Source organism: Uloborus diversus, chromosome 5, assembly GCF_026930045.1.
Source record: "Uloborus diversus isolate 005 chromosome 5, Udiv.v.3.1, whole genome shotgun sequence".
NCBI classification, from domain to species: Eukaryota; Metazoa; Arthropoda; class Arachnida; order Araneae; family Uloboridae; genus Uloborus; species Uloborus diversus.
This window is the reverse complement of record NC_072735.1, coordinates 167,283,382-167,346,493: the sequence shown is the minus strand read 5'-3', so window position 1 is coordinate 167,346,493 and position 63,112 is coordinate 167,283,382. Positions and strand designations below refer to the sequence as shown.

General features: G+C 33.3%; 3 protein-coding genes across 4 annotated transcripts in view; 1 reads left to right on the top strand and 2 right to left on the bottom strand.

The window, feature by feature from the left end:
• Nucleotides 1-6,010: 6,010 nt before the first annotated feature.
• Nucleotides 6,011-30,604, bottom strand: LOC129223263 (protein SSXT-like). Its single transcript, XM_054857829.1, has 10 exons — nt 30,469-30,604; nt 23,296-23,372; nt 22,303-22,375; nt 15,683-15,803; nt 13,608-13,715; nt 13,415-13,522; nt 12,935-13,045; nt 9,196-9,300; nt 7,020-7,504; nt 6,011-6,962 (listed from the first exon to the last, which is right to left on the bottom strand). The coding sequence occupies exons 1-10, from the start codon at nt 30,532-30,534 to the stop codon at nt 6,360-6,362; spliced, it is 1,857 nt and encodes a 618-aa protein (XP_054713804.1). The 5' UTR covers nt 30,535-30,604; the 3' UTR covers nt 6,011-6,359.
• Nucleotides 30,605-30,794: 190 nt separating this feature from the next.
• LOC129222669 (SS18-like protein 2) lies at nt 30,795-43,537 on the top strand. Of its 2 annotated transcripts, none has more exons than XM_054857200.1 (4): nt 30,795-31,080; nt 36,819-36,895; nt 40,354-40,423; nt 42,652-43,537. In XM_054857200.1, exons 1-4 carry the CDS (start codon nt 31,009-31,011, stop codon nt 42,787-42,789), a joined length of 357 nt encoding a protein of 118 aa, XP_054713175.1. In that variant the 5' UTR covers nt 30,795-31,008; the 3' UTR covers nt 42,790-43,537. The 2 variants fall into 2 exon arrangements, with proteins under 2 accessions (XP_054713175.1, XP_054713174.1); XM_054857199.1 differs by having other exon boundaries at nt 30,812-31,080; nt 42,649-43,537.
• A 19,354-nt stretch (nt 43,538-62,891) lies between these two features.
• LOC129222872 (aquaporin AQPAe.a-like) overlaps nt 62,892-63,112 on the bottom strand; it is a 48,673-nt gene continuing 48,452 nt past the window's right edge. Inside the window, 1 exon segment of the mRNA XM_054857430.1 lies at nt 62,892-63,112. This exon segment is cut by the window's right edge and continues 235 nt beyond it. The gene's annotated coding sequence lies outside the window, so the exon portion shown is untranslated.

The window sequence follows — 63,112 nt, the reverse complement described above, 5'->3', positions numbered from 1 at the left end:
CTGAAAGTGCGTGTTTGAAATAGTGTAACTTTTGATTAAGTGAATAAAATATAACAAAGTAGCATATCAAATTGAAGGAAATTTAAAGTTCTACAACTTTATCATTGACAATTTTAATGAATACTGATCATGGGAGGCACTAGGAGCAAATGTTTGACAAAAAGAGAGAATTTTTTCGAAAATCATCGATTTTTCGTAACATATACGAGGAAAATTATCGGAAATTCGGCAAATATGTGTAGAAACAGTTTCATAGGAAGTATATTTAGCTTGAATTTTCATTTTAAATGCTTTTTCCCCACCATTTCTGACTTTCTCGAAAAATCCAAAGTTTTCTTCCCCCATCCCCCCCCCAGGGTCGGGGACTTTTAGTATGTTTACTTACTAACTACTCCTAACAATATTCTGAAGTCAAAAACTATCGCATATTCCATGCACGCTATAATGTGTTCATGGACTGAACTAAGATCTCTACAACCACCTTTCTTGGACTAACGTAGGAGGAGTTTCTAGTTGAGTATGAAATTTCATTCATTACCTCTCAGAAACACTTTGCATGATCTTATTATATCCTTTATTGAATTCGGAATTTTCTCCTATAATCCATTACTTATCTAGTTTTTCATGAAGACCTTACTATCCTTTTGATGAAACAAAGAACAAAAAATTATAATGAAATGCTTTAATTTTAGATTAAGAACAAAGATACAGAAGCTGAATTAAATGCTGGTATTAAAACTTTAGTGATTGATATTGCATTTATTCAGGCCTGATGAAAGGCCATGTCAAACTAGTCAAAAACTAGGGGCCCGGCTACACACACACATAATTTAAAAAAAAGAAGAAAGAAAGAAAAAAAAAAGGAGGGGGGGGGGACTTTGAATAAGCATAAACCTAAAGATTAAGTAAAATTTATTCTTTTGGTATTTACTGTTGTGGTACTTGTAATAGAGTTAATTGTTCCCCAGATCTATATATAAACAGTTTTGATTTTTTTTTCTCTCTTTTCCTTTTCTTTCTTTCTTCTTTTTTCCATTTATTTCTGGGGGGGGGAGACGTAACTGACAAGGGGCCTACCTTGGCTTTTTGCGGCCCTGCATTTATTCTAATACATGCAATTAGAACCGCACAAAGTATAAAAAAGTAAGAAATTCTCAGTGGAATAAAATATTACCCAGCGAATATGACTTGGTTGATGTGTGCATTTCTCATGATCACTGCCGTGGGTCTGGCTTTGGATGCTTGCTTTCGGCCCGCAGGTTTGGAAACCCTGTTATTTACAAATCAAGGCCTTAATGCGCCGCATTGTAAAATCTGAAAGTGATTTGTTCTTGTATTTAATTTTATGATGCCATAACTCAAAAAAAACATACTTTTAAGCTTTTAATTTCTAATTTTATCGACATCTTTCCTTTTCAGAGGAACAACATTAAGAGACCATCTTTTTTAATGACTGATAATTGATGGAGCATTTGTTAAAAATGGATACGTTTTCTTTGGATTCCTTTATACAGACTGTGTTTTTTTAAATAGTTTCAAGTTTATGCTTCCATCTATGTGTTTAATAATACCAAATGAAAGCCACGGAAAGTTGGAACTGTTTAGCCCTTCCAGGTGCCTCCATCTGGTGGGGAAATTAGACATCAAAATTCTTGTGGTAGTGGTTATCTGCCAATAGAGGTGAGACAAAAAAAAAAAAAAAAGAATGCCAGCCCTGGGGCTGCAAATGATGAGGAACCAATATGCAGCCCCATTATAAACAAACAAATAAAAGGTAGATAGATACATATTTTTAAAAAATAAATAATAATAATAAAAAACTACATAAATAAAAAGTTCGCAACATAAACACCAAAACTCGGGGGGGGGGGGGGGAAACACCAACAAGATTCATTGCATGACAACTTTTATTTTTAACTGCAAATGTCAAAATTACATATGAAAGTAAAATTGCAAGAATGATGAATAACTTGCCATGTTATACTTGTGTTTTCACAACAGAATCTTTTTAGAACTTCATACCAGTGAGAGTTCAAAAAGAAAAATATTTTCTAATGTGGTCAACTCACAATAACTGGAATCCTTATAACTGGAATATACATTTTTCTGGAAATTTCCATTGGGTTCTAAACTGCTGAGAAGATTCTGAGAACTCCTCCTTGTACTACCAATAACTCAAAGGTTTTAATAGGTCCCTTGGGACTTTCGAGTTATTGAGAGTTGACAGTAATAAATTCAACAATTCATATTTTAAAAAACCTTAAAATCATGAAAAATGGATTGGGGGTTTCATTCTACATAGGTTTATTGTTTACAAAGCAATTTAAGTATCTTTCTTTTTTCTTTCCTTCTAAAAAATACAATTATGCGGGGGAAAAAACATAAAAGTGCTTTAATGTGCATCATATTTCAGATACAAGGTACAAGCAATGAAAGGGTTGTACAGAAATCACAACTATGTATGTTGATACCCCTGAAATGTGATGAAGCAATTGATGTTACAAAGGGAAATACTCAAACATTATAAAATGTTATGCTTGTATTGATGTAGGTACATGTTACGGACACACAAGGTTTTGAGCAATGAAAGAATGTGTTTCCAAACTTTAAAAACTATTTCCTCACATAATTAAGAAATATGTATTTTTTAAACAATGCTCCACAAATTAAATTTTATTGGGAGCGCTTTTATTTACAGAGCAAAAAAAAAAAAAAAAACCGTAGCAGTGTCTGATAAAAAAAACAATAATACAATAAAGTCCCCAAAAAAATCGGACACATTCAGGTAGGACAAAAACGCTCAGTGCAGAAAACTTGTTGCTCACATTAACGCTGATAACCCAGCATTTGAAAACGTGGTCACTTTTCGGTCCACATTGGTCTGAGTTTTTGATATTCTTTTGTACTACTGAAATAAATAAATCAGTAAAGCAGGTTGTGTGCTGGAAGAAGACACTAACTTATTTCAGTCAAAATTACAGCTATAAATACCACTAACATTTAAGTTGCAATAAATAAAGTCATTAAATTATGTCAAGAATTTGTTAAGATAAGAACCAGAGATAGCTATATAATATTGCATTAGTGGAATTTATTAATGATATTAAAATGCTTTATTGCAAGTCAAAACATAGTTGGATAACATGCATATATTCCCACCCAAAACATGCATATTGTGTAATTGCAAATTGAATTTGAAAAGTTCATTAAAATGTTGAACATTTTAATACTGTAAGTAATTGAAGCACACAATTCAAAGCACCATTAAAAAAAAAAAAAAAAAAAAAAAAAAAAAAAAAAAAAAACTAGTTCAGAGCAATATGTGAACAATTGTTTGAACCTCAGGGGCGAGAAAGAAACAATTCAAGTTTTACACACATACACATGCAGTATTAAATACTTTTTTAAATCATGCTATCTCAAACTTTTAACCACAACACGTTTTGAAATTTATTGTCGGAAATTAAAAGAACTAGGAGTATTAAGATGAATTTGTAAAAAAATTTAAAAAAGGATTTATATTATAGTATATAGATAGATATATACATATTTACACAAAAAGATTTAAAGGAACAATTGTTCCAACAAGATTTCATGTGAAAGATACACATGGATGGTTAGCACTCCTTTTGCACAGAATAAAAATTGTACAACACAATTACTGTCACAATTTATAACTCTAGCGAGATTTTTTTTTTCAAGCATTGCTTGAGAGAGAAAGGAAAGGATTTAGCCTTATTTGAGCACCGTTTTTCTAAAAATATACTTTTGAGAAAGGAAGAATAATATGAAACAGCAAAAAATATTTCAAAATTTAAGGAAAAAGAGCCATAAAAAATGTTTAATGTATTTCACATTTTGAACGTTTTTCATTGCATTTTGGAAAAAAGAAACTGCTTTCATTTCATCTGCTATGAATGCTTCCTGATTTTCTGTTTTTCCTAACAGGTCTTAACTGTAAAAAAAATTCCTATTCATAAAATTTTTATTTCAATGAAAAATAAAACGAAGTTCAATTGGCGTTGCTATGAAAATAAGATAAGTTATGCTACATATAACAATGTACTCCCTAGGCATTTTTTTAAGGGCAACCCTCCCTGTCTGCATTTTCCTGGTGACAAATACACCCTTGTTGTCCTCTCTAAAAGGTAAATGTGCCTTTAGCTTTTAATGTAAAGTTCTTTCTATTTCTCAACAGGACATTTGCATCTTTCCTCAACATAAAAGGATTTCTGGTTTTTAGGAAGAACTCGGACCCTGGCAAGGTCACAGGCTGAGTTCTCACACAGGTGGTAGTGAAGGCCCGTAATGGTTGTTTCAGGTTGAAAAATCAGTCACAGTAAACAGAGAACCTTTTGCTCTTATCTGCTAATTGGATAATTCCAGAGATGGCTGCTTTTGTTTTCAGTGGGGGTTGTAGAAATGCTGAATGTAATAATGGAATAAAAGCTCATAATGAGTAATATCATAATCAGCTTTTGGGAGGAAGAGACTAAAACAGTTGAAGAGACCTTTTTCAAAATTTGTTTTTGATTTTCCATCTCCTTCAGGGGGCATTTAAGTCCCGAAGCCCTCTGGTACTGTTTAACGGTAAATGGGCCTTATATTGCGGCTATTGGTGTTCATATTTTTGAGAAATATTATCAAAAGAAAACAATGGTCTTACATTGGCTACACATTTTCTTGATAGCTCTGAATCCCTACTTAGAATGTTTCTATTGTGTTCATATGTAGTGTGAATGAAGGATGCAAAAAGAAAAGAACATAAAGGAATAAAATAAATTTCATATTCTAATGTATACATATGTAAAATTTTAAACTTTTAATTTGTCAGGGTGTAGCCATAGTTCAGTTATTTTTGAATGCTTGCTTCTTAAAAAACTATTGTTCAATGTTCTGTCATTGGAAGTGATGGTTTATCAATATTGAACACTGTAGTACTTTAAACTCTATGGGAAGAAATATATTTTAGCTACTTTCACACTCCCAACTTCACAGGAAGGAGATAAGGGCCAAGGGTACCTTCGTTCTCAAAAATCAAGAAATATGTTTAGTGATGTCTGTCGTTTTATAGTAGGGTACTGAGCCATGATTCTTTTTTAGTACACTGTGCTACCATTTTGATGTGTTTAAGTGCCCTTCGTAACTAAAGTTTGTCCTTTTTTGAAAACAAAGCGCCTTCCCCTTTTACATTTCTAAGGAAATCTCTAATAAAAGCTGTAAACATCTTTAATTGTTGAATCGTTTTATCTGCAGCAAATGAACTTTGAAGCATTGAAATCAGATAGCAGAAAATAAATTGTCAAAATATTATAGGTCTGGTTAAGTTATTGATATCATTTTTTGATGTAAATATTTGTTGCAGTTGAAGATAAAAAGTGAAACACAACAATCTCTTTATAATTTGAAAAAGAAAATAATACATACATATATATACATAAAATACATTCACAGTAACTACTGCTTAGGACATCGATAGTGGTTCAATAAACTTCGTTTCTAACAATGCAGAATTTTTTTAAACAAAGTCTTTTGAAAAATACATTTTTTGCCCTTTGGGTAGTTTTTCCACCCTCCCTTAAACTTTCCTATAACCAAGATTTTACTGCATATACATTTTTTAGGCTTACTTAGAAAATACACAGCATGTATTTCTAGATCATAAGAGTCGGTTGGTGGATGACATTATGAATGCTAGCAAATAGATTGGATTTTACCCTTGGGCTTTGAATGTCAGTGACTGATAAATTGGAAAGTTAAGCAGTGGCTACGGTCCAATGTCATAATATGACAGATATATTGTATCAGACAATGAATAGCATAAAATCCTTATTCAATAAGGAGCCAGTATTATATTGTCAAATGAGAAACAAACATAATATTTATTTATAAACAAAGTCTCAGAATTAGAGTTGAAAGAAATAACATTTGAATAGAAACGCTTATGATGAAATATACACAAAAGTGTGGTATAATGAATTCAATCAACTTTTAGTGTCTAAAGAATGCAGGTTGATTGTTTTTGCATTTGACTGCTTTGCACACTTTTTTTTTTTTGCACAGAATCAGCACCAATAACTTGTGCAAAATGTCTCCAAGAAAAACAAACACACTGGGCATTAATTATTACTATAGATAAAAATAATAAACATCCTGAAAACAGTTCAAAGAGTACCTTACCAAAAACACAAAACAAAGCTATAAAATGGTTTAAACTTATCAATTCATATATTTTTTTAAATCTTACAAGGGAGAAGGGGAAAAAAAAGATCACAGATTTCGATAAAATTTCGTATCAGTTGAAAAGAATAATAAGACTTTTAACAAACTAAATTGTCATAAAAATGTGCAGAATTCATTTATTGAGACTGATACGAATATCCTTGGTTTTGATCATAATTATATGCTTGAGTGTTACTATTAGGTACAGCCTGTCTGTGAACACTGGGGGGTCCCATCTGGTTACTCATAGTTGGATGTGCCATACCTGACGGCTGGGAGGCAGGTCTGTAATGCGCATAATTATTTTGCCCGTAGTTAGAGCTGAATCTGCTCTGGGGGGCAGAAGCCGGAGGAGGGGTTGAGCCTTGAGGATTTGGCGTTCCAGAATTGGGGTGGATGTAATTGCCCTGAGGGGGAGGACCATAATTGGATTGCGTTGTGGTGGGGGGTGATCCATGGTAGGAGTTATTTCCGGAAGACGAAAAATTTTGGGGGTGGTTCATATAACCCTGGGGTACGGGCCCAGAAGAGTAATTGGATTGAGTGGATGCGGAGGAAGAATAAGGTTGAGCATTGCTTTGATTCTGGTACCACTGCGATTGTGTATTAGTAGGGGGTTGACCGTAAGATTGAGTTTGGTTATAGGTTTGAGCAGATTGGGTAGTGTACACTTGAGGCTGGGGAGTGGTGCTCTGAGAAATATTGAAATTGCTCTGGGACTGATGAGGCTGATTAGCAGTCTGGCTGTACTGTATGCTCGATTGTTGTTGGCTAGCGGGAGACTGCTGGGATCCGGCTTGTTGCTGATGCGGCTGCTGTTGTGTTTGTTGCTGGGGTACAGGTTGCTGCTGAGGCTGTTGCTGTGGTTGTTGTGATGCTTGTTGCTGCTGCTGTTGAGCCTGTGGTTGTTGTTGCTGTTGCTGGGGCTGTTGCTGTGCCTGCTGCTGCTGAGCTTGTTGAGGGACTGGAGATTGCTGTTGCTGCTGTTGTTGCTGCTGCTGCTGCTGTTGTTGCTGTTGTTGTTGCTGCTGCTGCTGCTGCTGTGTTGCCTGAGGATGGGGGGAGGAACTTGGCCCATATCCTTGAGGTTGCTGTGAGGAGGCACCTTGATAACTTTGAGGAGATGGGCTACTGTAATTGGAAGAAGGATGGCTCTGGGCATAGTTGCTTTGAGGAGATGGACTACTATACTGAGGATGTGTAGGCTGTTGTGGTGGCTGTGGCTGAGCCTGGTTTGTTGGATACGTTCCTTGATGCTGTTGGTATTGCTGCTGGGGACCAGCTGAAGTAGAAACAATACATTTTAAAATTGAGAGCAGAAAAAAACCCCGAGCAACTGTGAGAAGTTTTTACCAAAAATGTAATGTGATCAATTAGAATACAATGCACAAGATATTTACAAACTAGAATGAAAACAAAATTTCAGAAATTTGTAACACACAACTTTGGTATGCAAAAATAAAAAACAAAAAAAACTGTTAATTTCAAAATGTACAAAAGAAAAATTAAATTTTGAAGAATCTGCAACAATAAACAGTGAATAGTACAATGGCAAAAAACAAGATTGATTTTGATTTAACATTCAGTTTCAGCAATCAAATAAAAAATGTGAAGAAGAGATAATTTTTAAGCTTTCATTAAAATTAATCTAAAAAATCAAGGTTTCTTCTTGAAACCGTGATTATAGTACCCTAATTGCTTCAAGACAATGAGTAAAGGCAAAGGAGCGATGGCAGCAAAGATGACCTCTTCTTTGCCTGTAGGTTTGTTTATTTTGCATAGCACAAAACACTTGAAAAGAAAACTCATGCTATGTAAAACAAACAACTATACAGACACAGAAGCAGTTTTTCAAAGTGAATACTGGTTTATAAGTTAAGGTTCAATACCTTGATGTTGAGGGAAAAAGATGCACAAATATGCGGCTGAGTATAGTTCCCACCTCACAAACTTTATTTTAACAGACTATTAGTGGATAATGCGTAGAGAATCAAGGTACTTTTTTTTTGTAAAGTAAAAAAAAAAATCATTTAATCCATTTTCCCTGATGCTTTTTTATTTTTTTGAATTTCCCGATTTTTCCCTGATTTATAATTTCTTTGACCCTGCCCTGATTTCCAGGTTCTGTCATCACCCTGTTGTAAAGCTTTTAGAGAAAAAATAAATAAGAGAACCCAGTTCAAAAAGAATTTCAGACCCTTGACTAAGTGATATAAACATTGTTCACAATGAAAAACCTGCATGCATTTAAAAAAAAAATTTTAATGAAAATTCAGGCCATTTTATGACAATCGACACCAGTTTTAGTGCAATTGGATTGCTAGTTATTTCTTAATTCATCGGTTCCCAACCGGTGGTTTGGGAAACCCCTGAGGGTTTGCGAGAGGTACTAAGAGGGTTAGCGAAAATAATAATATAATGGTGGAATTTTAATATGCTTGTTTAAGATGAAGTCTTAAGTTCAGGCACTTTTTGTTCAGCATTTATTCAATTGTCTCTGGTGCATTCGATATTCTTTTCAAGAAAATGTTAGCCGTCTTTCTGACATATTTCCCATCTAAAGAATTAAGCCTCTTCTAAAGTTTAAAATAAGAACACCATTGTTTTCAATAAACAATGGCAAACCAGGTTTCACACCATCCCCTTCGTTTCGACTCCTTCCAAACCGGTTCTATTGTAACCTAGGGGCTGAATCTCAAAGTTGATGCACTTTTTTGTGTCACGTGAACTTGGTTTCGTTTTTAGCTAATTTTAAGTTGGAATTTTGAGAAACCCAGGTCAGTTTTTTAAAAACCGAGTTGATTTTTGGAGTTTTAAGTAGTAGAAATCCATGTTTCGCGATTACCTGACCCATGCAGGTTCCTCATTCAGTGATACAATATCAAATAAAAAATAAACCAATCAATTAAAAAAAGACATTCATCATCTTTTAATACTGATTAAGAATAAAAAAGAAATTGAAAATGTGCTCACGTGAGTGACCAACAGGAGGATGAGGTGTTGTACTAAAATTTTGCGGAACACCAGGCCCATGAGGTTGATTTCCACTGACTGCTTGACTTTGCTGCATTGATTGATCTATTTGAAGGGAAAAGACAAAACTCATTTCAATATTCATTCTTAAAGTAGCATGTTAAAAAAATATATTTTAAAAATCAAAACATTCTTAACTTAAATATAGTTATGCCACCCCCCCCCCCCCCGAATGAGAGCAAGTCTTCTTTATAATGGGGTTGTTTCCTTCAGTCAAAAGTAGTACTTTTAGCCACTGAAATTGATAGAGTAAGCAAAAAAAAAAAAAAAAAATGGACCCAGAAAATTCTTTCATTTTCCCAACAGTTATTTTTTAATCAATTTTTTTAAATGTCCGATTTTGCAAACAAGGCGTGGTCTTGATGACGTCACAAATGATGTTCTTTGGTGCATTTTGTACCGCGTTTCCACGTTATGATAATCAAGAAGCGAATTAAAATTGCGCTCTACGCTTTCTATCAACCATCTTGTTGCCAATACACGTGAGTTGAGTAAAGATGCGAATTAAGTAGTTTGCTCTGTGAATGGCAACACAGAAGTGCATTTCATCATTTGTGATGTCATCGGCAAGAAATGTAATCAATAAAAGCGCACCGATTTAAGTAATTTTTTAAAAATATTAAACTTAACCAAATGATTTTAAAAATGGTTAGATCCTATGTTTTTAAGCATGTTCTTTCAGAAAAAAATACTTTTAAAAGTTTGGAAACGACCCCATTGAAGTTGTTTCCCATCTTTATAAATATTTAGCTTACATCAAAACAAGAAGAGAAACAAATCTGGACTTAGAAAATATATGAAGTGCTCGGGACAGAAATGTGACAAGCCACAAGGAGTGACTTTTCAATCAAAATATTTTTTACTCATAACTGAAATTGAAATAAACATAACAATGAATTATGTCATTTGAAGAAAAGCATGTCTGGTTTTAATATTGCAGAACATAGAATGTATAATACCTTTTAAAAAATCTACAAACATATTTTTATAAGTTGGAAATTGGCCTACAGAAAAATTCACATCAAAGTTGCTTTACTAATGAAAAAAAAAAACCTGTTGCATTCATGAAAGTTTTGTTCTGTTTTGGAAAGAAAAACTATTTCTGGATCGAATCTAGAGTTTTCAAAAGAAGAAAACAAATAGTTTAAAATTTTATTTTTAAAAAAAAAATTGACGTTTGCATCTTAGAGCCCACAACATAAGCCACAGATATTTTTTATGGTGATTGGAAAATTGTTAAAGAGCAATGTATTTAATAAGAATACGTACCGTATGAACCCTTCATATTTGGTTACTATAGAAGCTTTAAGAGTTTTTACTCTATAGCAGATCCAGACATTTTAGGACGTGGATTTTCATTTAAAATTAAAACCAAGAAAGAATTTCCTTCAGTAGATTATATTGTGCTATAGAAGACAATAATTGAAAATTCAAACTTTTATTTCATACTCAAATTCTTATGAATTGAAACACTTTTTTTCTTTTTTTTTTTCTGAGCATATGATTTGCATTGTATTGATGCCTTAATTTTTAATTTTATTTATTTTTAGACAGATTAAACTGAGCTGACTACACTTTTTTTTTTTTTGTAATATTTAAAAAAGGTTTTGAATCATCAGTTTATATATTAATGGAATATGGGGTGAAAAATATTCCACATGAAAGTGTGCGGACCAAAACGTCTTTTGTGCTAACCTTTTCAAAATACTTTTAATAAACAAGTCACTGCAGCTGAGTAACACATATGTTCTTTTAATTTTTGGTTTAGCTTGATTGTAGGTTGATCATAATTATTAGTTCCTTTCAAAATTTAAACGATTCAGTATAGTTCTGTATTTATCTTATTTTTATATTCATATTTTAAACAGCTATCTTTGTAACATAACTCCATATGTTCATCACACAAAAGAAATAATTTAGCATAATTTGATACATTTAGCTGGAAGTGAAATAAGCTAAACACTGTAAGTTTATTTTTGAGCAAAACAAGCTTTTAAAGAGAAAAAAGAAAGAAATGTACGAAATTAAATTTTCTAGTTCATTTCAGAACAATCTTGCATTTTACATCAGATTGCACAGATAAAAAAAAACGTAAGATTTGTAATTCAGAATGAATATTAATCTTACACAAACATTACATTATAATAATTCGTACGGTTACAAATCATTACTGAAGGTTGGAAGGATCAAATAGTAAGACATTTCTCCATACAATTTATATACAGGGTGTCTATAAAAGAACTCCGGGGTTTTAAGACAAAATATTTTAATAAAGTAAAAAACGTACATACATGTTTTATACATGATTAGAAAGCTTACATTTTCAAGATTTTTTAACAACTTCGTAAAGTTCAATGTGAGCTCCGTTAGTGGCATGGCACACGTCGAAACGGTATTCTACCTCTTCCCATGTCCTGGCGAGCATGTCTGGGGGAACGGACGCCACGCAATTCACTATTCGTTCCCTGAGATGGCGAACATTTCGAATTTTCTCCGCATACACAAGATTCTTGATATGCCCCCAGAAGAGAAAGTCCAACGGAGTCATATCAGGGCTCCTTGGTGGCCATGGAATAGGTCCTTCCCTTCCAATCCACCTGTTTCCCAAACGAGCGTCCAGTGACTCACGCACACGCAAACTGAAGTGTGGCGGCGCCCCATCTTGTTGGAAGTAAACTAAACCTTTCTCCGCCTCAATGTCATCCAACTGAGGATAAACATACTCCTCTAACATGTCACAATAGACATCACCATTGATATTCCTTTCGGCAAAAATGAAGGGACCTATGACTCTGTCATGCATAAGAGCACACCAAACATTCACTTTGGGCGTGTCACGTTCGTACTCAATAAACTCATGGGGCGGCTCTGAACCCCAAATTCTGCAATTATGCCTGTTTACAGTTCCGTTCACATGAAAAGTAGCTTCATGACTAAAAACCACACTTTTTAAAAAATCATTATCTTCATCAATTTTATCCAGCATGGAAACAGAAAAGTCGAATCTCTTAACCTTGTCTGCCGGTTTCATATGGTGTAAAAGTTGAATCTTGTAGGCAGTTAAACGAAGTCTTTTATGAATGACCTTATGGACTGTTGATCTTGGTAACCCCAACTCCAGACTGCGTCTTGTTACCGATTTATTAGGGCTTTGAGTGCATGAAGCTCGGATTCTGTCCACATTCTCTTGAGACACACGCGGCCTACCCGGCGACTTTTGCTTCAAAACACTTCCTGTTTCCTTGAACGCACTTAACCACTGACGAATTGTTTTGTCTGTAGGCGGGTCAACACCATAGCTACGTCGAAAGTTTCTTTGTACAGTAACAACAGAATTAGTTTCTATGAGCCAAATAACACATTGCGCCTTTTGTTGAGGCGTCGCCATAGCGCGGCAGTCCAGACGACACTGACTGCCTGCCGCAGCCGCTACGTCATTTCAAGGTCAACGCTCCGCAGCGCTGCCAACTGTTGAGAGAAACATTCCCAATTGGTATGAGTAAAACTCTTTGAGCTGCTTGTTTCAAAGGAATTGATCAAATTTCGCTATCTTTTATAGTTTAAAAAATATTAATTTTTTTAACCCCGGAGTTCTTTTATAGACACCCTGTATAACTGAGACATTCTACTGAGAAACATTTATGTCAAGAAGCAAAGGTAAATCACTCAAAATACTTACGAGGTTGTCCGCCAGGAGTTTGAGGGCCAGAGGCAAAACTTGGTGGGACACCTGAACCAGGTCCATGTGGCTGATTTGCATTAACAGGTTGGTTAGGAGGAACTCCTTGATCTAGAAAAATAAAATATGTAATTGTATAAAACATTTTAAAAAATAAAAAATAAATAAATAAAATAAAAAAAACAACAACATTAAAAATGTAAAAGGAAAAAAAATCATATGCTTAAAAAATTTCTAAAAGTATGTGCCTCAATATAAGTTTAATAATTAAATACGTTTTTCAATATAAAATCGCAAAAATCTAAAAATAGCTAACTCTGATATTTTTAAAGGTGAATAGAAGCAATCAGAATCCTATTTTAATTTAACACACATAGAGAGTCATACTCATAAATGTATAAAATTGATTAGTTGACAAAAAAATGTATAAAATTCGATTAGTTGACAAAAATTATCTTGAACATGTAAAAGAAATCTTACGTGGTGGGCCAACTGCTGTTGGTGGACCAGAATTGAAGTTTGCATTTCCAGGCACAGGACCATGGGGTTGATTTCCACCTGGTCCAGGGCTTGGGGCCATTTGTTGATCTATTTCAAAGAAAAATTAAACATCACTAAAATTTAACAATAAGATAAAATGTAAATTATTTTTATGTTTTAGCTAGATACTAACGAGGTTGTCCAACAGTAGGTTGGGTGTTGTTATTGAAGTTCGGAGGTACACCTGGCATCGGACCATGAGGGGGATTTCCATTTACTTGGCCTGAAGGCATGTTTTGATCTAAAAAGTGAAAATTAAATATAGGTACTGATAAATAATTCTTAATTAAAACTACCATAAATATTATTAATTTCAACTTTTAATTAAAACGTAAATTTAGGGTAAATATTGATTTCACATAAAGAAGAGGAAGAAGGAATTTGATAAACTTGTAAAAGTTTATAAAATTAAGGGTTTGTTAGTTAAAAGGCAAATATTTGATGTAAAACTAAAATGTTGGAATATATATGAGCCAAATTTCGTGCCATGACTTTTTAAAATATTTATCACTACAAAACTAACCAAGAGATATATGTACCACAGAGCTTGAAGGACGTAAGTCACATCATGGTAATTTAACAGGAGAAAGGAAAAACTTTTTTCTGGCGCATGCAAAGGATGGGACATGCACTCTTTTAACCATGGTAAAAAATTGAAAAGGATTTTTTAAAAGAATTACATTTACATAGCTCGATGCAGAATAGGTTTATGCATTATATATACAATGTTATGTATTAAGCATACAATGCACTAATTGCAATTTTTGGACTTGCGTCAGTCGGGCTCTGAGGTATAAATAATGTAAGAATTACATGATTTATGACGTCATACATTAGAAAAAAGGCAACATTTTCTTAAAACAAGTCGTTTTCAAAAAATTTGTTCACATTACATATAGGCATAGAAATCTTAGCTACAATATACAGTCGACTCCCGCTACAACACGATTTGACTTACATCATCATCATCATCATAGTTGGCTCAACAGCCCAGGGTGGGCCAAGGCCTTCCTTTGGAGAATCTTCCAAGACGTCCTACTTTTTGCCTGGGTTTTCCAATTTTTAACTTTGAGAATATCGAAGTCAGATTCAACAGAATCCAACCATCTCATTTTTGGTCGTCCCCTTCCTCGAATTGTCACGGGTTTTGCAGCAAAAACTTTTTTAACTGGGTTTTCTTCATTCTTTCGAGAGACATGGGCCGCCCAGTTCATTCTCCTAATTTTTATGCTTTTTATTATGTCAGGTTCTCTAAACAATCTGTAAATTTCAAAATTGAATCGTAGTCTCCAGACACCGTTCTCACTGATGCCTCCAAAAATGCTTCTTAAAACCTTTATCTCAAAAATTGATATCTTGTGCTCTCCGGTTTTAGTCAAAGGCCATGTTTCAGAAGCATATTTGACTTACTGAAATGGCTATAACGCGAGTTTTTCTCGAGTAACGAATTTTAGGGCTAACGCGAATTCCTCGTCTGCAATACGAATTTTTTTGGAAGGAAATATCGGTTTCGTTATTGGGACCTAAATATTGATTTCGTGACTATATGTACCACAGATTATCCCTATGGCGTCACTGATAACGGAAGTTCTCTTCACCACACTAGTACAAGCATCGCTTTATTAGTGCATCAAGTAACCACTCGGTGTTTCTCTTTTTTTTCTTTCTAAATATTAAACTTGATGAAATAAAATGGCACCTTAGTCTACTGTTTCATCTGAAGTTTGTAAAGATGCTTCAACAACTAAAAAGTACATCGACGGTAGCACGACATTAAGTATAAGTGATGTACGTGCCATGTAGTGTTATTTTATGTCTTTCCCCGCCATCGATCATTTATTTTGTGCATCTTAACAGATTTTTATGCTGAATAAAGCATCTTTTTTGCTTTTTAAGTGCCGTAAAAGTACAGTTCTTAATTATAAGAAACTTTAATGTTTTGTTAAGAGTTGCTTCAAACCAGTTTGAGGGATGTTTATAAGTGTCTTAAAGAATTTGATATGTTTCAAAAAATTTGTATACATACCCTTTTCTACAATGCGAAATTTCAACTTACGCGAAAAGTCTTGGAACGCATCCCTTGCGTAAGTCCGGACTCGACTGTAACTGTAGTATTTTATTTATTTTTACTTTAAGATTGGTGAATATAAATTATTAAACATTGTTAGAATCATTAAAATTTAGGATGACACGATAAGTAATGCATACTCTGACTCATATTTCCAGCAGTAGGTTGATTCTGATGTCCTTGATATCCAGCAGGGTCAACATGTGGAGGAACTTGTTGGTTTGGACCTGGACCATGCATTTGAGGTTGAGATGGTGGCGGCTGAATGACAGAATGGTAAAATTAATCTCTTTTTAAATATATAGCACTATGTTTTGAACCAATTAGATTCAAATATGTTTAGCTCTTACGCTTTTTAGTTTTCACACATTTCTATATGATTTTGATATTTTCTATTATTGAATAAACATATGCAGAAAACAAAGGGATCAGGAAGAAGCAACTTCTTCCTCACATGCTTTTGCAAAATAAATAAATAAATAATAAAAACATAAAAATGATTTTACCAGGTGTGTATAAATTGTAAGGTTGTCACTGAGAGTACTCACAAATCTGAGATCTAACAGCTCAAAATTTCAGGAGAAACTAGTTTTTTTTTTTTCAAATCATTTTGCAACAGAAACAATAAATATATTTATGCAGTTAATATATTCATTTTAAGTTTTACATATTAATCAAATAGATCTAATGAACTGAACATAATATAAGTTAATACACAACAAACACACATACACAAAAAAGCAACCAATTCATTAGCATGATCATTTAAAAAATATATAAAAAAATGCTTTTTACTAGTTGGTATGTAAGAATTAAAAAAAAAAAAATATGAACAAGTATATTATACATCTAATTCAATATATAAACAACTGCAAAAACTTAATATTTGATTTCATGGTGGTAATACAGTGCCAACATTTTGGACTTGGCAATGAAATACAATACAATTAAAATAAATAATTATATGAGAACATTAAACTTAATTGTGGCTGTATTTCATTTCAAAATCCAACATGTTAGCACTGCAATACCACCAGAAAATTAAATTTAAAATTTTTGACTTTATGGCTGTAAGGGAATGCTAACATGTTGTACTTTGAAATAATACACTTAAACTTAATAATTTTATGAGAACATTAAACTTAATCACATGTGGCTCTTTCCAAAGTCCAAATCATATGTGGCTCTTTCCAAAGTCCAACATGTTAAAATTGTAATAAATACCACTATAAAATCAAAAACTACAATATTTTGCACTCTTGGCGGCATCAAACAATATCAATAAATATTTATAAGAAAGAAAAGTGGGGGAAGGAGAAGGAGACATGACTAAAAATAAAATGAATAAAAACAAAATGAACAAAATAAAATAACAAAATTAAAATTAATGAATAAATAAAGTGGACTGAAGTTTATTAGAGCAAATTATATGTGAAAAAAAAAAAAAAAAAAAAACTAAATTGAATAGTCATGCTAAAGTTTAAGGATTTAACATCTTAAATTTTATTTATAAAATGGTAAGAAATGCTTTTACAAGAACAAAACAAAACAAAGTTGTAAGTTCATCATTGATCCTATAACTGGATTACCCAATCCACTAATTTGGAACTATCTTGATTGGAAATTAATTAAAATATAAAAACAAAATTGTAAAAAATTTAGGCAATGGTATAGTTTAATATTTTTGAGCATCAAAATTTTTAGAAACCAATTATTTCATACGAAAAACTTTTTACATTTAATTTTAATTACTAGTGATGGATAAAAGCTTACAGTGGGTTGCCCAAACGAAAAGTGCATAGGTTAGCTTACATCAGAATGACTGCAGTTACAACAGCACCATTGAACAGAGATATACTGCCGTGTGCAGGTAAACGGCAGTATCTGCAGAAATGAGGGTACAGATGTGATATACCCCCCATTTGGCGACATTTGATTTTTTTGCACAAAATTAAAATATTTTTCTCGCCAATGAGGCGATAATTTTTTATGCATGGCATCCCTGGCCAAACTAACCTGTGTTTAGCAACAGGAAGGCAATCTTACAGATCTGTTCAAACTTGTTTACTTGGGTTGTTTGGGTTTCACGCAGGAGAGATACGTGGTGTTGTTTCGTGCAATATACCTTACAGGAATGCTTATTTTGTGTTAGTTTAAATTCAGTAGTTGTGTTTTGAAGTAAAAACATTAGGAGATGCCAGTTTCTTCAAACTTGAAGGTTAATTAAAAGTTAACTCGAACGTGGTGTGTATCTGTAACGTGCCATTGTCATATGATGTATTGTTTTAGACTGAGTGTGAATATTTATACCATATAAAAAGGTAAGTTCTTTATTTTAGAATTCAAAAAAAAAACCTCTCACTTCCAAAATTCTTTGTTTTTACAAATCCTTGAGGGGTTCTTGTAGTTTTTAACTTTATTTTTACTGTATCTAAATTAATTTTACAGAAATAGTACGGTTATTTTGTTCTAAAAGTTAATTCTTATCGATGCCACGAATTATTTAGACATTAACGTGCCTCCTTTAGGTACCGAATTTTATGTTAACAATTGAAAGTTCTTTCGGTTGTACTCTTAAAAATGCTGAATTTTATTAATAAATCTGCACAATAATGGTGCATATTTCACACTTAAAACTGTGTCATTATTGTACACTGAACGGAAGGAGCCACCCTTGGGTGTACATACACATGAATATGCATAATATACATAATTGTGACCATACTCCAACTGTAATGTATATTAAGAGTCGGAGGGATAACTGGCGAGCCAGAGGTCTCATAGTACTTTCGTAATGAGACCGAGGCAGGGCCGGCGAGCCGAGGTCTCATTACGAAAGTACTATGAGACCGAGGGCTCGTATCCCGGAGAAATGATGAAAAAACAATTAATGCATTAATTTCGACTTGTAATTAGTACAATAATTTATTTCATTGTATTTTAATATGTTTACAAAAAACACCGGCCCTGTACATTTTTGAAGCATATATTCGTGATGTTTTTTGTTGTGCTTTTATGTTGTTTTTATTTTATTGTGTTCTGAAGTGCTTTGATCATGTTTTTTTATTTGATTTTTTCCTGTTGGCGCTAAAAAAGCATCGCTAAGAACGATGTATGACATATGTCGTCATACAGGGTTCATACTCAATTTGGATAAAAAATTTCCATGACTTTTCCAAGACTTTTTCATGACTTCATAAAAGTTTTCATGACAATGTTATACGAAGAATGTAGCTAATTTTAACTGAATGTAGCCCTATCTAACTAGCCAATTTTTGGAAATGGGCTTTAGAAAAACCTATACGTGAATGCCACTAATTGATGGGAGCACTTACTTATGACTGAAAAAATATCAGTGCACACTGCAGAAACTAATAAATTATTCTTATTCGTCTTTATCATATAAATTCAAGTAAAGTAAAAATATAATGAATGCAATACAGTGATGTTTAAATGTCTACTAAATATTTAATAAATAGGGCAGAAAGTAATGAATGGGACAAAAATTGAATGAGTCATGACTAAGTTTCCAATAATAAATTCACTTCATAAAAACATTGCCCTTTGACGTCAATAGTGCGTCTAATCATCCATGTTACTTCACTGTATATTTTGTTTATTAAAGTAAAGCCGCGCTTTTACTACATTCATTTTTCTCAACCAGATATATTTCAGCTGGCCACAAGGATCAGTTTTGCGAGCTGTATGTTGGGCACCTCTGTTTTAGAGTATTAGAATTCCCCTATTTCTATGTTCCTGACTAAAATCTTCATTTTCTAAAGTCTTCAAAATATTGAGAATAACTCTGACAAATTTAACAATGAATTTTTTACAAGTAGTTGAAACGAACTCTGATGCAATTGAACTACACTTTTTGAGCGGGCGTGGCAAAATCAAGAACGTACATGTCCACTACTACAGAATCTATACATATAATAAAAGAAGTGCTGAAAATAATGATGAATCTTCAATTAATGATGCCCCAGCAGTAAAATCGCATTACAAAAAAAGGCGAGCGGTTGTAACAGAAGCGGATGAAATTGGATTCCAAAACTCGGATTTGTTTTTGAGATCGTACAATTTATATGCCAACATTACTAAACCACTCAATATTTCCAGCGCTCTTTTAGTTATTGTAATTTTCTTACAGCCCAAAACATTTTTCCATGACTTTAAATAAATTTTCATGACTTTTAATGAAAATACTTGTTTTCCATGACTTTTCCAGGTCTGAAATTTGTTAATTTTTTTCCATGACTTTCCAGGATTTCCATAACCCGTACGAACCCTGGTCATACATCGTTTTCTTGGCGACGCTTTCTTGGCGCCAACAGGAAAAAGTCGCCAAGGGTGGGGTATATCACATCAGTTCCGAAATGAGTTTTCAAGATATTTGAAGAAATGTGAATCGGATTCAATATTAACCATACGGAAATCTTTGGATTACTGTTTGACCACAGATTGCATGTAATTTGGCAAATAGCCTACTTAAGACTATTTCATCTGAATGAAACTAGCAGGGTTAGAAGGAAAAATAGCGATGGGATTTTGATGCATGTGTTTCATAATTTCACTAGGGCTTTATTTATTTATTGTCTTCATTGAGGTGAAAATGAGTAGAAATAATATGAGTTTCTATGGAAACTGCAAAAATAATAAAATGTTTTCATTTTGTTCTGAAATTTAAAAGCAAAATTGTAAACTCAAAACTATGTTGTAAACATAATAAATCAATTAATTTTTGAGTGATATAGATCGAATATAGTTTTGAGTTAAAAATTATTGCAGTGAAATTGTGATTTAAAAAAAACCGAGTCGAAATAATTAAGAGGCAAACGCACACATCTGTATCAGAAAAACTACCATCCCTGAAAGGTAATAGACGCCTCCATTTCCGCCTGAAAACCGGATATTATCCTTTCCATATAACGGATGATCAAACTTTAGACGTTTTTTCGCGCCTTTTTTTTTAGCAGAAACCAAATAAGCAAGCTTGTACAATAAAGCTAACGTACAATAGATGACAAAAATGCAAAAAAATTAAACATTTGCAGTTAGTGTCCTTTACATGCATATGGCAGTACAAAGGAAGGTAGGAAGTATGCCCTCATATGGCAATCAACAGTGAAACCAGTTGGCAGAAGAGGTAACTGATTGAAAGTTAAGTCATACTCTACATAGATGCATTCAACATGTGAAAGTATGGTTTCTGCTTGTGGAAGGTGAGCGTATTCCATACATCTTTCAGGGATAGTGAGGCAATGGCAAACACTATTTACGGGATTTTATCAGGGGTTCTCAACCTTTTGGGCCCTGTGCTCTTCATTGAACACTGGTCATGCCCCCTCAACATAAGTGGTCAATAAAGTACAATCTGAATTTGAAACTGAAGTTGATTAGGCTAGCTGAAACTAGTCTATATATATATATATATGAATGTTTGTCTGTATGTCATCCATGAACTCAAAAACTACCCGGCAGATTTGGCTGAAACTTTCACCGTTTGTTATTTTTGGTACTGGGAATGTTTATAGACCAGTTCGAAAAAAATCCGATCGATAAATCCTTTTTTATTTCAATTTAAGTCACAATCCATTGGATAAATACGAATAAAATTATCGGCTGCAGAAATTAATTCGCGTGAAAGATCTCATTGATAAGAAGTTAGCTGTTGCCATTTTTCTTGAGTTTGAACAAATAAATTCTTTCTTTATTGTTTTATGGCTTTTCATGCAACGGGGGGATTTAAAACTTTTTCTATTTGATATTTTTAGCGATTGATTGATCTTGCAAACTGCGTGAGTACAAAATTTGAGTATAGTCACAGCTTCACTTGATACCTGGACCGATTATTATGAAAATTGCTATATATGTGTATTTTTCCACGGAGAAGGTGCATAATGTGCTCATTGAAGCCACTCGCCACCAAGTGGCATTGCAGAAGAGCAACTTCTGCCCCGTTCAACTGATTGTCATGAAAATTAGTATGATGATGTTTTTTTTGTTGGCGTAGCAACGCGCGTCGGGTACAGCTAGTTATTATATGAAAATTGAGATAATTCCATACACAAATTTTAATGTTACAACACTTAATGTTATTTTTAATATTACTATTAGAACACATGAAATCAAGGAATCATAAAACTACGTTCTAATCAATTTGAGGTACCTAAGTGAGGTTGGAATGTAATACCACTCACTTTTACCACATCAGAACTCACTTTCAATGCCTTCTTGATATTTTGATTTTATGAATGTGAATGCGAACATCCAGATGCATAGGATGAGCAGAAGAAAGCTGTTTTAAACACCTCAAAAAGAAAGTCGATAATGTCGAAAACATTCAGTGACCGCAAATTTAGTAAGTTATAGTTAGTTTTACTCCTTAACATCAATTCTTTTATATGTTAATGACTTCCTCTAAATTCTTTTTTATGCTTCCCTAGGGATGCACCCCCTTGGTTGAGAATCACTGAAATAGACGGTATTTTATGGAACAACTTAACATTTATCGTTGAACTTCTGTACCATTTTAAATGTCATTTCCGCAACACAGCACCAGATATTTTATCATCTTAAAATCTAAACACATAGCTGATTATCTCTTCTTCCACTCATACTTTCAATTAGAAATTTGGAACCATATTTAACTTATTCCAATACATAATATAAAACATCTTATACATAATCAAATAAACCCAATTTACATAAGTGTGAAAGGATTCCTTCAATATTTTGTCAAAACTAAGGAAAAACTCACAGGCAGAGCACTGGGAACGGCATCAGCGATCGAAGCCAAGAACACCAAATTCCGATGAAGAATCTGCTGGTAACTGAAATAAATATATATATATATATTTTTTAAACACAAAATAAAATAACCAATAATCTTATTTACTTAACTGTAGAGAAAAGAGAATTCAATTAGTACTGAACAACACGACCTTGAGGGTCAGATTTGGATAAAATTATAGGTTTAGAACAATTAGACCTAGGTATAAATCCAGGTAAAGTGGGTTTACTGCAAGCCCTAATTTGGCTGCAGCAGGGGTCCTAAGTTGTTAGTTTGGTCTCAGAAATGCAGCGGCATTTCCACTGGAATTTGAAGCTTAGACACTATGGTCATTCTCCCAACATATTTGGCACTTTTTGTCACTACAATGAGCAGGAGGGCTAGCACCTTTTTTTTTGGCAGTTTTTAAGTTTAAAATTGCATAAGCCTTTTTTTTTCTACATGCATGCAGTATCATATACATATAAATAGTGCCGTCGGGCTGAGAAGCTATGGCAATGCTATCAATTAAGGATTAGAAGAACGATTTTCCTTTTAGAAATTAAAATCTTGATAAATTTAAAAAATACAAATCTAAAAGATAACAGGAGAAATTAATACTTAAATGTAAAATTGGAAATTAGCCTCCCTTAAAGAATGAGAGAATTAGCAAGTCTGCCATTAGGTTATTTTTTAGTGTTTATACAAAAAATTGCAAAAGCACAGATTTAAAAAAAAAAAAAAAAACAGTAAAACTGCAACAGAAGGAGCATAGAGCTGGAGTGGAGCCTTAGCTTATTATTTAGGAACAGAGCTGGAGCATCCAAAAAAATTTCAGCTTCCGGCCTCTGGCTTTCTCACAACATATATATCTCATTTATTATTTCCTGCAGTCATGTTGTAGGAAATAAATGTAATTGTGTACATAATTTATCACAATTTAAATATATATTTTTTAAAATAAAAAACATAAATACGTACTGATGACTTTCAGAAGATTTTCCTTTGCTCTGATAATCAACAATTGCTTGAATAAGCTGTGAATTATCATCTAGCATCTGCAGAAGCAAGAAAGATTGAAATAATTAGCACTTTTCATACAAAAGAATAGTTAGAAATATAATATGTTATTTGTAATATTGCGTTTTAAACAATCTTGTGGAATATTTTTCCTTATGGAATAAAATTCATCTTCTTGTAAATAGACAGTGCTCTAGAAATGTGCAATTTCTTGTTTCAGGTTCATAGCAACCTTTGAAAAGTATTTTCTGTTTCCTTTATTATTATTTTTTCATTTTTCAGGCATTTAACAATACTAAATAATACTTATTTACATGGAGGCTTAATGTATTAAAGTAAGTATTGTCATTATCATCCAGTCTCTAATCAGAGTTTGTCTTTAGTAGTCTACCTAGACAAAAAAAAAAAAAAAAAATTAATCTCTAAAACAAATTTTTAAAATGCTTCAAGTATCCGAATTTGAAATCAAGTTTCTTTTTAGCTTGATTGCTAATGCAGGGATGCGCCCCCCCCCCCTCCAAACACTATGAAGAACACACCCCTACCCAAGAGCCAGAGCCTAACCCACTTAAAAACAAAAAAAAAGGTCTCTAAACACCCCTAAAAATTTCAATGGTGCAGTCTGCACCACAACCCCTCCCCCCCCCAGGTGGGCACCCCTGTGACTAATATGTTTTTTTGTATAGTAGCAATTTAAAAGCTAATTTGTTGTTTAGTTATTTTTATTAGAAAACAAAAGGAATGGCAAGACAACTATTAAATTTGTTTCTACTTGACAATAACAAAAAAGAAAACTTCCCAATCTTAATCTATAAACAAAAGTATATAACAAATAGTCCTTTGCAGTACTACATTGAACATTAAAAATTTGCGTCATGGTCCTATACCGGGCAGGGTCCGAAATGTGCTCAAACGATTTCTTAGCGGATTTAAAATGGTGTCTCTGAACACAATCCTAGGATACTTATATTACAAAAAATCTTTAGCAGGGTTCATACTCAAATTTTAAAATTTAAAGTAAGGAGTTTTTAAGGACTTTTGCAGGAGTTCATTTTACTTTTTAAGGACTAGTTTCTTGTTTAGAGATGCATTTTTTAAAATGTATTTCAGAAAAAATATGTACAACTCTAATATTATTTAGTTTTGCTTTTATATAATGCATTGAATGCACTAACATACTAAATTTATAGTAAAATATGCATTTGCTGCATCTTAGACTTGAGCCGTTTTACTTTGAAAATGAATAAAAAAATAAGTGATATTGATTGAAAATTAGTATTTTCTCAAAAACAAAACAGGTCTAACAATTTCCTAACCAAAAAAAAAAAAGACTTAAAAAAATAATAATTGCTAAAATAAGAACTAGAATAAGCCGACTGAAAGTAATAGGGGCCAAAATAACTTCCAACTACCAAAATAATTGAAATATTTACAGGATACAAAACAACAAACAATTTTTGGCTAAGCTTGTGTTTGATTTTGGCATAGAAACATAAGGTTACTTACAAGATTGAAATAAAGAAAACTCAATTTAAGTAATAGGGATCCTTATGTACAATTTATTTTAATTTTCAAAATAGATCAAAATTTTGTAGATCATTTCAAAACTTTTGTGTGACTCTAGGCTGATAAACATAGAAAACTGACAAATTTTTAAGAATTTTTCTTCTAAAAAGTGAAAATTATAACTTCTAGGAAATAGTGGTACCACTGTTTAGCTATTAAGTTGCTCTTTCATCTATTGTATATGGTATGTTTACTCATGCTAAGTAATTAATATCTGCAAATTTTTAAAATGAAAAAAAAAACTGATTTAAATTTTAAAAAAGTTCTTTTTTTTAAATAAAAAAAAATCACAAACCTTACCGACTACAGATGTTACATATGTATTAAAACACTTATAGAAGTTGAAACAAAAATTAATTTCAGCCAGCGATTCCGTACTTAACTTTCTGACATTCAACACTCTTAAAGGAAATGAATTTCGTAAAAAACTTTTTAATTTAATGATTTTAATAAAAATACAAATGAACCTAATTTCTTTGCGTCTTCACAATGCATAGTAAGCATCATAAATGCAAAAATTCTTACACCCATGGCGGATGCAAAGAGATTGCGATTTTCAAAGTGAAAGCGCTAAAAGTATAAAGAGCGGCATATAAAAGAATTTATTTAAGTAAATTATTTTAGAATTGCATTTTAGAGCTCTATAATAAGCGTATTATTAATAACAATCGACGTAATTGAAGAAAAAATCAAATTAAACCAGCGATTTAAATTTTAACTATTTGACTCTCATAAAGGGCACAGAATTTGGCTTGTAAATTTTAACTTTGATTTTTATAGGAATAAAAAAAAAATTCATTTATTTGTCTCCCAAAAAAAGATAAGAAGCATTAAATATCAGAAAAATTCGATTCTCATTTTCGATGCAAAGAGATTCCTTAAATCAAAATGAAAGCGTCAAAAGTCTAAAAACGGCAAATAAAACAATTTATTAAAGCAAGAAAAAAAAATTAATATGGTGCTTTAACAAGTCTACAAGATGTTATATTATTGATAATTATCGACATAATAGTCAGAAATTTGGAAAAAAAGAAATCGGAAGTGGGGAAGAAAATAGTCTAACGAAAAAATCGGATTTCCGGTATAACAGACAAAAAAATGGCGGAATTCCGGTAAAATTCGGAAAAATGTAATCACTAATGACTCGTAATGGATTGGCGATAGCAAAAAATCTTTAAGGTCATGTAGGAAAAAAAATAAGTAGTTTGTAAGGAGATAACAGCAAAATTCAGGAGTTTTAAGGGCCCTTATTTTCTTTCCTTAAAAAACAGGAGTTTATAAGGAGTTTGTAAGGAGCGTACGAACCCTGTTTAGATTTACCAGAAGGGGACAACTTTTCTTGGTACTTCTCCGTTAAAGGTTTCCATTTGGTTTGCCGACTACTTTATTTTCTACTTTGCTGACAACAGAAACATTTAAAATACACCGCCAGCTCAGTCATTCCATCCGAGGACTGCAGTTTCGTGCTTTTTAGCACTCATCAGCCTGGAATAGGAATCACATGAGCGGACGGCGAAAAATCTCTTAAGGGAGCCAAGAGAGCCAAACAAACTGGTAGCTAATGCAGAATTAGCAAACCAGATGAGCGACTGCAGCAATGGTGTGGTTCAACTCAAAGATTGATGGCAAAGTTAAGGTATTTTGTAGTAAGTTACAAGCCCTAAAGCCAGGGCTAAGGCAGAAATACTTAAAATAACTTACTACAAAACAGAAACATTACTTAAAGCAATGGGTGATATCTACAAATATATGGCAACCCCATAATTTAGAAATTGAAGTAGTTGCAAACTAAGAAAATTTCATTTTGCAATAATGATTAATACTGCCTGGCTCAGGGGGAAAATGATATTTTGTCAATAAAGAGCATTTGATTTGTCGGCTGCCACTGATGAGTTGTGAGTATGAAGAACATAATTCATTTTTAATAAAAGTTAATTATTAAATGATGAAGTTATAGGATATACTTGTGCCCTTGCAAGAATTGAGACTGAAAGTGGGTCCTATGGCTCATTCCGCTGGACTTCCAAAAATCATTGAAGGAAAGGTTTTTGGACATAAAACATGAACAGCAATATATTAAAGCCCCTAAAATAAAAAGTATGCTGAGTGATGCATTTAAAACAAAAATGTACCTTTTTTCTTAAAAAAAAAAGGGCCTCAAAGAGATAATCAAGCATTTGTGTGTAATACTATATTTAGCAGGGTTGGCCAAAACATGGGTTTTTTTTGAAAAAGCCCATGAACCCAGGTTCTTTTTAAATAAAACTCAACTAAAGCTGGGTTTTTAAAAAAGAAATATGGGTTTTTTGTCTCTTTTTAGGGGAAATGTGGGTACTTGTAACATATTGTAGTGTAAGTACACGGACAAAGCACAAAAATTGTCTTGAGATTAAAAAAAAAAAAAAAGCTGGAAATTTCAGCGTTTTCTGAAGAAAAGTATAAAAGATGACAGAACCCAAGAATGCTGAAGTTTCAGATTTTTTAGTTTCCATGATTACCAACAGTTAAGGCAAAGTTACTTCTCAAATGATAAAATCTATTGTTCATTTTCAATTACCACATTTTTTTTTTTGAATTTTACTTTATTGTATTTCATTTTGTTATGCAAAACTACTGTAAAACCTCAAGTAGTTTAAATCCCTTTTTACTGAATTCCTGCTTAATCAAGACATTTCTTTGAATTTTATGTAGCCGTTTTTCTGTTTCTGTGTACAGAGTAAGAAATATTAAACTTTTTTGTAAGATAATGAAAATACTGTACATCCTATTCTGTTTTCTGTCTGACCATTGTTAAAACCTGTTAACTACTAAAAAATATACCTTGTTTATTCGAGATTTGTGACGTGTTGGTTTGCAGAAAATAATTCACATGAAAGCCGTTTAGCTAGAGTAGTTTCCTCTGTACAATCTACAAATTTTGAGAAAATCATACGTGACAGGACTTAGTCAAGATAATTTGAGTTATTTATTGACCAGTTAAAGGAAAAAGTTAAATATATTTATTTAAAATCTTTGAAGTATTTTTTTTTAATGCCGTTAAGAGTTAAAAAATACTATTCAACAGAGATGCACCGAGTAGCACTTTGGCCGAGTAGCCGAGTACCGAGTACTCGGCTTTTTATTACTCGGCCGAGTACCGAGTTACCGAGTACTCGGCCTTTCACTACTCGGCCGAGTTCCAAGTACCAATTATGTTTTAAGAAGAACCACCGACACACATGTGATGAATTTTGAACTTATTGAAATAGTAGTATAAACCTCCTTGTCCATATAATAGTTTTTAAAACTAAATTCCCGCTGAAATTTAATTACGCATTATATAGATACAATTTTGTTTGTGTCAAAAATTTTACAAAAAAAAAAATTTTTAAATTAAAAATAAATAAATAAAAGGTATGATTAATCAAGTTGGAATTAAAACAAAGTGCAGTAAAATCCCTCTAATGCGGACACTAACAGGACAAATTTTTTGTCCGCAATAGAGAGGTGTCAGCAGGACAGGGGTTAAATAATGTTATTTGCATTGGAACTGGGGAATTAAAAATTGTCCGCATAAGAGGGGTGTCCGTTAGTAGGGGTTTCCAATATACCAATCAATTATAGTTCTAATCAGCCAAACATAAATAATTTTTAAAAGCAGATAAAACAAATGTGCAGGAACACTCCAGACACATGTTTCTGCCCCCCCCCCCCCCCGTTACAAGGAACGTCTTTTTTAGTGCATAACATGTGAGCTAAAGAATGTAAAGACATTCAACAAAAAAATACGACTTTTGTCGGATGCCTTTAAATCTACGAGCCCCCATTTTGTGCATTGAAAAAGGAATTCCTTGTAATGCCAAAACACGTGTCTGCAGAGTTCCTGCACTGTACTTTTAAGGTTGTTTTATTTTTTAAGCAAAGGTATTTTCACATTTTTTATAACTAATTTTTGTTTGCAGCAAAAATCCATTTTTAATATAAAAATTCCATATTTTCTATACTTACATTTTTTGCGTAATTTTTAATAAATAAGTTTTATTAACTTTGCCGACATTAAAATAAAGATTTATTCCATTGAAGCATTACAAACTTCATTATTCTCAAAATTTAAATTTGACTTATAAATTTTAATTGTAAGTGATTGCAGAATATAATGCTTGCTCTTTTTTTATAAATTTTAGTATCTGTCTTAGACAATATTCAATTTTTTGCAACTACTCGGTATTGGCCGAGTATCTGATCAGAATTTGGCCGAGTACCGAGTACTCGGCAAATTGGCCGAGTAGGCCGAGTACCGAGTAGTTACCGAGTACTCGGTACGTCTCTACTATTCAAGTTCAAAATTCATTTTTTATGTCTATTGTTTATGGTGAAAAACAAATAAAAAAGAAGTTTAAATTGAAAGTATTTAAATTAATTAAGCTTTTTAAAAAATTTCTCAGAAAATTTAAAAAAACCCAAAAGTGGGCTAAATAATGAGTTTTTTTAAAATGTTTATTCAATAAAACCCATCCCCCCCCCAAAAAAAAATTTTTTTTTTGAAATTCCCTGTATTTTCCTGGTTTTTGAGCAAAATTTTGAAATTCTCTGCGTTTTCCCTGTTTTTTGGATGATTTCAAAATTTCCTGTGTTTTTCCGGTTCTGCCAGGTTTCCCGGTGGCGTGGCAACCCTGTTACAATTCAAAAAAAAAAAAAAGATTGCATTTTAAGCTCAAAAACATTCTGATAAATGACAAAAATCTTGCATGTAGTTTATGGCTCTAAGTAATGCAAATTACCTACTTATAGGAGATTTACTCGGCACAAGAGACAACAAAGAGGAAAAATTTAGCAAAGGGTTGATCTTAAAAAAATGAAAAATCACTTTCTTTTTCAACAGTTTTGTAGAAGATCCCTTTACACACTGTCAATTTTTATGTGAAGAGTCCGTGTTTAGGTTCAAAGTTCAACAAAAACATCTTGCTACTCAAACTTGGCAACTTAATATCTCTATTTGAGTTAACATTGAGTTAAAATGTCATTTTTGACTTTACTGCATGAAAAACCTTAACTAACCTTGCAGCCAATTAAAAAATTTCATGCAACTCAATATAACCTTTCTATAGGATAGATAATAAAGGATTATCAGAATCGATTTGAGGCCTAATGAAATATAGTTTAGTTTGGAACTTATTTTATTATTCAGATAACACACTAAAAGTAATGTAGAGTGAGTATGGGGGAAAGAGTTAGCAAAACCAAAGGTGATTAAATACTTTTATCAAAAATAATATTTTCCACTTCGTAAATTACGTATTAGATATATGTGATGTGAAAAAATATACATAGAGTTTGAATCCAGCACATAAACTGTCACACACAACTGCAATTAAATGGGTTTAAACTTAAAAGTACATTATTTAACGAAACGTGAAACATACAATTGTGTAAAGAAGGAAAAAACCGAAGATCAGATACTACACGATAACAAACGCCATAAATATTACACTACATGGTTGGGAGGCTACATCCTAGCAGGAACGAGAATGAAGTTACTTTTCACGATTGACAATCATCGAGGGAAAAAAAACAAATGCAACTTCTAACCTTTTGAATTTGTGTTGGGCTAGGTGAAGGTCTTCCTTTCTGGGGAGGAGCATAAGTAACAGACATTTTAAAAATTGCTTTAGTCAAATGTCACCTTTGATTAAAAAAATTTCTAACAACGCTTCAGAAATTTTTTTCAGACATTTACGAAATTAAACATTGCATAACTGATGCCACTCCAAAACAGATAAAAGAAGAAGTCTGAGTCAAAAACTAATCAATTGACTCACTATCTTATTGATCAGACACAAATCGTATCCAAATTGCAAATGAATGAACGTAATTGAGCATCAAACTGTTTTTAAGGTGTCAAAAAATGTGTTTTAAGAACATAAAGTACTAGTTGGGTCTTGATTTTTACATCGTCAAGTTTTTGACATTTCCGTTGGCAATTTTAGTAGCGAAAACAAAAATAGTCGTCATCTCTCCTTCTGCTGATTTTCCTCTGTCTTCTCTTTTAGGAATTATTTTCATCACGTTTGCATCTTTTTAAAACTACAAAAATAATTTTTTAGAAGATTAATGTATTCAAGCTAAACTATGTCAATTGTATTTCTTCCCGCTCAAAAAGATGGACTATCGCCAGTGCTTGGACGAGAAGTAATTGGGAAGGTATGTTCTTTAAAATATTTTGAAAATTTCAAGTCCTCGAAATTTTTACGGTTGTCTGTTTTACCCACATTAATTATTCATATGGAATCTTTGATAAACAAAGAATTCCTTCTAATATTTCCAGTAGGAGATAATACAAAGCGTAAAAATACACGTATGACTAAATTTTTGAGGCATCTTTACGGTTTTCAACGTGTGAAATACGTTTTTAAGGGAATTAAAAATATCTCTGTCCGAAAGTGACTATAAATTTAGATTTCTTCCAAAAGCTTTCCTTTTTAAATGGTATCAACAGCTCCCCATTCCTGCCTAAAAAAAGTTTGAAATTTTGTCATTTCATACAAGTGGTTTTTCGTTGTACAGTTTTATCTTCAGGCTGTGTTTTCATTTCAATAGAATTTTAGCAATGTCAATGAAGATTTCAAGATTATTACACCAAATATTGTAGGACGTTATAACCCCTCCACACATTGGATGTTTGAATAAGTAGAACCGAACCTAAGCGCAGCCAGGTACAGGGCTGATCCTAGCAGGTGTGCAGAGTGTGCATCACACAAGGGCAGCCAAAGCAAGGGGCGGCCGCAGGCCGCATCATCTAGTTCTTTTAATCAAGCAAAATTCCTCAAGAATTTCACACAAGATGACATAATAAGTCGAATAAATATGCTGAATTTCAAATGTTCAATTATCAAAGTAAGTGCCAATTTTCCAACAGCATAGCGTATTAAGGAAAATGGAATGTTAGAGCACATTGTGTTGCTCCATTACAAGGGCGCCCATGTAAAGGGGCAATGGGAGCTCGAGCCCCCCCCCCCCTTTCAAATTAAAATTTTCTTTTGCTTTTAGTACTTTTTTCTTCGTAAAAATGTAAAAACATTTCTTCTCCAGCCATTAATGAATAAGTTATTAAAAATGTCAAATTTTAATGACTAATCTGCATTCTTCAATCGACAGTTTCGAAGAACTTTGGGGGAAATGCCCCGGATCCCCCTTTTTTCTAACGTAATCACTATAGCTCAAAATTTCGTTTTTAGACGTTTCCGTGGAGCCACCAAGCCCTTCCTGCCTAAACAAGCCTGAAATTGACTTCAGTTTCAGGAAACAATCCGCTCTTTGTCCCATTCTTATCAAACAATGCCTAAAATATGATTTTGGGACTTCCATTTCTAAAAAATTCCGGATGGCTTACGTAAATTTTCACGGCGCTAGAGCATCCGGCATCCCCCATCAATCGCCGAGGTGAGGCAGAGAAGTCTTTAGTTGTATTTTTCAGATATTAATATCGAAAAATGGGTACAGATGTGATATACCCCCCCCCCCCCCATTTGGCGACATTCGATTTTTTTGCACAAAATTAAAATATTTTTCTCGCCAATGAGGCGATAATTTTTTATGCATGGCATCCCTGGCCAAACTAACCTGTGTTTAGCAACCCGAAGGCAATCTTACAGATCTGTTCAAACTTGTTTACTTGGGTTGTTTGGGTTTCATGCAGGAGAGATACGTGGTGTTGTTTCGTGCAATATACCTTACAGGAATGCTTATTTTGTGTTAGTTTAAATTCAGTAGTTGTGTTTTGAAGTAAAAACATTAGAAAATACAGTTTCTTCAAACTTGAAGGTTAATTAAAAGTTAACTCCAACGTGGTGTGTATCTGTAACGTGCCATTGTCATATGATGTATTGTTTTAGACTGAGTGTGAATATTTATACCATATAAAAAGGTAAGTTCTTTATTTTAGAATTCAAAAAAAACCTCTCGCTTCCAAAATTCTTTGTTTTTACAAATAATTGAGGGGTTCTTGTAGTTTTTAACTTTATTTTTACTGTATGTAAATTAATTTTACAGAAATAGTACGGTTATTTTGTTCTAAAAGTTAATTCTTATCGATGCCACGAATTTATTTTTAGACATTAACGTGCCTCCTTTAGGTACTGAATTTTATGTTAACAATTGAAAGTTCTTTCGGTTGTACTCTTAAAAATGCTGAATTTTATTAATAAATCTGCACAATAATGGTGCATATTTCACACTTAAAACTGTGTCATTATTGTACACTGAACGGAAGGAGCCACCCTTGGGTGTCTCCATGAAAATATACATAACTGTGACCATACTCCGACTGTAATGTATATTAACAGTCGGAGGGATAACGGAGCGAGGTCCTGGCGAGCCAGAGGTCTCACAGTACTTTCGTAATGAGACCGAGGCAGGGCCGGCGAGCCGAGGTCTCATTACGAAAGTACTATGAGACCAAGGGCTCGTATCCCGGAGAAATGATGAAAAAAAATTAATGCATTAATTTCGACTTGTAATTAATACAATATATTATTTCATTGTATTTTAATATGTTTACAAAAAACCCCGGCCCTGTACATTTTTGAAGCATATATTCCTGATGTTTTTTTGTTGTACTTTTATGTTGTTTTTATATATATTGTGTTCTGAAGTGTTTTGATCATGTTTTTTTATCTGATTTTTTCCTGTTGGCGCTAAAAAAGCATCGCTAAGAACGATGTATGACATATGTCGTCATACATCGTTTTCTTGGCGACGCTTTCTTGGCGCCAACAGGAAAAAGTCGCCATGGGTGGGGTATATCACATCAGTTCCGAAAAATGTTCAGAAAGATCCGATGAAGTTTCCTGGTTTTCTTAACGTCACTAAAGATAGCACAAAATTGCGCTTTTTAGAGCTCCAAAATCCTTTCTTCACAAAAATAGCCAAAAATTGATTTAAATTCCGAAAAATATTTCAGTTCGGAATACTTTTCTGTTTCCCCTATCGTGTCCAAATCTAGCCAAAAATGTGTTTTTGAAACAATAGTGCCGATAAATTACCGGAGGAAAGATGCCAGACCCCCCCTAACGTCACCAAAGACAGCCTAAATTTGAGTTTTAAACTTCAATTTCGAAAACTTTCTAAAGGAGACGACCGAATCTTCTTCCCTCCAGCAATTTCAGCAAAGATAACGCGAAATTGCGTGTTTAAAACTTGTTTCAGAAAATTTTCGGGAAGAGCTTTGATCCTTCCTAAACTAAGGTCACAAAAAATAGCTGCAATTTGACATCAATTTTGAAATAATTTCCGGAAAGACCTCCAACATTACTTTCCCCTCAAGTCTTCTAAAATTTCCTAAAATTGCAATTTTTGACTTCAGGATTGAAAATTTCTCCATGGACCTTGAATGTTCCCAAGTCTTTCGACCTTGCAACCAAACACAACCAAAGATTAATTACAGCTATTTTTCATATGCCAATTTTGTATATTTTTTGGGGGCAATCCCTCCCCCCCCCCTTCCTTTGATGTCACCAAAGACAGACTATAAAATAAGTTTTTGCGACTAGTAAATTTCGGAACCTATTACTTTCTTCAAAGATATAAATTGTACCTAAGGAGTTTCTAACTTTTTACATAAATTCATGCTTCTTTTTTTTTAAATAGAACTTGATACAGAAATTTGAAGAAAGATTTATATGGGCGTTAACACATGCAAATTGCTCTTCAGGGACGACACATTAGGTCTTTGCACAAGGGCGGCCGACACCCTAGGATTGGCCCTGGCCAGGTACTAACCAGAAGCTCTCTAATAGTACATTGTCCAGACGTTCCAGTTTTGAGACAGAATTCTGATGTTCCGTCCAGTTAACTTAGCGTCCTGGTAAAAGATAAATATGATTATTATGATTATTGATGACCAAAAAGTCGACAAAAAAAAAAAAAAAATGTGAAGGATTATTTAAAATAATTAATTTGTCATTTGTAACATTGACACGAAAAATTAGTATTGGATTAGTTTGAAAATTTTTAGAGAAAGATTTAAACCAAAAAAAAAAAAAAAAAAACTTTATGGAAAAGTCTTAGCCAATAAAAAGTATATGTAAATATTGCTGAAATTTTTATTCCTCATTCAAAGTGTTTCTTCTTACTTAAGTAACTTCTAAATATTCACAAGTGAGAAATAAAATGTTTAAATTAATCTGTTTGCTAAATTTATTATTATCTCTGGTTTAGTTTCTTAATATTTATTAACCATTTATTCATGGCATTAAGAATGAACCACCCTCCAAAACTCTAAAAATCAGTGGAGGGTGCGACCCATTTGAATACCTTCAACGCAAGGAGGGAGGGGGAGGGACGCATTCTGGTGTCCCAGGTAAACATTTCAGCAATCTGGCAAGCCTATCTATCAATCACCGGCGAGGGCAGATCCAGAATCCTTTCAAGGGAGGGACGATTAATATTTATTGCTCATTGTTTACTACCTATTCTATTTTGCATATATTATACAAATGTTTGGGTCTACAATTGCAAAACATTTCTGGAGTTGAGCTTGGAATCCCTCCCTTATCCTTATATTAATGAAAGTCGTTTAAAATAGCATTTTCTGAACTTCAATATCCAAAACTGAGGGGAGAGCATTCACTGAGGAAAGAGTGTCTCAAAGCGCTATTCTTCCAGAATCCTCAGAGATCCTCTAAAGTAGCATTTTTTTAGAATTTGAATTTCGAAAAAAGTTTCTGTCGAAGAGTTCCGAACATTATCCCCCCCCCCCCTCCCCAAGTCATCAAAGATTGACTACAATTTTTTTTTTCCCTTCATTGGGCCATTTTTTCCGAAGCATTCTCAGGGGAGAGCCCCAACCCCTTCGGAAATATCATCAAAGATCATCTAAAACTCGGTTTTTTAAAATTTGATGTCTGAAAATTGTCGGTGATTGGTCTCTCAAAGGAATGGCGATCGTCCCCGTCGCTCCTCCCTTGTACCCATCATTGGTCACCAGTAAGCTGATCCCTGATTCTACATGAAAACCTTTTATGGAGGCTAATCATTGATGTTATCAACTGTCATAGATCAACTAGTATGGCTCTATTTAAGTACGAATAGAGTAGAAAAAAATTATTTCTTTTTAGGGGTATCTGATTGTTAGCAGTTATGATTCTGTTATTGTTGAACAATCTTTCCATATTGAGTGCAAATGATGGTATTTTTATGGTGGTTAGTAGGTAATAAAATAAGTTACTGTCTGAAAAAATGTAAGAAATACAGTGAAGCATCGTTTACGTTTTTGAAAAGAATAAATGAAAAAACGTATAATAGGTATAGGTTAATGTGTATCAGACTTTGCAAGGACCAATTTAAAAAACGTGTTATTGATAAAAACGTATAAAAGTGAAACATATTTAAACGGTGCCTCGCTGTAATCTTTAAATTAAATCAGTATTCAAGTAAGCACCCTTTATATTCTATTCTTTAAATCAAGTTTATGTATGTTGATATTTAAAAGTGAAAATAATAAATTGTAAGTTATTCAGCTATGGCAATTGTGGCAACACTATCTACAAGTTGAGTTGCCATAAAATGAACTGCATAGCTTTTTTCTAAAATATCATATTTGTCTGATCCTTATTTATTGATTCAAATCAGGACTTATCACATATATGATAAACATTTCACCTTTAATGGAAAATAAAGTACTCTTTCAGAGTTTTTTGTAATAAAACTATTTTACCTTATTGTAAACTATTTTATCTTACACGAAATACACCGCCAGCTCAGTCATTTCCAGCCGAGGACTGCAGTTTCGTGCTTTAGCCCTGGCTAATAGGCGGTAATTTACTGAATATATTTTATCTTACTTTAGATTGAATGAAATGGTTTATTACTATTACAATATAAATTGCCTGTTTATGTGATATTTGTAGACTTCCATCCTTTTAATGCCTTGTTTATTTCAGATGCTAGATGAAAATGCCCAGCTTATGCAAGTTATAAAAGAATATCAAAATAAAGGAAGAGCTGCTGAAGTTCACCAGTATGTTGATTAATACATTTTTCACATTTGTTATTTATTTATTACAGTATAACCCCTCTAATGCAGACACTAAGGGGACAAACTTTTTTGTCCACAATAGCAGGGTTGCCAACTGATCCGCACTTTGCGGAGTTACTCCGCAAAAATGGCAAAACTCCGCGGCTCCGCAAAGAAGTTCTTCTGCTCCGCATTTCTTGACTGAACACTTTCAAGCTTAAATTTTGCCATTTATCGTAACAAACATGTAAATATGGGATATTAAAGATGCTTATACTCAAAGATTGAAATAGTGTTTAAAACTGTTTTATTAATTTAAGAATAATTATTTTTATACTAGTAATTAAAATCTGTCTAAAGCTCTAAAACATTTTTAGATCAGTGGTTTTAGTTATTTTTATTGATTTTTATACAAAATACCGAACTGCTCCGCAAAATGTTAAATTGATCCTCAAAATCAGCGCAATTTGTTACTCCAAGGTTGGCAACCCTGCAATAGAGAGGTGTCCGCAGGACAGGGGTTTGTCAGCACTTGAGGGGTGTCTGTTAGGAGGGGTTATACTGTAATTGATGTTTTTTTAAAGCATTATGCCGAAATTTGGTTTTCTTTTCTTTAAAAAAAATATATACATGATGGCTTTTGCCATTCATTTTGCTTCTTCTCCTGAAAATGGCCACATTCTCCACCGAGTTGATTCTGCCTCTCAACCATCTACACAAGGTGTGGATCGAGAAAGAACTTAAAGGTGCTCATGACTCCTATACTGCCATGGGGAGGTAGCGGGAAGTATTTGCAGTAGAAATGAGTTTTTGATATATTTGAAGAGACATGTTTTGGAATCTATACTAACGATTGGGAAAGGTTGGAATTCAACTTTTTTTCATGCATTATTTTCAGAGTAAACTAAATAAACAAGCTTGTACAATAAAGCTAAAGTACAATGGAAGAAAAAAGTGCAAAAAAAAGAAAAAGAAAAATTCATTGTATAAACAGTCTTTAAGTCATCGAAGATAGCCTGAAAATAGCCTTAAGCTGCGTTTTGTAGAAAATTCACTGCAGAGCCTCTATTTATGCCCAAAAATGACATTTACAGGGTTGCCACACTACATAAAAACCTTTAAAAAAAATAGGGATTCCCGAGATTAAAGGGAAAAGAAATCCTAAAACCCTAAAAAATGCAGGGAATTTTACTTTTTTTTTTGAAATTGAAGATGCAAAACTTAATGCTTAAAAATATAAAATAATTAAATACTAAGACTAAATAAATACAATAATTTAAAAGATGGTAATTTAAAGGTTTTTTTTTGTTGTTTTGTTTTTGTTTATTAAAATGTCTATCATAAAAAAAGCAAAGATTATTTAATGTTTTATTCGATATCGAGCTTGATTTAGAGAGCATGAGATCAGTCATCAATGTCTATTGTTCTGTCTAACTTCTGCATTTTTCATCTTTTACGGTCCTAGTAATGAGTGGTTGACAGAAGTCTTTTTTTTTTTTTAAATAAGAAATAAATGTTTACTGACCATGCTTTTATTTCGGTTTCAATGAGTTCTTTACTTCCATTTATTTATTTGTCCCCTGCCCCTGTATAAGGATAATAATGCTCTTATACAAGCATTATTCATACATCGAAAACACAGGGAATTTTTCTCCCAAAATTGAATGACAACCTTGGCTTATTCCCCCTTCTAAAGCCGGAAACTGGATCTGCCATTGCTACAAACTTATAAATGAGAATAAATGAGCCCTTGTGTTCAAGGGCGCCCATATAGTGGGGCTTGAAATTAGAACTTCCTTGCTTTTAGTACTTTTCTCTTTGCAAAAATGTAAAAACATTTCTTCTCCAGCTATTAATGAATAAGTTATTAAAAATGTCAAATTTTAATGACTCTAATCTGTCGTGAAATCAGTTTCCATGGGGAAAACATCCAGCTAAACTACGGGGAAAATATTTGAGCCCCCCCCCCCCCTTGCAACTTAGCATATGGGCGTCCATGCTTGTTTTACTGTCACACTTGACGCAGACTTACAAATTTTCACTTAAAAAAAAAATTACAACTGTATATAAGAACTCATGCCATTATTGCCAAAGAAAACGTTTTCTTTCACTGCCCACTGTACCCTTTACAAACAAGATATGAGTGTAAATCTCTTGATTTTTTATAACAATTTTTAAATGTAAATAAAGTACACTTGTGCCAAAGAGTAGGAGAAAGGAACATATTTTGTTTTCTGTCTCTTTTTCTCAACTTAAAATGGTAGCAAAAGAAGGGTTTAAATTTTTTGGGGTTTGTGCACAATTTATGAGCACTAAATTCTTTTGTGGATCTGTCCCTGTGTATGCGGCTGTTGTTGCTTTAGCAGTGAAGCCGCCTAGTGCAATAATTTCAGGTGTCAATCCCTCTAAAGATACTGGTTCATGAATTCCTAAATACTGGCAATGCCATATGTAATCACTCTTCCTATAAAAATGCTTATTAGAGATGACTAGGTTTGTAGATATTTTCAAAAAAATTGGTGCTTCAGACAGGGTTCGACGATATATATCAGTCAATATATATCATGATACATATCACGATATAAATCCCTTATTTATTTTGAAAATATCACGATATTTTGATATTTTTGATATTTATTTTTTCAACTACGGTATTTTCAATATAAAAAGTGTATTAATCATAGTAAAATTGCTCATTTATAATTAAAAATAACCAAAAAGGTATGTACTATATTTTTATGATGTATTAATACATCATTAATATAATAAAGTAATATAATATTCCTATTTTACTTGTATTTTATGTTCATAAAATTAGTATGTAATGCAACAATTTTAATTCATATTAAAAGTTAAATGTTAAACATTGCTCAGAAAATGCTTTATGACTGTGCACGGACTAATGTATATATTTTATTTCTGAATCATATAACTGTAAAAGTAGCTAACAGAAGAAAAATGAATGAAACAGCTAATGCTAAATAACTCTTAAAATTGATAGAAATTTAAAATGAAATATTAGATATTAATAATGAAAGAAGCCTTAATTTTAAGTATACATATTGTAATTATAATAATAAGAAACTAGACAGTGATTTGAGGATATATTTACTATTTGGAAGACTTAAGTTTGTGCTAATTGAAAATATCAGATATATATCAAAATATCTGATATTTTCGGAAATATCATGATATTTTCGAATCCTGGTTTCAGAGCATCTCTGTCTTACAACTTGTGTTTTAGTTTTGGTATGTATGTATCAGTACTATCAGTATTTTATTTTCAGACATTGAGGTTCCTTTATCAATGTCATATTTTCAATGACAAAGAATTTAATTCTTATTTATGTATAACATAAAAAAAGTGCATGTTGCAACCATAATTTTCAATGCTACAAGAGGCACTCATAATGAAACTATCTAAAAAAAAACATGTTAGTTACATTTTCTCTTATTTTTAGGTACATGCAAATTCTTCATAGAAATTTAATACTTTTGGCATCACTTGCTGACGTCGTTCCAAGTTCAGTGGTAAGTATTGTTTACTTTCTTTTCAGATTGTGTATTTGATTAATTATTTCAAAGCATTACAAGTGTTTCATATGAAAATTTAATTAGAATTAAAGCTTTATGGGTTGAATGCATACCTATGAGTTTCCTGAAAAATGAAACACTCACTCAAAACATGAATGTGTTGAAATTTGAGTTTTGAGCATGAAATTTAATGTGGCAATGATTAAATAAAAACATGAATTAACTTTTTTATAATGTTTAACCGGAAGAGATTTCATTAGTATTGTGGCAAGGACAGGCTGATTTCCCTGGCAGAGAAACAACTGCTACAATAATTAATTCGCAATAACTCGAATCTAGCAGAACCAAGGAAAAATTTAGATTAACCACTAGTTTCAGTTTTCAACATTTTAGTAAAGAAGACCAAGGATATTTTAATCAATGTCTAGATAACTTAACATTGAAAAATTGCAAAATGTAAAAGTTATTTTACGGAGGAAAATGTCCACCATTTAGTTCAAAACGTTAAAAGCAAAATGTCTAAAATGAATCATGCTTTTTTTAAATTCATATTTTATTTTTAAAGATAATCCTTTATTTTAAGTTGCAATATGCAGTTTTGTGGTTCATGAAACAATGAATCTTCAAGTTTATTCACAAATCTCTTCTTTAGCAGCATTTTCACTCTCTTCTGTGTTTAGTACAATTTATTTAAGCAAATCTCGATCTTTTAATCAGATTTTATGAAGTCAGAGTATTTGCATTCTGCTTCAATCTTAACTTACTGACACTTCATATATGCTACTAAATGCAAACAATACAAAAAAAAAAAAAAACACAAGTGTTACTCTTTTATTGTACACTACTTCGAAAGATGTTCTTTTAGTTTGGGAGTCTACTGTACCGCAGTGGTGTAGCCAGAAAAAAATTCTACGAGGAGTTTTCAATTGCTTGAAGTAGTGCAGTGGTCTGTACAGAATTGAAGAGTTAGTTTGGGAGTCTACTGTACCGCAGTGGCGTAGCCAGAAAAAAATTCTACGAGGAGTTTTGAATTGCTTGAACTAGTGCAGTGGTCTGTGCAGAATTGAAGATTCTATCAGCTCACCTGATACAAAGCTGATTATTCTGATTTAAAATTGGCATTTTTACTGATAAAAAAATGATTTTTTTTCCACACCTGAAATCTTTTAACTCGAAATTATTTTAAGATGAATAAGTATTATGGTCCCCTCAGTTTCGTGTTAAACCTTTTCAATTGTATATTTAATTTTGCACTCAGATATCCAAAATCATGTTCCAAGTTTGATGTAAAGGAGTGGAAATAAAAAATGTTCAATTTTAGCACATTTTTGCCTTTTAGATATATTGTGCTGTCTTGGATGTGTATTGTCTCCATTTACTCCTTTGCAAATGAATGAAAGATTTTTATTCAAAAAAGTAATAGGTTTAGTTTTAATTTTTTCAAAAAAAATATTGTCTGTGCTTTCTTACCAGTGTTATTAGCTTTTGTGAAATCTGATAGAGTGGAAAAATTCTTTTTTGTTGATATGCAGTTGTTCTAAAATTACTTTTAAGCTGCAGTTTTAAATATTTTTCTAAAATTTTCAAAATTGATTCATTAATACATGATGCTGTCAGCTAGGAAAGATCACGCCTGACCTTTGTCGGTGGTTTTTGCCCAACACTTATGTATTAAAAAAAATGTGTTTTTTTCCGTGACTGCATTAAAAAAAATTTTTTTTTTATGTTTTATTGTCAAAGCCATGTTACCGCTGAAGCTTGAAAGACACAAATATGCACATTTAGTTGATTTTGCTTCATTAGTATGCAGAATCAAGAGTTTTATGCATTTTATCCATGCAACAGTAGTGCACACTATTTCATCTTCTTTAAGAATTCTTTCAGTCTTTAAAATTCGATGACTGTTACCTCAGATGCTGTGATGAGGACCTTTTTGGAAGCACAATTGTATTTTTGGAAGTATATTTTAAGTTATAATCTTTAAAGTAAATGTACATTCAGTTGGTATATAGCCTTCTACTTTTAAAAGATTGGATATGAATCTTATTTTAGGACATTTTTGTTGGAAGCGCCAATCACTGGTGACCTGCCAATTACTGGGGATGTTACCCTATTTTGCATTATTTTTGTGTTTCATCGAGCGCATTTTAAAATATCAATGTTAAGAGTTTAGATATGTTACAATTTTTGTGCCAAACTTTTTATATTTTATTTATGTTTAGCAGCCTGTTCTTCCTTCTCAAGTGCAGTTTCAACAACAAAGCCAGGTGTTGCCTTTAAATATTATGCCAAATATGTACTCAAGCTATCAAGATCAAAATTTACCACTGAACATTGACCAAAGTAATAATTTTCAAAGTTAAAATGTATAAAAGGACTTGTTTCATTTTATCACTTTTTAAATGAAATTTATATTTTTAGTTCAATGCATTTTTTTTTCTTTAAAGAATTATTTCATGACAGGAAAGGTTTAGTTGTTCCCTGTATTTATAATCATTTATTTATTACTGACAAGTACATGTTTTTGTATTATGTTTAGCTTAAAAGTCTTTCTTCATTTTTTTTACATTTGACATTACATATAAAAGCAGCATGTGGTCAATCCTTTGTTAAAAGTTATTTTAGATTTGTTCTATTGAGGCAGTGAGAATCAAAGAGAGTTCAGTGCCAAAATTAAAAATTTGGAGATAAGCTGTACACATGGTAGGAGAACCTCTCTTCTGTTTTAGGGCAAGAGATGGTACTAGTAGCGCTAGTAGGTTCTGTTATACAACACGATTTAGAAGGAAAAAAATCAATGAAAGCCTACCTAGGATCTAAACTTTAAACGTTTTTTACTCGAAACTTTAAATACTCACTGCCTCAATTATGTTTTTTTTTTTCAATGTATCATGTTCATTCGCCCCCCCCCCTTTTTTTAATGTCTCTAAAGATGATTATCATTTTAGCTCTTTAGTTGTCTGTCGACACTAATACTTTTTTGCATATTTTTTTTCATTTGAATTTAAAAAAATATTTTGTATCGCTTAAAAATGAAATAAATAAAAAGTTTTAAACGGAAGTTCTTTAGTTTGAAAGTAAGGAAAAAAAAAACAGATTTTGGCAGTTTCGTTTTTTTCTTTTTTTTTAACGCATTTTGTGGAATTTTTAATATTTTTTTTCCCTGATTTGATTTTGCCTTGTGAAATTAAAGTTTTTCTATTGATGAATGTATTCTTCACAATGTGTATGTATGTGTAGTAATGTTTTTATTGATAAATAAATGTGATATTTTCTTTTACCGAGAGTTTTTTTTTCTTGTGGTGATAAAAAAAAATATTTTTACTAGTAATAAATACTTATCAAAGTGATTTACTGTAATGTAGATTTAATTTATTTTACATAAACCGTTTCCAGATTTTGTCATGAATTTTTAGAAATCCTGCTTGCAGAATTAAATATACTCCTACTCACTTAAAAATAAAATTGTTGCTATTCTTGACATTACAATTAATTTATCAGATCAAGAACATTTTTCATAAACTTCATTTGTTTATAAAACTTTAAAAAATTCTAATGATTTTTTTTCTCCTTCCTGAAAAAAAAAGAAAAAAGATTTAAATAATGTTTCATGAAAAGATAGGTTTCAAGCTCAAAACATTTTAGGAGTTGAATATTATTGGCCGGTGGAAACTATCAATGTATGACAAAAACGAAAATTTTATGATTCAGGAAAAATTTTTAGGTGCCTCAGATGAAAAATTATTTTTCAGAGTAATCTTTAAAGAAAATTTCAGGGTGAGATATTGCAGTTCCTCGCTTTGTTTTGTGATGAACTTTGAACAACTTTTTTAAGTTTCAAAAATGATTTTTTAATAAAAGCAGAAAACAATATAAAAGCTGAAGCAGGAAAATTATGATATTGAAATATTTGAAAACACAGTATGCTCTCGCTTAACGACTTTCTCTATTTAACGACGGCTTTTCACGGTCCCAGATGGTCCATTATAGTGGCATTCTATTTAAGGACGCTTTCTACTTAAGGACGATTTTTTGTGGTCCCTTGAAAGTCGTTAAACACAGAGCCAACTGTACATCTTTTTTGAAATCTCGGTTATTTGAATTTAAAAAAAAGTAGAATGCCACGCTAAGCGCAAAAGTCTTTATGTGCTCTTTTTATCAAAATTGAGTTATTGTCATGAGGTGGCTCTTTATAGCATATTTTACCTTTGTACAATGTTTTTTGGTCATTTGTGAATGGGAAATATATTTTTAAAAATTCTGAAAAGGTGGAATCTGAATCAAGTATAATGTGGTGTAAAACTACAAAAAGCAGTTTCTCATTTGGAGCTCAACTGCAAGTTGACTTTCTGCTTAGTTTGGCAGTTGAGTGCTGCAGTTTTCTAATCTTTCAGGTTCATTTCAAATGATAAAGGCCTAACAATTCTCCAGAATTAAATCTGATCAAAATCTTATGATCAACTACTTTTAAAATATCCCAAGATCAGGGGTAGGAGTTGTCCTAAAATTCTTAAAATTTTGTCCTGAAATTCCTAAAATTTTGAGTTTTGTCCTAAAAGTTTCATTTTTTTATTCCTTACTTGTGCAGAAAAATAAAATTTAACAAAAATAAAACTTTTCATTATAATATGACTATATTTTAGGAAAAAATAAACTTCCTAGACTCTAAAAAATTTTCTTTAATAAAGAAAGAGAGAAAAACCTATGCTGCTGCTGGTTTTTTTTCTGGAGAGGATGGGGGGGGGGGATTTTTTAAACGGATTTTTTTTAAAAATTCTATTATATTTTTGTATATGCTTCAAAGTCATGTTTTCGTTTCTAAACATATATTATAAATGTTGCTTGACAAACTGCAAAACATCTTCTCCTTAGTGTCTTCTCTTTGGAATTAAAAAGTATTTTACACTGTATCTGAAATTTAGCGAGTTTCCAACAGATTCACAGTTTCCAACATATTCACGGTATTATTACCGATTGGCGATTGGTGAGAGACACGGTAAACAAGAGTTGGTGGCTCATTTTACATTTTAACGGAGTTTTAAATAATGTTTAACGTCTTGAATAAAATAATTCTAATTCAAGAAATGGCATTTTTATTAATTTTTCTGGCGGAGTTACGGTGACATGGTCGTGATGACTGTTCAAAAATTTTATCGTATATCCATTACAATAAAATAAGGAAATTCAGCACCTGGAACAAATTAGGTTAAAAAATTATTGAAGTTTATATTACGTTTCTAAAATCACCCGCTAGATAATTAATTGAATAACCAATAAATAATGTATAAGTTCAATTACAATATAAAAAAATTCGCCAAAGCCATTATTTATTTGCAATCTTGTCAAGAGATTAACGTTACCATTACTCTGTCATTTGGAGAATTGTTTTAAATTTCAGTGGAATGTTATAATGCTTTTTTTGTGGTGTTGAGGATTAACAATGCTAATTACGGTTTTGAGGGACTCATGTATTTTATATTGTTCTTTTAAAGGGGTATTTTATTTACGCTAATGAGCTTTTCTCGATGAAAATTTTCTGAACGATTCCAGACAGATTTTCAGAGGGTGGAAGATGTTATTTGAAAATCGTTACCTTTATTTTATCGGAGATTTTTAGACTCTACTGTCGTTGTCCTAAATGGGTATTTTAGGGAATATTTTTCTTTTTCTAACGTAAAATTACATGTACTATTTTCCTCATTCAAATGGAAAGTTTTAGAAGCTGTTGTCCTTCTGATTGATAATTTTAACAGGCTCATGGACGATATTTAGTAACTAAGGATTTCTCTTGGAAAGTTTTAGAGTCAGATATTTTGTCAGATGAAGAAAAGTTGTTGACTAAAGGAGATGTTTAGGAACTGTGTTTGAACTAGGAAATCAAGTGACTGTTTACACTATTCTGGGACAGTTGTCTTCACGCGAATGGAAATGTTAGCATTTTAGCTATATTTCACTTTATTTATTCAGGGGAGAGATGTGTCACTTGATCTCCGCTGTGAAATTTTCAGAACTTATTCATTAATACATGATGGTATCAACGTAGAAATATCGTTCCTAATGATGGTGAAAATAAGATTTATTGGTATGCAAGTATTTAGTTTCAATACCTACACGTATTATGGTACACATTAGTTATTTAATTCATGTTAAACACGAACTACTTTCAAATAGAATGGTACAAAATGTATTCGTTTCTAACAATAATCTGACTTAAAGTACGAATTTAGTTGTTTTGGACGTTATTAAATGACTATGACTTAATTATGATATGTGGACATCAAAAAATAACTTCTATTCAGCTGTTTCCTTTGTATCAAGGAACTATGGACTTTGAAGATGCATTTAGTTACACAGAACCGATTTTATTGGCTTACTGCTTTAAAAATACTATTTAGATCCTGGCCGGACAGGCTGCATTTAAAATCCGAACGAAGCCGTGTAAGACAGCTATTTATTTAATAAAAATAGAAACGGAGCTTCAAATTGGGAAGGAAGGAGTCTTTTTTTTGGGGGGGGGGGGGCATCCCATCGATTTTTGTAGTCGTGTCCCAAATGTTTGTCATTTAATTGATAATGTCATTGAAATTCTGTTGCGCAATTTTGTAAAAAACAAAAAGCCACCTTCATGGATGCTGCCCACTTAATCCCCCCTCCTTAACACCGCCTTTGACCCCCCACTTTTTTGAAACACCTGCCGCCCATGTCCGCGATCATGTCTCTCAAACTAGGCGGCGGAGTCCATACCCCCCTCCCTCGGAATCGATTTCATTTATATGCGACCCTCTCAACTTGACACAATAATCCTCTTTAGGCAAAAAACATTTTTGAATTTTGACGACCTGAATTTGAATCAGAGACGTAGCAAGAAATTTCTCACGGGCGTGTCCAGCCTAAAACGAATCTACTGATACTTGAAATTGCCAGAAGAAGCAAACATAGTTTGATTTTATTTTAAAATCGGTAGTCATACAATAGACCAGATGATAAAAAGCATTTATTAGACCAAAGAGATTTTTTTTTTTTAATTTTTATTAAATGAATTTGTTTGGGGCTTCAAGAGAAGGGTCCAGACGCAGGCACCACCGCTTTTCGTATGCCACTGATTCAAATAATTGTTTTTGCAATTATAATTGCCATAGGAGCCATTTGTAGAAACAGGAAAACCAACGAGTTGGGTCCTATCGCAATTCGTGATTGCGAATAATGTAGTTGGAATTCAACACGTCAAAACTCAAATGAATCCGTGATTCTGGACTCTGGATGTTTTTCGTTTCCTCCCCCCCCCCTTTTTTTATGAGACTGTTGTTGCATGAAAGATGAATAAAAAAAGTACGTTCTTTCGAAACTTATTCGTTTAGTTATAAATAGCAAACGCTGTTTTGCTCCTATAGGGAGAAAAAAAGGGGGGGGGGGGGAGACTGCAATGGAAATTAAAAAACAGTGTCTTATATGCGTGTTTCACTCAAGAAGAGCAAAACCCGTGAGTGCAATGGGTTATGACTGGAAAATTAAATGGGCATACATTTAAACCCAGCTCGATTTTTTCGGTTTAGTAGAATAATCGTTGGTGCTCGAGGCAGGGTATGCGGTGTACAACAACAACAAATGTGGTTTCCTTTTTCATTCCAATTTTGTTTGACCAAGGTCGGACACCTATATTTTTTCAATGGTCTCACGAGAGTCTCATGACTCTTAAAAATCTGAGAAAACAGGAATAACCTGACATAAATAACCAAAAGAACAAATTGTAGATAAAACATTGAAAAAATAATTATTCTCAGTCCCCTTCATTTCAATTTTTTACGGAAGGGGGGGGGGGGCAATTCGTGCATACTTATTGAATATTATATTGAAAAACGGCAAGATCCCACCCGCGTAAAATGAAGGAATATATTAATTTCCCAAGGCCATTGGGGGTTGTCAATTTAACCCTTAATATCGGGACTGCTTATTTTCTAAAGACAGTACATGACAGTAAATTAAGAACCAGAGATACATCAAACTTGACGAACGGAGGTGGGGGATTCTTCGCAATAAATAACAGAAAACTGCAATACAATGGCAGCGTCGAAGTTTGAATGTTCTTAAGATGTTTTCAGAACGCCGAAATCAAATTAAAAGCTAGAAAGTTCCTACCACCTACCATTTATTTTTAAAAATTTAATTTTATGTTATTTGCGTCATTTTCGTATGTCCAAAGAGTTATTATATAACTGCGATACTCTGCCATGCAGTGGGTTTTATGAAGTCGTGATTTGGAAACTAAACATAGTTGGAATGATTATAATGCAACTCTGGTTTGTTGTGCTATGACCAGGGGACCAGGGCTGCCAAGAGCCAAGACGAGCTCCTTGTCAGTTTGATGAAACTTAGACTAGTGGTAGTCGAGCCCCTCAAGGGATAGGCTCCTAGTTTCTGACGACTAGGCTGCCATGCCCTCTTGTCGATGACCATCACTACTAAGTTTACCTGTTTTTGAAGAGTTTAGTAAAAAAAAGGTGTTACTTTCACGGATTTGAGCTAGAATATCTCTATATATTAATAAAAGGTAACGTCAAATAATTGTGAAAGGAAGTCTGTGGCGGGCCTGCATCCAGGAGACCCCATAGCACCTACAACCTTGAAAGTTGGTACAAAATTACTTCCAGTCTAGTATGTTTGCACCTGGAGTTTTTTATTTTAAATTTAAAATTTGTTTTTTATAATTAATTTTTCAACGGCTATTTTTAACTGTCGAGAAAAATACCAGTCAGACGCCCCATTCGTCGGTCGAAGCCTTCTTTAACCAATCGGCAGGATTTAACCTCTGGTTTGGGCTATCTGTCTGGGGAAACTCGGCTGGTTCGTTTGCCTTTTGAAGACAACCACTTTTAAGGAAAATTAATAACTGCTCTAGATGTATTAAGAATTGAAAAAAATTAAAACTACAGAAAATGTAAAAAAAACTTTTATTGAAAAATTCAAAAACTCTATATGATATCGCTGAAGATGTTCTTGGAAAAAGTAATGAAGCGCTGACTCCTTCCTGGCTGGAGAGGGAGGCGAGACAGCCAAAAGGAGATGCCGATCTTCATTCAGAACCCATCGTTGAAGGCATATGGAATCTGTAAGTGATTGGGAGTTACAGACGATCCAGACTGAAGATGTTCTTGGAAAAAGTAATGAAGCGCTGACTCCTTCCTGGCTGGAGAGGGAGGCGAGACAGCCAAAAGGAGATGCAGATCTTCATTCAGAACCCATCGTTGAAGGCATATGGAATCTGTAAGTGATTAGGAGTTACAGACGATCCAGACTGAAGATGTTCTTGGAAAAAGTAATGAAGCGCTGACTCCTTCCTGGCTGGAGAGGGAGGCGAGACAGCCAAAAGGAGATGCCGATCTTCATTCAGAACCCATCGTTGGAGGCAATATGGAAGTGATCTGGGGGTTGCAGACGATCCAGACTGAAGATGTTCTTGGAAAAAGTAACGAAGCGCTGACTCCTTCCTGGCTGGAGAGGGAGGCGAGACAGCCAAAAGGAGATGCCGATCTTCATTCAGAACCCATCGTTGAAGGCAATATGGAAGTGATCTGGGGGTTGCAGACGATCCAGACTGAAGATGTTCTTGGAAAAAGTAATGAAGCGCTGATTCCTTCCTGGCTGGAGAGGGAGGCGAGACAGCCAAAAGGAGATGCCGATCTTCATTCAGAACCCATCGTTGAAGGCAAGATGGAAGTGATCTGGGGGTTGCAGACGATCCAGACTGAAGATGTTCTTGGAAAAAGTAATGAAGCGCTGACTCCTTCCTGGCTGGAGAGGGAGGCGAGACAGCCAAAAGGAGATGCCGATCTTCATTCAGAACCCATCGTTGAAGGCAAGATGGAAGTGATCTGGGGGTTGCAGACGATCCAGACTGAAGATGTTCTTGGAAAAAGTAACGAAGCGCTGACTCCTTCCTGGCTGGAGAGGGAGGCGAGACAGCCAAAAGGAGATGCCGATCTTCATTCAGAACCCATCGTTGAAGGCAATATGGAAGTGATCTGGGGGTTGCAGACGATCCAGACTGAAGATGTTCTTGGAAAAAGTAATGAAGCGCTGACTCCTTCCTGGCTGGAGAGGGAGGCGAGGCAGCCAAAAGGAGATGCGGACCTTCGTTTCGTAGACATCTCTCTCTATGTCTCGGGGGTCGCAGTCGATAAAAAAGTGGTTGAAGGAAAAAGAGTTGGCAGACGACAAATCAGACGCTACAGGAGGAGAACCGCTCCTGTTAAGGAAGGTGCATCCATTTCTCAAAAAGTCATTTCACTCCATTTAAATTTGCTTCAGGTAGAAATTGGACAGATTGCAGTACCATGTTCATAAAAAAAAAACAACTTCTTCAAAAAAAAAGCATACTCAAATTTAGTTTTATCATCCATTTGAACTTTAGCATAATTCAGAATTATAAATCTGTGTTTGGATTTGTTCTTGCGTTCATTCTTGATTGAGAGTTATTCAATAGGGTGCGAATTTCCCGCATAGTTGTTTCCATTGACTGCATGGATTCAAGTGGAAAGAGAACGTAAGATTCGTGACGGTTAGCAGTGTCACGGTTGTTTCGAATATCGAAAGGTTCCTGTGTGTCATCATCACTGCAATGAAAATTAGAACATAAATGAATTGGCGAAAATAAATTTCCTTAAAAAGAAAATCGATCGTTAGCATAAAGACAATAAATTTGATCCTAACATAGTTTCAGCTTTTACAATCTCGATTTATCCTTTAGTCTCCATGCTGTTACAAAAATAAATGTATAAATTTAAAAAAAAACTTTTCACACGATGGGTTTTTCATTCCCTTGGCAGGGGATTCTAAACAATGTTTGAGGTTCACGTCAGTATTTTAAACGTTTCGTGGCAAATAAATAAAGCTGCGTTCTGATGCATTTTTAAGTCAACTTTAAATACAGTAGGAAAATATAAAGGAGGGGATGACGCAGCTGGGAGGGGCGGGGGTGAACTCCCCCTTAACCCCCTTCCGTAACACTCAAGAAAAATGTCTTTGCGCCATCGTATGTAGAGAAATTTCAAAATGTACTTCTGAACGTTCTTGGTGCAAAATTTCAGTTGTTTCCTAAATTTTTAATGAGCAAAAAGAATATGCTTTGCTTGAGCATATTTGTTCACAATAATAAGACAAAAAATGAAGGATGGGGAACATATATTCCACTACTGTTTTAAAATCATAAAAGAAATAATAAATTCTGAAAATATCAGAACAGCGTTTTTTGTTATTAATGATGAGATAAAAAGATATTTACCAGTTACGCTTCCATCGCCTGTAGAGGTAAGCAAGCGTGGCCGTCCCGGCAAGAAGCCCGGCCGAAAGCAAAGCAGCTTTAACGTAGTGCATTATCTGAAAATATATAAATATTAATTTGTGTATATTTCAACCAAAAAAAAAAAAAAAAGATCATTTAATAAGAATGTGATCTAGTCAGCAAAAACATAGTCGTTTACCCCAACCCCAAAATAACATCATTTTTCATATCGTTACTTATTTTAATGTTTACCTTTGAAGAAACGTAAAAAGTAATCTTAAACGTAACTAATTAGCACAAAGACATAGTCATAAAATAATATATCATGCACTACTAGTACTTGCATATTTTGCTGAACATTAAAAAATTTCTTTAATAGGTGTTAGTGTACGCCTTTATTACAGTTCAAAAATAAAGCATTTACTTTATTGTTGAAAAATGAAAAGCCAATACCCAATTTTAAAATCCATCACGTATGATAACAGCACCTAAAAATTCAATATAGCTATATTTTTTTAATAGTGAGTTAATGAATTTCATTGTTTCTGTAATTATCGGAGTGTTCATATAATTTTCAGGAGTTAGTTTTTAAATACTGCAAATTTTTATTCATTTCAAGTTAAAAGAAAAATAAATTGTGGACATAACCCTGCTTTCTCTTTCGTGAGTTAAATTAAGTTGATATTTTTTAATAACTAAAAAAATAAATAAATAAAAATAAATAAATAGTGTGTTCATGCACGCACATTAAAAGTGATATTTCCTAAATGCATAATTTTTTAGACACTTTTGTAAACCTATCATTGTAGTAAACATGAAAAGTTATATTTTCAAATGTAATGAGTGGTGAAGTTTTTGTCGAAAAAAAAAAAAAAATACTGCAGAATAGTGTCTTGGATTCATCAAAAACCATTTTATATGATTTCACCTCTGGTTTATCTTAAACCGGTGCAGAATAGACATTTAAAGTTTTTTTTTTTTTTTTTTTTTTTGTCGAAATATTTCAATAAATATCGCTACATTTGCCAAACTCACTCCTGATTCAATATATCATTTACCTTGGCGGTATGTCACCAAATTAGCAAAAAATACTTGGCGATGCATCACCAAGCTGTCGCCAATTTGTGACATTATTTTAGTCTGCATTGAAATTAACAACGAAATATAAAATCCGTTTTCTATCCTCTTTTAAAACGGTCGGACGCAACCAAAAGGGGTACTGCATAGCTAGATCTTACTCAATCTAATTACAAATGCTCAAACTTTTGCGACAGTTTTTGAGCTATGCGAGATTCATGCGTACAAATGTACGAGAAAGTGTACGTACGATAATCAACCCGGGAAAAGTAAAAACAGATATTTTGGATGAACATACATATTGCGATCTATAAACTACCGAATTTTTTAGTGATGGGATAAAATAAGCGTGATAACATGTTTTAAAGCTTATATTTATTCCAAATAGCATCCATTTAAATCAAAACAACGTTTTGAACGGCCATTTGAATTAAAGAAATTTTTAATTCGGCTTTGGAAATGTGCTTTAGCACATGTGCCATGCTGCTTGAATTGATGGAGCATCATCGTGAAAAGATCTTTTCATCGCAGTTTTCAGTTTCGGGGGCGGAAAAGGGAATTAGTATCGTCGATTCATTTGATCTGTCACCGTGTGGTCATTTTCTGTTCCCAAAACTGAAAACTACACTGAAAAGAGCTTTTGACGATGCTGTTCCAGACTCAAGCAGCTGTGATACAGGTGCTAAAGAACATTCCCATAACGGAATTTAAAAAAATCCATGGATAAAGACAGTTTAAAACGTTGTATCGAGTTAACTGGATCATATGTTGAATTAATATTAGCTTTAAAACATATTGCCAGGCATATTTTATTCTTTTACTAAAAGTAAAAGATTCGGTTCTTTTTAGATCGCACTATTTAAGTTCATAAGGAACAAGATATACACATTCGGAAGAATAAAAAAAAACAGCGCCATCTTCAGTCGGAAGTGAGTAAAATCAAACATTTAGGCCGAAACTTAAGGGACATTATTTTTTCGAGTAAAAGACATCCCGGATTTGTAAAAGAAAGTTATGCATTGATTTATATCATATGAATTAAATAGTTCACGCAATGTATTTCTAAACTGAAATGTTTAAATACGTTTATTTCACTCTTTGGACTAAATTTCTGTAGACGAATTTGGAAAGGATCAAAGCATGGGAATTATTTTCATGGTATTGATTTATGCCACTTTAAATGACAACAATTAAATTCTATCCAAAGTGTCATTTCACAACAGAAACAAATATGTTCTGGACCTCACACTACTTCATTGTGCGACTATTAAATTATCATTTTTTTTCTTTAAACTCAAAAAAAAAAAAAATGAAAAGAAAAAGAAAAAAAAGTGCTTGTCTTCATGTACGTGCGTTATAACTAAACGTAGGAGAAGAACGTGTGTAAAGAAAAACAAATGTAATATAATAATGCCTTAGGGGGAGCAAAAGAAATATTGTAGTTTCACCCTTGTGGTCTTCCTTCCCCTCGTGAACCGAAACAGAAAAATCCTTTAGAAATTTATTTCTTCAAATGTCAACTTTTCATTCAATAAGACGCTAAATACCGAAAATAACACCAAAATGAATTGAGATTCAAAACGATATTTTTGTCGCCAAATTTGGAGATGTATCGCCAAGTTGGCGACAGAAACTTGGCGACCCATAAGTTGGCGACATATCGCCAGCATTATAGTCTGCATTGAAATTGATACCAAGAAAGTAAAAATTAAGATCGCAACTATTATCCACTGCAGTTCAATGCGGTTAGTTTGTTATACAAAATGATTTCAAAAAATAAAATCTTACCACAATATTCAATTGAAAAATCGCAGAGAAATCACTTTTATGTTAGCAACTTGAAAGTTCTTCTCCAAATGACGAAGAACGATTCTTGAGAACGAAATATTGTTGGGGTAACAATTGACTACCACTGTTGCTTCAAGAGTAAAATGTTTATTATATTGTTCATTTTATCCAACAGTGGGAATACAACTGTTTGTTGGTGCGGTTCTGCTAAAATTTAAGAGGAAAATGAAAAAAAAAAAAATGTTTTGAAACATATTTTTAAGCATCAAAAAACATCTTTAGATGTCAAAATTTTCAAAAATTGAGAAGAGAGAGAAAAAAAACATGCTCCACTTTTTCCTCAATTTTTAAACATTTCTTAAAAACACAGTTTTTAAATTGATAACTCACTTAAGTTCACAGAGTTGATAACTCACTTAATATGTGTCATAACGATATAACATAGTGTCATAACGAATACGGCACCCACTCCGTCTCTAATGAGTCGCTACATTTGGGGCAAATGTTTTGCAAAATTGCTACATTTGGATATCTTTGACTAAATTTTGGAACTAAGACTTTTATGATTTCGTTAAAATATTTTTCAGAAATTTCCAGGGTGCAATGCTGTGACTGAGAAACATTTAGGCACCAAAGGATACTCTCCTTAAAATGGTATTAAATGAGTTTCAAAAATACAGGGTTCATACACTCCTTTTGCAAAAAGATCAATTCATTAGAAATCAAGCCGATCTTTCTCTGGTACACTGGTGGTAGAGCCCGTGCGGATGGAGAATGGCTTCAAAGTGTGGGAATTTTCGGTTTTTGAAACTAATTTGATACTGGTTTAAGCATTGAAGGGGGGAATGATGTTAACGGGGTAAGAGGCGATTATCAGACTTTAACTTGGTAGAAAAGCGGAGGAATCGATCGGCATCTTTCACACGACAGTTAACTCATCAGGCATATGTACCGCCACCATTCTCATTTCCGTCTAGGGCCTGATTAACGCACAGGCCAACTAGGCCTGGGCCTGGAGGTCCCATCTTCCTAAGGGGCCCAAAATTATGCATAACATTACAGCTATACAAAAAATACAAGCTTTTAAAATAATGATTTGTTGGAAAAAGAAACTTCCTTAAAGGAGAACTTTTATTAATTCTGCCAGTAGAGAATTTACCATGTCACAATTATGAAGTTCCCGAAAGGGACACATAAATACTCACGATAAATGATTTGCATAGTTCTGTGACAGACAAAGAGGTCCCACATAAATGCATTCAGATGAGCCCCAAGCCTGTAAATCAACCACTGCATTCCGCTATAGAGTCTTCAGGGGGCCTCTAAATTATTGTGGGCCTTGGGCCTCACTTTCAGTTGGTCGGGCCCTGTTTCCGTCGGTAGAGTAAACCTTTTAGTTGATTCAACTCATCGGGACATAGCCATATTTTCGCTCTACTGCACAGTCTACACTCACAAACTAGTTGAGTGAACTTGGTTTAGTGTTAACAGCACTGTGAAGCACTTTTTTGAATAAATTCGGCTTATTAGAATAAAACTTGATTCAAATACCTTGCCTCGTGTGGACAGAACGAGAAAACTCAGTAAACAAGTTGACATGCATTTTTTTTTTCGAAATTTTTTTTCAACTTACCGCCTTGTGTATGGAAGGCATGAATGTTGTTAATTGTTAGCATAACGAAACGGGCCGACGGGAATGGATCAAACTCATGCGTGATAACTTGAAATACCTTTAAAATTAATTTGAGAGTTAAGTGAGACGGATGTCAACCGTCTTGTCTAGGGGTATGGGCGCCTATATAGGGGGGCAAGTGGGGATTCAAGCCGCCTTCTTAAAAATTAGAAATTTCTTGCTTTTAGTACTTTTTTCTTTGCAAAAATGTAAAAACATTTCTTCTCCAGCCATTAGTACGTCGGTTATTAAAAATGTCAAATTTTATTAACTGTAATCTGTACTGAAATTGGTTTCCATGAGGAAAATGTCATGATAGACCATAGGGAAAATATCTGAACACCCTTCTCTCTTAAAATCCCCCCCCTCAAATACCTTTTCAGGGGGTCAGAGTAAACTGACAGCGGACGGGGAGATTCTGGGTTCGAGCCTCGGCCCAGACACGGATCTACTTTCTCTCCTGTCCTTGTCTTTTCTTCGTGTTAATGTGTTAGGCAATGAGTAATTTCTTACCCTAGTAACGAGTCTTTATGTCAGGTGCGTACTGTGGAAGTTAGATTTCATATCAAATGACGGTATATTTGGAGAAATGTAGCAGCGTAACTCAAATTGTCAACCAAACTGGCTCGAGAGCGACAATAAAACAGTGAGACGAATGAAGTTTAACATTGAACAAAATGAAGATTTATTTGAAGCAGTTAAGAGAGTTTTAAACTCAGAAGATTAATTCAAAACATAGTATCCCTGCATAAAAACAGAAAAATGGAGTACACGAAGTGTGACAATAAAATAACCGGACCATGCGTGCGCTAGCCGTTAGTTTTGACGTGGATCAGTAGAATGTGGATCAGTAGTTTACTATAGATGACTAAGGTACTTCCTGTGCTTGGGCACGTTATTCCGTCACGAGTTCGAAAAGCTTAAAAATCGGACATCGCATGAATATAAAACTCCACGTGCAATTCAAAAAAAAAAAAAAAAACCTCCACCTGAATTTGTTAAATTGTTAAAAGAGGTGTTTGGCATATCACGCAATTAAATTTTGAAAGGCGCAACAAGTTCCCAAGAGGTAGAGAGGTTGTTGTAGAGGACAAACGTTTCAATTGAGCTGTGACAACAAAGCAGGTGAAAACCTTTAAAAAAAGCTGATGTGTGCATCACATGACTTCCTTTTACTCCAATTTAATGTCATTTTCCCATCATTGGCAATTTTAATGTGATTCAATAGTGTACTCTCTAAATATCACCACCAGTGGCCAAATTAAAATCAGATTTTAAAAAAAAAAAAAAAATCACCAAATTTGTCGCCAAGTTGGCCACAAAACTTGGCGACCAAAAGACTGGTGATATATCGCCAAGTGTCCGCCAAATTATAACACCACTTGAGTATCCATCGAAATTAACTATGATTTCTCCCCAAAAAAGGGCAAAAGACCCCTTTAGAAACACCCGAATGCAACCAAAAGGAGATGGTGCACAATTAGACCCCGCTAGGAGTCTACGTACCAAATTTAACTTTCTGGGACATACCGTTCTTGAGTTATGCGACATACATACGCACATACATATACGTACATACGGACGTCACGAGAAAAGTCGTTGTAATTAACTCGGGAAATGTCAAAATGGATATTTCGGGTGTTTTTACGTTCTTAGGCACTTATCCGCGTGTGATCGGGTTGAAAAAAAACTCAACATTAATTCGGGGGTGAGCAAAATGGAAATTAAGGCCGAATTTTGAGTGAATTTTTTTTCGCGAATACAATACTTCCTTTTTTGTAAAAGGAAGTAATAAATGAAATGTATGAAATGCATTCATTAATAAATGTTTTTTTTTTCTAGATATTTAAATACTTGGGATGACATTTAAGTGCCGAAAGAAGCTTTCAACATTCACTATATTGATCGCATACGAGGTTCTTCCCTTTGATTCCCACCTCCCCCTCTTTTTTAAAAATTTGAAATTCCTTTCCAGATTGCTCCACAGTTTTAATTGTTCAGTTATCTCTTTTTCATCATTTAAATGTAGAGGCTTATCGTTCACTCATAAATTTGTTTGCAATACATTTCGTTGAGAAAGTCAAAAAAATAAATAAATAAATAAATAAATAAATCTTTACTAATAATAAAGCTGAAAATCTCTCTGTTCGGATCTCTGTTTGTCAGGATCTCTGTGACAACGCATAGCGCCTAGACCGTTGGCCCGATTTTCATTAAATTTGGCACGAAGTTAGTTTGTAGTATGGGGGTGTGCACCTCGCAGCGATTTTTCGAAAACTCAATTTTTTTTCCTATACTAATTTTAAGAATTTTTTTTCGAGAAAATTATCACAACGTGGAATAGTAAATTACAAAATCATCATAACGTGGAACCGTAACATGGGCGAGAAATTTAACATAGCAAATTGGAGAAAAATTCATCATCTATTATTTGTTAATATACAGGCGAACCAAACGACCTTTTAATTCTCTACTACGGGCAAAGCCGTGCGGGTGCCACTGATAAATAAAATAAAAATAAAACACTATTAACAGAATCTATGTTCACCACTTGCGCAAACTTAAAAAATAGCAAAACTAAGGTACTGATATTTTTTTATTCGCGCTTGCTTATTCAAAGGTCTGAAAAATTTTCATTATTTTCAGAGTATAGTATGGTCTCTCTTAAAAGGGACTTACAGCTTTCACGTGTTTCCGATATTTTAGAAAAAAATAAGTGAATAGTTTTTGTTTTAATTTTTATGCAAAGGAATTGTGGAATTCTAAGTCGTTTTGTTCAAATTTATTAAAACTAAATTTAATATCAAGTTAAATTTATTAATTTTATTCAAATTTAGTATTAAAAGTTTCATTCAGAAATGTACATCACATTTTGTAACTCAGAATGTTGTTCAATTTCTGGTAAACTTTAAACGAAGAAACGCTAACAGCATTTTTAAGAAAGTATGAATTGAACGTATTTTACTATTTAAGAAAACCTCTTTTTAATGATAAGAAAAAATAGTTTTCGAGGTATGCAAAAAAGAACAAAGAAAGGGGATTAAAGAACGTATATAAACTGTTTTTCTTAAAAATATATAGTCATTATAAAGTTCAGATACATTAAATTATTTTCAGTAAATACCCCCAAAAATGTAATGAATCATAATAAAAAAATTCTTACAATATAATAATTCAACTTACCTATTTGAGCAAAATTAAAATTTAAAAAATGGGAACTGAGAAATAGCTTTTGAAAGATTCGTCTGCACAACAACATCAGAAATTAATAGAACTATACTAAAACAAACCCTGTGGCACGACAGCCCGTGAGGGCCAAGGCCTACTGTGCTCAGCTCAGTTTTCTTGGCCCCCCTTAACGCGGAAGCCCCAGTGTTTGGTTCCCAAGTACGCTTGGTACTCATTTTATCGACCCACTGAAGGAATGAGCGACTGAGTCAACCATGCCCAACTCGGGAACTGAACCCGGGCCTGTGGCGTGGGAGCGCGATGCGCTCCCACTGAGCCCCTGGGCATTAAAATAAATGTAACTATTCTACTGATGGAATTTTTATTTATCGTCTGCCGTATGTTTTATCATCCTTTCTAATTCATAATTTTGAGTAAGGATGGTTAAAATCCAGGGTTGGCCAGATTGGAGTCAATTGGGTTGGACCCAATGTTTTTTTTTTTTTTGAAAAATCTCATTTAAAAAAAACCCATTATTTAGCCCACTTTTGGGTTTTTTTAAGTTTCTGAAAAGTTTTTAAAAAATTAATTTAAATTCTTTCACAATTTAAACTTTTTTTTTTTATTTGTTCTTCACCACAGACAATGGTCATAAAAATTGAATTTTGAACTTGAATAGTATTTCTTAACTCTTAACGGCATTAAAAACGGCATACTTCAAAAATTTAAGAAATATATATATTTAACTTTTATCTTTAACTGGTCAATAATAACTCAAATTATCTTGACTAAGTCCTGTCATGTCTGATTTTCTCAATATTTGTAGATTGTACAGAGGAAACTACTCTAGCTAAAAGGCTTTCATGTGAATTATTTTCTGCAAACCAACACGTCACAAATCTAGAATAAACAAGGTATATTTTTTAGAAATGAACAGGCTTTACAAACGGTCGGACAGAAAACAGAATAGGATGTACAGTATTTTCATTATCTTACTAAAAAGTTTAATATGTCTTTCTCTGTACACAGAAATAGAAAAACAGGCAACATAAAATTCAAAGAAATGTGTTGATTAAGCTGGAATCCAGTAAAAAGGGGTTAAAACTACTTGAGGTTCTACAGTAGTTTTGCATAACAAAATGAAATTAAAGTAAAATGCAAAAAAAAAAAAAAAAAAAAATGTAGTAATTAAAAACGAACAAACAATGGATTTTATCACAAGAGAAGTAACTTTGCCTTAACTGTTGGTAATCATGGAAACTAAAAAATCTGAAACTTCACCATTCTTGGGTTTCGTCGTCTTTATACTTTTCTTCAGAAAACGCTGAATTTTCCAGCTTTTTTTTACCCCAAGACAATTTTTGTGCTTTGTCCATATACTTACGCTACAATGTGCTACAAGTACCCCACATTTTCCCTAAAAAAAGACAAAAACAGATATTTCTATTAAAAAACCCAGCTTTAGTTGGGTTTTTTGAGTTTTATTTAAAAAAACCCAAAAAACCCGGGATCCATGGGCTTTTTTTAAAAAAAACCCGGGTTTTTGCAAACCCTGTTAAAATCAGCTATGTGCCCATAGCTGAAACACTTAATTTTTCTCGGCTATTTATGGGCACATCAGCTTGAAAAAAAGCTATGAAATGAGTATGCACCAATAAATTTACAATGTTAGATCCTTAAGAAGGAAACCCTTCTAAAAACTGAAATGCAAAGAAATTTGAATAATTGTTCTAAACATAGATAAAAATTTGTGTGTTTATAAAAAAAAAATGTGGTGGGGGTGTTCTTGAAAGTAGCTATTTTAAGAATCCACTGATGGTGCTCTTGGAAAAGCAACTACCAACTTGACATTGATGATGCAAGACAAACATGTCCATTACTGTTTGGGTGCCCATAACTAGTTTTTAAGTAATAGCAGGTTATGGGGGGAAGGGGGGTTTGTAAAGAAACTTTGATTTTAATATTTGCAAATAAATCTTCAATTTATAATTTGATAGTAGATAGATGTGTACACGTTTTTATGTGGGATACCGCTCAAAATTCTCTTTTGTGGAAATTTTATAAGGAAGCATGGCCGTAACATTATTTCACGACCGCAAAGGGATTGTTTACAGCGATTACGAGACTTTTTAAACATGAGATCATTAAATCAGTGGCGTACCTAGCGTGGGTGACACCCGGGGTGGTTATTTGTGGTGTATACCCCTCCTCCTAGACGCAAAAGAACAAAAATGTGTAAACATGAAACTCATGTAATTCAGAAACAACATTTGTGTTATAACGAAATTTTAAGTTGGCTAATGTACAAAAAACAAATAAGAGTGGGGGGGACCGGGGGTTTATCCTGGAAAATTTTCTAATTTGCAGTCTTGAAGACTCATTTTAGCTTCATATCTTTCAAAAACTTGCAATTCCACTTAGGGTGACAACCGGGGCGGACCGACCCCCCCCCCCCCACAGCGACGCCACTGATTAAATTAATCATTAATTTTAAAGCATCAAGGAGTAAACTTATCCTGAACAAGAGAAAATCGTTAATATTAGAAAAAATGATTTCTTGAAATTCTTGACAAAGAAGTTTAATTAGTAGGAGTTTAACATCTTCCTCAGCTTACATTCATGTGATTTTGTTTTAAAACTCCATTTTTAGAAAATTTTCATATTTATTTACTTTTTGCCTAAAATTTCCTTTCAAGCACTTTTCTTGAAAAAAGTCTGCTTAACTTAAACACGAACGAACTCGATTTTGAAAATAAATTAATCTCATATGTATATAGCTAAAAAGGTTACCAAAAATCCAACAGACTTCGCTGGGCTCTAACCGCAGCTATGTGATTTCATACTACAAGTTTTATTGAAATGAAAGAGCATTATTAGACACACATATCTATTTAAGCCTGGCAATCAGTAATGGTTAAGAATACTAAAAAAGTCTGTTTGCATGATAATAGATGCGCGAAAAATAGAAAAATGTCTGTGCTTAAATGCATCATACATGTCATTTCAGTTGCAGCCGTGATGGCCTGTTTGGTAAGACGTCGATCACGTTAATAGAGGGTGGCGGGTTAGGTGCCAACCAATCGGAGATCCTCCGTATTTATTAATGTGTCCCACTAATCATTAAATATGTCCGTGATCTCCAAGTTTCCATTCCAAATAAGTACCTCTGTGGGTGATGGATCAGGGGTTACTCGGTTCCTGCTCTGGATAAAAAAACAGCTGTCTTCAGGGCCTTATCCGACTGGTTAAACCATGCATAGCGGTAGATATAGGGAATGCTGGAGTGTGAGGTATAAAGTTAAAGTTATACATATTTCACATTAATTTTTTAATTATCACTGCATATGAAGATCTGTACATAAATTCTATAAAAAAGAATTCTTTGTTTCAAAGAAGTTGCAGTAATGTACTTTTAGTTAAAATATTTGTTTAGAAGAAATAAGATTAAATTACGTGAGAGACTAAAAAACACACTCGACAACTTTAAGAGAACTAGTTTTATTCATGAATTTTTATGCATAAAATGAAGAGCAATACTTTGATGACTGTAACATTCGTTAAAGTATCTCAAATATTACAACAGAAATGTGCATGTGAAACATTTTTTTTCCTCATCCAGGAAATTCAGGACAATAATGTCAACAGAAAGAAACTGGATCTTTTGTTCAATTTAGTGGTCCTTTCAGAGGAAAAACATAAAACG

What these genes read in the sequence shown, in the direction of transcription:
- LOC129223263 (XM_054857829.1), bottom strand. Translation starts at nt 30,534, where the DNA reads ATGTCTGTTACTTATGCTCCTCCCCAGAAAGGAAGACCTTCACCTAGC. An exon ending in ACCTACTGTTGGACAACCTC is followed by an intron (nt 13,523 to 13,607) that starts GTTAGTATCTAG and finishes TCTTTGAAATAG; the next exon opens with ATCAACAAATGGCCCCAAGC. An exon ending in AACTCCTGGCGGACAACCTC is followed by an intron (nt 9,301 to 12,934) that starts GTAAGTATTTTG and finishes CCCTTCAAATAG; the next exon opens with ATCAATCAATGCAGCAAAGT.
- LOC129222669 (XM_054857199.1), top strand. Translation starts at nt 31,009, where the DNA reads ATGTCAATTGTATTTCTTCCCGCTCAAAAAGATGGACTATCGCCAGTG. An exon ending in GACGAGAAGTAATTGGGAAG is followed by an intron (nt 31,081 to 36,818) that starts GTATGTTCTTTA and finishes TGTTTATTTCAG; the next exon opens with ATGCTAGATGAAAATGCCCA. An exon ending in AGAGCTGCTGAAGTTCACCA is followed by an intron (nt 36,896 to 40,353) that starts GTATGTTGATTA and finishes TCTTATTTTTAG; the next exon opens with GTACATGCAAATTCTTCATA.